The sequence below is a fragment of the Heterodontus francisci genome, chromosome 13 (genome assembly GCF_036365525.1).
Source record: "Heterodontus francisci isolate sHetFra1 chromosome 13, sHetFra1.hap1, whole genome shotgun sequence".
NCBI lineage: Eukaryota > Metazoa > Chordata > Chondrichthyes > Heterodontiformes > Heterodontidae > Heterodontus > Heterodontus francisci.
The window spans coordinates 75,832,765-75,904,853 of NC_090383.1; the positions used below are offsets into that span (position 1 = coordinate 75,832,765).

The 72,089-nt window shown below is 43.5% G+C and overlaps 1 protein-coding gene across 3 annotated transcripts; it reads right to left on the minus strand.

Moving 5' to 3' along the window:
• Nucleotides 1-10,745: 10,745 nt before the first annotated feature.
• On the minus strand, nt 10,746-39,260 carry batf3 (basic leucine zipper transcription factor, ATF-like 3). Of its 3 annotated transcripts, XM_068044990.1 has the most exons (4): nt 38,376-38,883; nt 38,168-38,272; nt 30,521-30,556; nt 10,746-16,322 (listed from the first exon to the last, which is right to left on the minus strand). In XM_068044990.1, exons 1-4 carry the CDS (start codon nt 38,448-38,450, stop codon nt 16,110-16,112), a joined length of 429 nt encoding a protein of 142 aa, XP_067901091.1. In that variant the 5' UTR covers nt 38,451-38,883; the 3' UTR covers nt 10,746-16,109. The 3 variants fall into 3 exon arrangements, with proteins under 3 accessions (XP_067901091.1, XP_067901094.1, XP_067901092.1); XM_068044993.1 differs by lacking the exons at nt 38,168-38,272; nt 38,376-38,883 and adding an exon at nt 39,141-39,260; XM_068044991.1 differs by lacking the exon at nt 30,521-30,556 and having other exon boundaries at nt 38,376-38,874.
• Nucleotides 39,261-72,089: the final 32,829 nt, after the last annotated feature.

Here is a 72,089-nt window from a genome sequence, read left to right on the forward strand (position 1 = left end):
TGCGATCTCCCGTGTGGCGGCTCATTTAAATAGCCGGTGTGGCCCGCGCCCCCCCCCCACCCCCCAATCATGTGGAGGAGGCAGGCTATCCAACACCAACAATGGCATCAGCTGCCTGTGCGCAGGCACTGCGCCATTTTTAAAGGGCAGCCAGCCCTGCTGGCATATTTAAATTTTTAAAGATACACCCCCCAAAATTAACCAAATAAATTTCTAATACCCCTTTCCCAGCCCCCCAATATCAATTACATTAACTATTTTCCCTTTCCCCCAAAACACTTTTTTTTTTATTTCCAAAATATACTTTATTCATAAAAATCTGTAAAAATTACATTGCCAAACAGTTTCCAAACAGCACCAAAAGATACAAACATTGCAAGGGAGATCAGTTTCCTTCAATACTGTCATGAGTTTCTTCCCAACCCTTCTGTTTCACAATTGTCATGTCAATTACAGTTTTACATTTACAGCAATTGAGAATATTAACGATACAGTTCGAGGGGTTTCCCATTGATCCAGCCCCTCAGTCCAGCTTGGCGGGGGAACCTTACACTGTGGTCTTTCCCCATTGAGCCTTTGCTGCGGCTGCCCCAAGCTTTAGTGCGACCCTCAGCACGTAGTCCTGGACCTTGGAATGTGCCAGTCTGCAACATTCGGCGGTGGACAACTCTTTGCGCTGGAAGACCAGCAAGTTTCGGGCAGACCAAAGGGCGTCTTTCACCGAATTGATAGTCCTCCAGCAGCAGTTGATGTTTGTCTCGGTGTGCGTCCCTGGGAACAGCCCGTAGAGCACAGACTCCTGTGTTACAGAGCTGCTTGGGATGAACCTTGACAAAAACCACTGCATCTCTTTCCACACCTGCTTTGCAAAGGCACATTCCAGGAGGAGGTGTGCGACCGTCTCTTCCCCACCACAGCCAACGCGGGGGCACTGTGCGGAGGGGGCGAGACTTCGGGTGTGCATGAAGGATCTGACGGGGAGGGCCCTTCTCACCACCAGCCAAGCTACGTCTTGGTGCTTGTTTGAAAGTTCTGGTGATGAGGCATTCCGCCAAATGACTTTGACGGTCTGCTCGGGGAACCATCCGACAGGATCCACCGTTTCCCACCAAAACACTTACCTTTAAAATCTGACCTTCCCCCCCACCCCCAGGCTGTACAAAGTTTAAAATTCACCCCTTCCCACCATCCTCTACACCCATTACGTTTATTTGACCCTGTCCCCCCACCCCACACTGAAAATCTTACCTCCTCCCCCCTCCCTACCAGTGTCACGCCGGTTTTCCCCGGATGGGGAATTGAAGGTGCAGGAGTGCTGGCCGCCGCACTGAGGATCGTGGCGGGCCCGGAAGATTAAAGGTAAGTTTATTTAAATTTATTCATCCCATTTATTTAAATATTTAGATTCGGTTGCCATCGCCCAGTAGCGGTGGAGCCGTCACAGAGCCTGGCTGCCACTGTGAGGATGGGGTTGGGCCCTCCCAGCGTTGGCCTCCGTGACGGGCCTCTGCCGGTACAATCTTCCTGCACCCCCCACCCCAGTCACAGAGCTCAACGTCATGGGCGTGGTAAAATCCAACCCACTATGTATTTTTGAAGATCTTTAAAAGTAACTACATATAGATGAGCAAGATAGACAATTTCTCTTTCAGTGACAGTTAAGCATCTGAAAAGATTCAGCACATGTGTCAGATGAATTTTTGAATTTGAATGTTGATACTTGAATGATACCAATATCAACCTTCTCAGCATTTTCAATAAGCTGCAAGTTTTTCTTCATTTGACATCAAATGTTATACACACAGATAAAAAAGTGCCAAACTAACTTTTTTCATTTGCTACCAATTCCTCACACAAAGGATAGTAGAAATCTGGAACCTGTCCTCCAAAGGCTAGATCAGTGGAAAATTTCAAAACTGAGATGATAGATTTTTGTTTTGCAAGGTTGTTAAGGGTTACGGGTCAAGGCGGAAAGATAGAATTAAGATAGAATTCAGCCATGATGTAATTGACTGGTGGAGCAGGTTGGAGGGGCTGAATGGTCTACTCCAAGCACTGTGGCTGGACTTTTATGCCCCCTGAAGGACCGGGCTGGAGGCAGGGCAAGGCATGGGGTGTAAAATTGAGTGGGAGGCAAGGGGTGCTGTTCCCATCGCCTTCCTGCCCCCACTGCAATTTTATTAGCGGCAGGGGAGATGACAAATGGCCCGCCCGCCCCAGGCCAATTAAGGCCCTAAAGTGGCCAATTAATTGCCAGTTAAGGGCCTCCTCCTGCCACTGCTGGTGGATTACCAGCAACAAGCACATGGTTCAGTAGCTCAGAAGGCCACCCAGTAAAACCTGGTGGCCTCCTTGCAGGCTGTGGGTGGGAGGAGGGGGGACCTCCTGATCGAGCACCCTGTGCCCCATGGAGGGTCCCCCCACCCCGCGGCAGAAGCCATCTCCACTGCAGCACCTACTCCACCCCCTCACGAGCACCACCCCCCAGCGCTTTGCCTGGGTCCAGCTGATTGTCCCCAGTGAGGCCCCACACACATACCTGTATTCTGAGGCCTCATCCATGTTGCTGGTCCTGGCTGGGTGCAGTCCCAGCAATGGCCATCAATCCCAGTGGCGCTAACGGGACTGAAGAGCTGCCAACTCGCTGATTGGTCGGCAGCTCTTGTAGGTGGGACTTCCTGTCTCAGAGGGGCGGAAGTCCCACCCGAGGCCAATTAGGGCCTGGGCCACTTAAAATTATGGTATGGCTTCCAGACCCGGCGGAGGCAGGCCCGCCACCAATATTTTCTGCTGGTGGGTGGAACCTCTGGCCCAATGTAAAATTCTGGCTGATGTTCCTACGTTTCATTCACCGAAAAAACAATTTGGGGTGGAATTTTACCGCCTTTGAAAATTTTATGAAGCCGTGACCAAAGGTGGGCCCCAACCCCGATGGTGTTGGCTGGCCACACAGCGTTGCGTTCTTACAGGAAGCAACCAATTAAGAAGTCACCCCACACGTTCACTGTCCAAATAAGAATGGCGGCTGAGTTCCCAGGGTGGGAGCCCCAGTCAGAGGGCCCGAAGTTCCGAATGGCCAGCAGCCCCACTAGGAGAGGTGGTTTCTGCTGAGGAAGACAGGAGACCATAAGGGCACCTCAAAATGGAGGTGCTCTCTACAGCAATTAAAAAATTTAAAATTCAATCAGAACCACAGCAGTCTGGCCATCGGTGTGGAGGGAATACTCCACAGGATGGCTTGCAGTCATGGCTTTAGCCTGCTCATCCCAGTGGCTCCATGCTGGGGTAATTTAGAGAAGGTGCTGATGGCCCCCCAGCCTGCCACCAGGGTGCCACCTCCCGGTGGACTGGGCTCCAGCCTCATCAGAGGCCCCATCTGCGTTTGGGAAGACCCCAGTAGCGCCATAACCATCTCCCAATTGATGCCTTAATGAGCCTAATTAGCTTCCTGAAACTGTCGGGGGTGTAACCACTGTCATGTTGACCCAGCCTCCAGCAAGATTGCTTGGAGACTGAATGTGTCAGATAGCTGATCTGATGTGCTAATTCCCAAGTTTCTTCCCAGTCCCCCCTCCTAACTTGCCTCTGCAGGGCCAAATTAAATATTCAGGCCGGAATTTTACACACCCCTGCAGGAGCGGGCTGGTGGCAGGGAGGTCATAAAATTGAGTGGGAGGCAGGGGTACTGTTCCCGACACCTTCCTGCCCAGGCCAATCAAGGCCCTTAAGTGGCCAGTTAGCTACCAGTTAAGGGCCTCCTCCCGCTGCTGCTGGTATTTTACCAGTGGCCGGCAAGTGGCTGAGGCTTCCCAGGAGGCCGCCAAGTAAAACCTGGCAGCCTGGCACCCTGTGCCCAATGGAGGGCCCCTCCCACGGCCCAACTGCCCCCAGTACACAACACTCCTTGGAAAATAGGTGTCTAATTGAAGTTGAGGAGCAGAGGAATTAGGGGTACAGATATGCAAATCACTAATAGTAGTGAAGCAGGTTAATAATTCCAAAGAAAAGCAAACAAAGCACTAGGATTCAATTCTAGAGGAACAAAATTAAAAAACAGTAAAGTTAAATTATAAACTTGTATAGAACCTTGGTTAAAGTACACTTGGAGTCCTATGAACTGTTATGGTCTGCACAGTATAAAAAGGATATAGGAGCACTGGAGAAGATGCAAAAAAGAGTTACTAGTTTGATATCAGTACTGAGAAGTTATGCCTATGACAAAATCTTCAAAAAGCTGCTGCTCTTTTCTCTAGAAAAGGGAAGACTGAAGGGTGACCCTGCTAGAGATCTTTAAAATTATGAAAGGGTTTGATAGGGTAGACATAGAGAAGGTGGTTGCAAAATGATATTGAGCCCATATTTTCAGTGCTATAGTTATTGTTTCAAGTCCAAAATAGTGTCCACGCCGCACACATGGTCACACTTCTGTGTAGGCCACACCAGACACTGTTCTGGTGAGGGTGTTAACACGGAAACAGGGAATGTATTTCAGAATTATGCAGAGTTGGCAGTTTGTGACATCAGTCAGCGTATAATGCTGCTTTATCTTTAGGAGAGCCAATTTCATCCTCAGTGCTGCAGCTAATGCCCTCTCCTATTGCCACACAGCAGAACAGCGTTCAGCAGCAGGAGGGACCAGCACTATTTAACGGGATCTTCAACTCTTTTCAGGTTAGTTGCTCATTGATTTCTACTGGCTGTTGCTGAGTTAGTAGAACTATTTGGTAGTTTGTACTGCTATTTAAAGTTAGTGAAGGGAGGGAGTGTTGTTGCACATGGTGAGCGCTTTGGTTTTCACTTCAAGGGTTGTACACTGACCACATGCTGGCAGTCATGGGTGCTGTAGTTACTATCCCGCTTCAGCTGCAGCAGGGAGAATGAGCTGAGGCAACACAGAGGAAAACAAACTGCTCGAAGAGGGAGGAGGAGGAGAAAGAGGAAGCCAAAGGGGAGGAGGAGGAAGAGACATAGGAGGAGGAAGGGTGGAACCAACACAGCTCCTTTCCAGTCAAGCTGTCCGTGATCAGCTGATCCGACTACAGTTCCAGTGAATATAACGCCAATTTCCCGTTCACCAACAATCCACTCCTTACTATCCCTCTGTTACTGATCATCACAGCATCCTTTTGGCCACAATGTTGAAATAAATGCCACCACAAAAAAAAATTCCAAACCTACTTTATCAATCAAACCATTCAATATTCCATATAAAAGTCAACTAATCACCCCTGTGCACAGGAACATAAGAACAGGAGTAGGCCTTTTAGCCTCTTGAGCCTTTTCCGCCATTCAATGAGGTCATTGAATCTGCAACCTAACTCCATATACCTGCCAAATCCCTTAATACCATTGGTTAACAAAACTCTATCAATCTCAGATTTAAAATTAACCACTCATCTAGCATCAATTACCATTTGCAGAAGAGAGTTCCAAACTTCTTTCACCCTTTGACTGGGATTTTATGCTGGTGACAGGGATCTCAACAACCAGAAAAAGCGACGCTGACAACGTTGCGTAATCACCTCTGTCCTCCTGTCCATGTCCTGCACCAAGGTCTCCAGTGCTGTGTTGGAGAATGTTGGAGCCCACCATCTGCCCTGTTGCAGCATAGTCACTCTTCTGGCAGGTCAGGCACTCTTCCCCAGCCATCCAGTGCCTTCTCCAGTCAAAATGCGCCATCCCATTAAAAGGCACATGCTAGCTTTAAGTAGTGGAGGTTAGCTTTTAACTCATGCGAGCCTCTCACTATTTTGCGCCCCATGTTCTGGCATGCAGCCACTCAACAGCATGCCTAGAGCTGACTGCATGCTGCAATCATGTAAATGAGCAGACAGCACAAAGTTTGTGTGCTGCCTGAATCAGAAGCAATAGGCATAGGTTAATCGCAGATCAAGATTCCCACATCTGTTTTTGAGCCTTCTCAAATTTCACGGCCGATATTTCCTCTTGCTGGGCAGATCAGAACTAGGATTATAAAAATAAGATCGTCACTAAGAGATCCAATAGGGAATTCAGGAGGAACCTTTTTTAAACGGACAGTGATGAGAATGTGGAATTTGCTACCACAAGGAGTAATTGAGGGAAATAATATTTCAGGGGAAGCTTGATAAGCACGAGGGAGAAAGGAATAGAAGGATATGTTGATGGGGTTTGTTAAAAAAGGGAGGGAGAAGGCTCATGTAGAACCACATGGACTTGTTTCGCTGTATGTACATTGTAATATTAAGTAAAACGGAAAATATCCCTGTGTTTCCCCTGCTGTAAAGCGTCCCTGTATTGATATCAGATGAGAACAAGATTGGATGCGGTTGTGATACCCTGCATGACTGAACTCACGAGTGAAGAATAGCTATTTGAGCGAGGTACCAGAATGTGACTGGTGCCCGTGGGACTGGACGCCAGAGCAGCCAACATCTTCAGGAGCAGATAAAGATAAAAAATGAGAGGAGAGCGTGTATATCACTGTCAATGAGATCAAACATAAGCAGAATCGCCAAAAGAACAGTAAGATTTGAGATATATTATTCTGAGCACAAGAAGTACCTTTCTATTCGAGTACTTATTTCAGACAAAAGACAGGACAGGAAAAATTAAGGCCTAAAATGCACCGGTCAATTTTTCAAATCTAAGATAAAATCCTCCATAATGATGTTGTAAAAGGGTCTTCTGAGTGTACAAAATATATATAACTTGTTGAATGTGATATACTATAAATGCCTTCAGTAAAATGTTGGTATAGTCATTAAACTGCTATAAATGAGGCATCAGGGGTTTCAGTTATCATTCTGGATTCTCAGGGTTTCTCAGAGAGGTGGAGAAAGGCTGAACTGGTGGCTTCTCTCTTAGCAGGCTGACTCCCAACTGACTCAAAACAATATCCAAAACGAAACCAACTCTTGACCACCATAAATCTTGACATGTCACTTCATTGTAAACAACTCCCCCTAGCTGCCAAGGATCTTGCTGTTTACTTAGCTGAAGACATGTGATATCCAGTAAGTGTGTTTCTAAACCAAGTCTCAAAGTCCTTCCAGTGACCCTTTTAAAAAAAGTCCCAACATCTATGGAATCTCTTCAGTCCTCCAAATGAATTCACTACCACAATTTTAAAACATGAGTCCTCAAAAAATATTTTAAAATGAAAACACTTCCATAATAATGTTAAATGCAATTATATCTGTATCTGCCACATACAGTTCTGAGTTCCTTGGCTGGTAAATTCCAGATTCATGTGCAAGTCCAAGGAAGAGTTCGGTGAAATTGTTCTGCTGTTGTTGACAGATATTTGAAGCTAACACAGCTGAAAATAATCATAACCCTGCAATTATTTTATATTTTTAATGAAATACATATAGATTACAATTTTACATTCAATTGAAAGGATAATGTGAACTGAAATATATGTTGCAATCATCCAAATGTCTTTGGTTTTATTTACATATGTTTCAACATCAACTTTCACTGGTGATAGCTGACAAATTATGCTTGAAAGCTGCAATGGACACTCAGTAGTCAATCAAAGAGCTCACTGTGATCTACCATTGATACCAAGTTAGTATTAGGAAGCTTTCTGCCAGAATTAAGGAAAATAGTCTCAAGTTGCTAGGAACACAATTATTACATTATTTTTAATTACCTGATCAATTTTGGGCCTAAAATAAATGAATATCCTGTATTGGCTCTGATAGAAAATATATCATCTTTGCTATAATAAAAGTGATGAGTAGATGCTGGAAACCTGAAATAAAAACAGAAAGTGCTAGAAATACTTGGCAGGTCAGGCAGCAACACTTCACTTGCTTAAAACCTTCACTTGCTTAAAACCTAATTCTTTTATAACCTTTGCCAGTCCTGATGGAAGGTCACAAACCTGAACAGTTAACCTGCTTCTCTCTCCACAGACGCTGCCTGACCTGCTGAGTATTTCCGGCACTTTCTGTTTTTATTATCTTTGCTAGGTTATTCAATGTCTAAGGGGTCTTTAGGAAAGTAATCAAAGTGTGTGTAAAAATACAACAGATTATTGAACAAAGCCATATAAACAAACTGATTTATTGTGAAGGACAAATCTAGGCCTATGGTATAATGCTGTGGGCACAAAAGATTATTATAAAAAGTCACAGAATTTATAACTTTCTGACAATTGTAGTTGCTGGTTGCGTGACTGAAATATGTATTACATAAAACAGCTTCAAATACTGAATAAAGCAAATTTTGTTAAAGACAGCAAAAGTAAATCTTCAGACTATTGTAGACAAATTGTTGCACCTACTTGGAAATACCTGTGCAAATTGTCTTCACAGGTTCTGGGCCAGCAGAGAGCCAGATACAGAGCTCTGCCATCAGCTGTAAGGACATCTGCTACTAACAAGCACCGTAGAGTTGATACAGCCAATGACAGTACTGTTCAGCTGCAGCCTTAAATTTGTACATGGGGATTATTTTCCCTTCATTATTGTTCCATTTCCTAATCTGCTACCTACATAAAATAGAAATTTACATTTCAGAATGAGGCCATTCAGCCCATTGTATCTGTGTTGGCTCTTCTCTAGAGACATCCAAACCTGATTTGGCCAACCACTCTCTCCTGATAGCCTTGTGTCTTTCACTTCTTTAAATATTTATCCAATATTCTCTTATAAGATGCAATGGCCTAGAAATTAGTTTAGTCCAGTTTTCAGGCACCAAGTGATCCCCACCCTCGAAGGTGGAAGACTGCAAGAAATTGATTCTCTGGCCTCAGTGCAGGCAGCTCATTTGACTGGAGAAACACATTTCAGGGCTATTTTAAGTCCCAGGCCTCTTCTAAATATTCCAGCACTATTCCATCCAAAACCAGCAGGAATAATGTCAGGGTCAGGAGGCAGAAGTGGGAAATTGACACAGGGGCTTTAGGACGCTAGGGACCCAAAGCAACGGACCTCAGCATAACCTCAGGCACAAGGGCTTTGGCAGCTGATGCCAGTGCACAGAGGGAGAGGCAAGACAACAACTGGGGAGGCCCAAGGACTCCTTGTGACATCTGGGGGGAGCTCTCCCTCTCTTCCTACACCAGAAGGAATTCTTAAAATCACATTCAAAAATTTACCTTGGCCCCTTATGGTCAATCCACTCCTGCCGCCAAGGTTTGCTGTCAGGTTCCATACCTGACTCGATGTTAAGATCGCGTTGTGGTCCCTACCTGCCTGAAGCAGGGGCCTCATCTGACTGGAAAGTTGGCGAAGGTTAGATGGTGCCAGGCAGGAATGGCATTCAGGCTGGTAAGACTACTTGGCCTAATCTTAACACCTCAAAAGCATCATACTATCTGGGTGAGAGGGCAAAAATCAAGGCCACAATTTTTCTCTCCCTCCACCGGTGTGTTCTTTACATAGAATTGTGTAGAATCTATAGCATTGGGACAGGAACAGGAACAGCCATTTAACCTAATGCTCATACTATTCCAGTTTTTATACTCAGCAGAATCTTCTCCCACTAAAATTACCTCTTTCCACTTTTCCCACATAACATCTATTCCTTTCTCCCTTAGGTGTGCATCAAGCTTCCCATTAAATGCATCAATGACATGTACTTCAAATATTCCATGTTCTCACTACCCTCTGTGTAAAGAAACACCTCCTAAATTATCTATTTGATCCAATAGTGACTATCTTAAATGTTGTCCCCTTGTTCTAGACTCAGTAACAAGTTAAAACAGTTTCTCCACAGCTACCCCATTGAACATCTTCATAATTTTAAAGACCTCAAACGGGTCTTCTCCTAAATCTCTTCTTTTCCAGCGAAAAGAGCTCCAGCTTTCTCAATTTTTCCTGTTAGTTGCATCCTCTCAATTCTGACAACATCCTTGTAACACTTTGCTGCACCTTCAATATCCTTTTTGTAATATGGATACCAAAACTGCACTCGTATTGTTCAATATAAACTTAACATTACCTTTCAGATTTTATATTCTATTCCTCTGGAAATGGACCCTAGAACTTTATTTTGCACTCTCATTGGCCTTACCAACTTCTGTTACCACTTTTAATGATGCATGATTCTCATTCCCAGAAGTCTTTGCTTCTTTACTCAATTTAGTTTCTTATTCTCCATGGAATAATTGACCTTTTTCTTTTGCCAAAATGAATCACCTCATATTTCATAACATTGAATTTCATGTGCCATTTATCCGTCCATTCTGCAAGTCTGTGTATGTCTTCCTGTAACTTGGTGAAATCCTTCGGCTTATTAGATATACCTACAATTTGCCTCTGTGGCTGTGCCGGTCTTTCAAGTGCCAAGTGGTGCTAAAGCTTCCAATATGGCAGGCAGGAGGCACACGTTCATTGTGAGTTGGAATTGTGACATCCACCATATTGGCATAGGCAAGAAAATAGGAGTCCGGGGCTTGCATCTGAACCAGGGGTTAGGCCCTTTGCCTATGCAAATAAGGGGCTTAACATCTGATTCAGGCCCCCTGTGCAAACAGGGTTTTCCTGAATGTAGTAAATGGCAGGCTGGTTGCGTTCAGGAAAGCCAGCTTTACATGCGGTATAATGAGCGGTCTTCAAAGGGACAATCAGGACTGTTCCGACCAGCTCCACATTAAAACCATAAATGCTGGCCTCTGCTTCTGCCAATCAACCGCCCCCGCCCCCCTTCCCATCCTGACCCTACTCCTAGTTGCCTTATTAACTTCTCCCGGGTCACCCACCCCACCTCCAGAGGACTTCCCACCCACCGCCTTAAGAAATAACTGTGGGCCGTTGCCATGTCCCAAAAGAACCTGAGATCTTCACTGATGAGTTGCCTGGGGGTAGCCAGCATTTGTCTGATGTTAATAAGGTCTGAGGCCAAATTTCGGGTGTACCTGGGGCCTACCTGTTCCAATGCAGGGATTGTTCCCTGCATTGATTTTGCATCTGCAGGCCAGTGTGAATGAATTTCTAGACACATAACTCCAATTTCTGAGTTCAAATCGTTTATAACAACAACTGCTTGCATTTCTGTAGAACCTTCAGCATACTAAAATGTCTCAAGGTGCTTCACAGGAGCATTATCAAACAAAATTTGACACCGAGTACGAGGAGATATTAGGACAGATGACCAAAAGGTTGGTCAAAGAGGTAAGTTTTAAGGAGTGTCTTAAAGGAGGGGTGGAGAGGTTTAGGAATTGAATTCCAAAGTTTAGGGCCTAGGCAACAAAAGGCATGGTTGTCAATGGTGGAATGATTAAAAACGGAGATGCAAAAGAGGCCAGAATTGGCAGAGCGTAGATATCTCAGAGGGTTGTGGGGCTGGAGGAGGTTAGCGATAGGGAGAGGTGAGGCCATGGAGGGATTTGAAAACAAGCGTGAGAATTTAAGAATCGAGGCTCTGTTGGACTGATGTAGATCTATGTGTACAGGGATGATGGGTGAACGGGACTTGGTTTGGGTTGGGATACAGGCAGCAGAGTTTTGGATGAGTTCAAGTTTACAGAAGGTGGAAAGTAGGAGTCCAACTAGAAGAGCATTGGAATACTTCCCACTTGCTGCCACTCCGAGAAACTTCCCTTAAGTTCTACCCTCTGTTTTATGATCATCTTTCAATCCATTCTGCTACTTGTCCCTTACTCAACATGTTCTGATCCTGTCATGAGTCTCTTAGGTGACTCTCTGAAAGTCCATATAAGCCACAACTTTATACCAGTCTGAGTCAGCAATTAACACTATGAATAATCATGGAAATGAGTTAACACAGCGATTTTGAGTGCTGTTAGCACATTACCATTCAGGCAAGATTAACAACAGTTCTTACCCTTTTGGACATGACTTATACTGGTCCCAAATTGTCTGGAATACTATAATTACAGAAAGTAGAGCAAACTGAAATGGACTGGGATTCTTAGGACTAAATGGCTGGCACTCCGGTAACCACTAATTTGTAGACAAATATGGTCAAGGTATTGCTCAAAGCCAAGGTATACTGATGAATGTGTTTTGTATAAAATAAACACATAATGACAAAAATAAGATTACCAATGAATTGGATCATATTTTATTGTGGGCATCATGACTAGTGTTTAATTTGAGAGTTTTATTTAGATGTGGAGATAAGAAAAATACTTATACTTGGTAGGATAACTTTTTGAAGTAAACTTAGTGTGTATGTATACACATACATGCACTATCAAAGGTGGGATAAATTGATTTCTTCCCTCAAATTTCCTGGTTATGGTACGAATTATATAGAAACAAAAATATCCTTTGCTACATTTGTCAGAGAAACTTCTTTTTCATAAGAATATAAGAAATAGTAGCAAGAGGAGACAATATGACCCCTTGAACTTGCTGTACCATTCAAATGATCAGGGCTGAACTTCTGCCTCAACTCCATTTTCCCACCTGCTACCCATATCCCTTGATTTGCTGAGACATCAAAAATCTATCTAACCAACCTTGCATATATGCAATGATGGTGCATCCACAAAACTCTGAATTCCAAAGATTCACAACCCTCTGAGTGAAGAAATGTCTCCTCATCTCAGTCCTAAATGATCTACATTTGTCCAGAGGCTGTGCCCCACATTCTAGATTCCCCAGCCAGGGGAAAGAACTTCTCAGTAACTATCCCATCAAGCCGCTTCAGAATCTTGGATGCTTCAATGAGATCACCTCCCATTTCTCCAAATTCTGGAGAGTAGAGGTCCAATTTTCTCAGCCTATCATCATAGGTCAATCCTCTCATCTAGTGAACCTTTGCTGTATATCCTTCCTTAGATATGGAGACTAAAATTGCACACAATACTCCAGGTGTGGTCTTACCAAAGCCCTGTACAATTGTAGCAAGACTTCCTTATTCTTATACTCCAATCCCCTTGCAATAATGGCCAAAATGTCATTTGCCTTCCTAATTGCTTGTTGTACCTGCATGCTAACTTTCTGTATCTCATACGAGCACACCCGTCTCTCTGAACATCAACATTTACAAGTTTCGCCCCTTTTAAAAAATATTCTGCTTTTCTATTCTTATGACCAAAGTGAATCATGTCACACTTCCGTACATTATACTCCATCTGCCACCTTGTTGCCCACTCACTTAACCTGTCTATATCACTTTGCAGCCTCTTTATGTCCTCTTCACAGCTTACATTCCCAACTACCTTTGTATCGTCAGCAAACTTGGATACATTACTCTTGGTCTCTTCATCTAAGTCATTAATATAGATTGTAAATAGTTGAGGCCTGAGCACTGATCCTTGCGGCATTCCACTAGTTATCAGCCTGCCAACTTGAAAATGTGCCTTTTATTCCTACTCTCTGCTTCCTGTTCATTAACTAATCCGCCATCCATGCTAATGTATTACCTCCAACTCCATGAGCCCTTAACTTACGTATTAATCTTTTGTGTGGCACCTTATCAAATGCCTTTTGGAAATCCAAATATATTGTATCTTTTGGCTCCCCTTTATCTACCCTTCTAGTTATATGCTCAAATAGCTCTAATAAATTTGTGGAACACTATATCCCTTTTGTAAAACCATGTTGACTCTGTCTGATCATACCATGATTTTCTAAGTGCATTGTTAAGACTTTCTTAATAGATTACACCATTTTCCTGATGACTGATGTCAAACTAATTGGCCTGTAGTTCTCTGTTTTCTATCTCCTTCATTTTTTGAACAGCAGTGTTAAATTTACTAACTTCCAATCAGCTGGGACCATTCTAGAATCTGAGGAATTTTGGAAAATTATAACCAGTGTATCCACTATCACTGTAGGTAGCTCTTTTAGAACCCTAGAATGCAGGCCATCAGGTCTTGGGAGTTTGTTGGCTTTCAGTGCCTTAAGTTTCTCTAACTTTTTTATGCTATTAATTATTTTAAGTTCCTCACTCTTATTACACCTTGATTATCCTCTATTTCAGGTATGTAATTTGAGTTTTCTACAGTGAAGACTGAAACAAAATATTTGTTCAACTTCTCTATCATTTCCATATTCCCCATGATATTTCCTCCTGGGCCTCTAAGGGACCGATGTTTACTTCAGCTACTCTTATCCTTTTTGTATACTTATAAAAGCTCTTACAATCCTTTTTTTAATATTCCTGGCAAATTTATTCATTCTATTTTTCCCATTTTATCAACTTTTTGGTTCCCCCTTGCTGATTTCTAAAACTCTCCCAATCCTCAGGCTTACTACTATTTTTTGCAATATTATAAGCCTCTTCTTTTAATCCAATACTATCCTTAACATTCCAAATGAGCCACCGATGGATCTTTCTTGTTGAGTTTTTGTTTTTTAATGGAATTGATTTCTGTAGAACATTTTAAATAATTTCTTTAAGTTTATTTACTGTTTATTTACTGCCATACCTTTTAGTTTATTTACCCAACAAATCTTAGCCAGCTCTCCCCTCATACCTATGTAATTGGCTTTAAGTTTAAGATTCTTGTTTTGGACTTTAGTATGTTGCTCTCAAACATTCAATAGTCATGTGTGACAAGTTTCAACATTGCTTAATTTGCAAGATCTCTGTGATTATCGGTGAGTGACTGGATGTCTTTTTTGAGTTGGGGGTAAAAGAAAAAGAGAAGGAAATTTGAGCTTGTCTGATTCTCTTTAACCAGCTGCATCACATATCAGTTAAGCACTCACTAACATTATCATTGGAAACCATTGAGCCATATATAATGATTTATCTGCCCTTTAACTAATAGGAAGTCATGTGGGGTTATTATGTGGAAAAAGGCACAAAAGAACAGCAGTAATTAAAGGAATCTTAAACAGGCATTGAAATTCAAGACTTGAGATACACAACAACAATGTTCAAAGATTGAACCATTAAGTGATATCAAGGAACATAACATAACAGGTTACATAATATGGCACTGCTAAACATTTAGGCCCTGAAATTCCAACGTATGAACACTTCATGCATTCAAATGTATTTCCACGCATTTCAATGTTAGTGGATGTCTTAACCCATTTTTATTAAATAGCAGAGAGAAATTTTAGATGAATATTAGGTCTTTGAACGGTAGTCCCCTATAAGTATTTACAGGATCCTGGTAATTTATTACATGAGGTCACAGTACAGAGCTGTGACATGACAGGACAGCCGTGACATCAGGGCCACATGCTTTCATTGATGATGGGTTTAAGCTGTAAACCAATGTGGCATTCAGATCATAAGGTAAGCCGCACTCAATCTGAAGGAACAATTTATTTCTCACAGATGTAGCTCCACTCAGAGGAGTTATCAAATGATTTTCCTTATTTACATTCCTGAAGGGATAAAAGTAGAATAATTCTTTTTTCTATGGAGACAGTTATGTGTCATTACTTCACTTCATTTAGTGTAAGACCTTAATGGCTTGTTTTCTTCATGTTTTAGAGGAAATGAAACTCCCTGAGAGTTTAGGACTCTAGTGCAAGTGGCCACAAAAATGTATCTGTTATTTGGTCAGTTTTGCTGTTTTCCATTGCAGAATGAACACTATAATGCAGCTTTACATGCTGGATTCAATAGTTATAACAGTGTCCATGTAGCTAATGAGGGGGGAAAATGCAAAGCTTTTGGTCTGATTACCAAATAAATACACACTTTCAGAATGATTTCTCTCAAAAAGCTGACTTTCTAATCTTTTCACTAAAAGGCTTATTTTACTGTGCAACTAATTATATCCTCTTGGTTTGCCTTTTCATATGTGTGTTTAAAATGAAGATCTGTGGCAGTCATTGTGTCACACTATAATGGGTTTCAGCTGTGTGACTGCTGGAATGCAAGAAACCTTATTGCATTTGATTTGAGAGGAATATAACACTCCCATTCCCTGAAAAATATCCAAAATAAAAATGTCTATGTGTCTTTAAAATACATTCATTCCTGTGCCATAGATAGAGTTTAAGCTAAGCAGAATTCACAGGCGGGACAATAAACTTGCAAAGTCTGTGTCCTTAGACATAGCCATATAGTGCATTGGGCCACAGCAGCATCATATAGGTCACAATATGGCCCAACCTCTCAAAAATAATGCCCTCAGGACTCTAGGTTGCAAAAGAGAATCAAACACATTTAAACATTTGACAGTGTACCCTAACCTTCCATAAAATAAAACATTTTTAAAATTTCAATTCTAAAGCCATCTATGAGACTTCACTTTGATCATCACGTGGTAAACAGCTGGCGAGTACATCAGGGTGAGGCCTAGGCGTTGTGACAAAGTTCATGGCACAGTGTATCAGTGGGCATATGCGTTCATGATCTTTTAAAGCTTCTGATAAATGTTTCACTTCTTCACTAAGTTTCCTGATTTCCCTTTTTAGCGCAGTGTTTTCCTGTTCCAGCCTTTCATATTCCTGTGGAAAAAAAAGTAAGTCTTAAATAAGGGGAACTCAAACTGTTAAAAAATAGGATAAGCTGAAAGAATATTTATCATTAAAATCAGCTCAACAAAGCTGCCCGAGAACTCTAACAATGCAGGAATCTCAAACAAGAGGACTTTGGGTTCAAAGTCCGTATTGGGCTGTGATTCAAACTCACTTGCCTTCAGTGCATGAGTTTTATAAGTGAACTGCTAAACATGTGCAATATTTGATGAAAATCAGGGAAGGAGACAGAAATTAGAAGAAGCATATTAAACTGCAGTTAATCAAAGTTTCACCTAGGCAGAAGAAAGAAGAAACATGGAGAAAGATAACAATAGGCAGCGGGGTGGGGGGCGGGGGGGGAGTGGACCGCATAGTTTAAAAGGGGAACAGATAAAAATAGTGGAATAAGCAGTTTCGCAGGACAGAAACTTTCTCCAATTTCTGAGTCAGACTTTTTGAATCCACATTTATAAACAGGCCAACTGGTTTGCTCAGAGTCAAATTTCCTCGGCATTTCTGACCCCCACTGTAACTCTGGTGGAAGTCCTTTTGGAATGGCTTAGAAAATGCCAGGACCTGGATATTGGAAGAAGCAGAGCCAGAATTACTAACGCTGAGGATTCCAGCTTCCCTAACCCATTAGAGACCTGGCATAAGATTAGAAGCCAGAATGTCAGGTCATATGATGCATATCTCCCTCCAGAAGGGCAGAAATGAACTGGGCAGGGAAACAACCTGGACTCCGGAAGATGGAGGTTTTTAAAAAAAACATAAGTTAGATTACTATTGGCCCCTTTAATGGGGGCTGCAAATGAGATTTCAGGATTGTGCCCTAGAGCCCCCACCCCAACTCCCACACCAACCCACCGCCCTCACCCCCAGATAACTGACAGACAGTTTCTAGCAACATAGAGCAGGCAGATATACACAGCATGATAGGTGCCCACAAGCACATGTTAATAATGTGCCCTTTCATGGACCCGCAAACTCCAGCAGGGTCAGCGCTGGAGAGATTCAGTGCACGCGATCCTGGCTTAACTGCCAGGATTGGGGTCCATGGATATTCAGCCACTTAGCCGAATGGCCTCCTTCTGTGCCATAAATGACTCCATTTAAATGACTCTAGCCCCTAAGTGTATCATTACTTTCTTGCAGATTAGGTAATAATGATACACAATTTTTGAAAATATGAACGTATCATATGATGACAGAATATTATGGATTTTCTCTCCTTACTAAGCTTCCCTGACCTATTCTCTGTCCACCGCCTACGTTCTGGCTAGCAGGAAAGAGGTGCAGAAGTGAAACCCTTAATAAGGTTACCCACCCCCACCAGCCCAATTTAACATGTTCTGTAGAAGTATAAGATGAGTATAACAGAAGCCTCTTAACTGCAACAATCTATACCAAGAAATGACATTATCGTTATTGAATCAAACCCAGTACAAAAAGAACTTACATTTATATAGCACCTTTCATGACCTTAGCAAGTCCCCAAATGCTTTACAGCCAATTAATTACTTTGTTAGTCACAGTTGTAATGTAGGAAACTCTAAACAATCTGTCTTTTACATGTTGGTTGAGGGATAAATAATGGCCAAGGCACCAGGAAAACTCCCCTGCTCTTCTTCAAATAATGCCATGGGTTCTTTTGCATCCACCTGAGAGGGCAGATGGGGCCTTGGTTGAGTATCTCTTCAAAAAGATGGCATCTCTGACAGTGCAGCACTCCCTCAATATTTCACTGGACCATCAGTCTGGAATATGTGCTCAAGTCTCTAGGTGAAGAAAAATCCCATGCAGATCAGTCTTGTCAACTTCTCTTTAGGAGACCATGGAGCCTTCAACAAGAACAGGCAAGAGCTTAATTTTAAAATAGAACCCTAATGTAATGCATGCATATTAGTATGTTTTTTAAAATTCATTCATGGGATGTGGGCATCGCTGGCTAGGCCTGCATTTATTGCCCTTAAGAAGATGGTGATGAGCTGCCTTCTTGAATCACTAAAGTGCTTGGGGTGTAGATACACCAACAGTGCTGTTAGGAAGGGAGTTCCAGGATTTTGGCTCAGCCGACAGTGAAGGAACAACGATATAGTTCCAGTTCAGATGGTGTGTGGCCTGGAGGGGAACTTGCTTGTGGTGGTGTTCCCATGCATCTGCTGCGCTTGTCCTTTTAGGTGGTAGAGGTCGCGGGTTTGGAAGGTGATGTTGAAGGAGCCTTGGTGAGTTGCTGCAGTGCATCTTGTATGTGGTACACACTGCTGCCACTGTGCATCAGTGGTGGAACAAGTGAATGTTGAAGGTGGTGGATGGGGTGCCAATCAAGCGGGCTGCTTTGTCCTGGATGATGCAGAGCTTCTAGAATATTGTTGGAGCTGCACCCATCCAGGTAAGTGGAGAGTTTTCCATCAGATGGAGGGAAGGTCACTGATGAAGTAGCTGAAGATGGTTGGGCCTAGGACACTACCATGAGGTACTCCTGCAGTGATGTTCTGGTGCTGATATGATTGACCTCCAACAGCCACAACCATCTTCCTTTGTGTTAGGTATGACTCTAACCAGCAGAGAGTTTTCCCCCAATTCCCATTGACTCAAGTTTTACTAGGGCTCCTTGATGCTATACTCAGTCAAATGCTGCCTTGATGTCAAGGGCAGTCACTCTCATCTCACCTCTTGAGTTCAGCTCTTTTGTCGATATTTGGACCATGACTATAATAAGGTCAGACGCTGAGTGGCCCTGGCGGAACCCAAATTGAGCGTCAGTGAGCAGGTTATTGTTGAGCAAGTGCCGCTTGATAGCACTGTCGATGACCCCTTCCATCACTTTGCTGATGATCGGTGATTTGGACAAGTTGAGTGAGTGGGCAAATGCATAGCAGATGCAGTATAATGTGGATAAATGTGAGGTTATCCATTTTGGTAGCAAAAACAGGAAGGCAGATTATTATCTGAATGGCTTTAAACTGAGAGAGGGGAATATGCAACGAGACCTGGGTATTCTCGTACACCAGTTGCTGAAAGTAAGCATGCAGGTCCAACAGACAGTAAAAAAGGCAAATGGTATGACGGCCTTCATAGCGAGAGGATTCGAATACAGGAGCAGAGATGTCTTGCTGAAATTATACAGGGCCTTGGTGAGGCCACACCTGGAATATTGTGTGCAGTTTTGGTCTCCTTATCTGAGGAAGGATGTTCTTGCTATAGAGGGAGTGCAGCGAAGGTTTACCAGACTGATTCCTGGGATGGCGGGACTAACGTATGAGGAGAGATTGAGTCGGTTAGGATTATATTCACTGGAGTTCAGAAGAGTGAGGGGAATCTCACAGAAACCTATAATATTCTAACAGGATTTGACAGGGTAGATGCAGGAAGGATGTTCCTGATGGTGGGGGTGTCCAGAACCAGGGGTCATAGTCTAAGGATACGGGGTATACCATTCAGGACTGAGATGAGGAGAAATTTCTTCACCCAGAGAGTGGTGAGCCTGTGGAATTCGCTACCACAGAAAACAATTGAGGCCAAAACATTATATGTTTTCAAAAGGAGTTAGATATAGCTCTTGGGTTTAAAGGGATCAAAGGATATGGGGTGAAAGCGGGAGCAAGGTTGGATGATCAGCCATGATCATAATGAATGGCAGAGCGGGCTCGAAGGGCCAAATGGCCTACCCCTGCTCCTATTTTCTATGTTTCTATCAGGAGTAGGCTAATATGGCCAGGTTGGATTTATCCTGCTTTTTGCGCACTGGACAGACCTGGGCAATTTTCCACATTGCCGGGTAAATGCCATTGTTGTAGCTGTACTGAAACAGCTTGGCTAGGGGTGCGGCTAGTTCTAGAGCACAGATCTTCAGTACAATTGCAAGAATGTTGTCAGGGCACATAGCCTTTGCAGTATCCAGTGCCTGCAGCCATTTCTTAATATCACGCGGAGTGAATCAGATTGGCACAATTCCTGATGATGTTCCCTGGGAACGTGCTGCATTCATCCGTATAAAACATGTACAAGGAGCCGGGCACATTCTGGACTGACAGGAAGGCAAGACTTAAAGGTGGATCATTCTGTGTTTTCAGAGGGATCCGAAACAAATAGCATCTTTGTAACTTTGTATTGGAAGTTATTTTCTGTGTTCACATTTATCTTTTTTTTAGGCTTTTGAGCAAGTGTTTGACTGGCAGAGTTTTAGGCCAGGATTTTACCTGCCCCCAAGAGGCAAGCTGGGATGCGGGGGCTGGAAAAATCACAGGGAGCCACCCTGATGAGGTCCTATCTTTGGGGCGTTTTACCAGTGGTGGGACTGGAAGTGGAGAGGCTGCCTGCTCCAAAGAGGCAGGCAACCAATTTCCATAATTAAAGGCACAATTAGAGACAATTACTGTGCCGTCAGCATTTTGGTGATGGTAGGCCAAACCCTCCAATCGCATGGGGAGGCTGCCAGTTAAATGGCGGCAGCCTCCCAGTGGCAGCCGGGGGGGTGGGGGGGAACGTTCTATGGATCAAAGAGGAGCTGCGGGCAGGGCAGGCAGCCCCCACAGCCTCAACGATTTCCCCAGAGGGGTTTCCCCTGCAACATTGGGCCCCATGATTTTCTTTTTAATTACCTGCTGTAGGCCCCAGGACTCCTGCATTCCTCAGCAGCATCCACTTCTCTGGGTGGCGCTGCTGAGGCTTCAGAGCTGCCAGCCCTTTGATTGGGCTGGCAGACTCAGGAGCCCATCCACCATCCTTAAATGGAAGGTGGGCCCACAAGCAGCCAATCAGGAGGCTGTCTGTGGTAAAATTGCCAAGCAGATTCCGCTGCCCGGCAAGTGCAGGTTTGGGAACTGCTTGTTACCCTGACATTGGGGTTCCATCACCCCTTGTAAAATTCAGCCTTAGTTGCTGCACTTTATTATGTGATTCCATTATTTTGTGAAATTTTTTTGAGGACTTGGGTTTTAAAACTGAAAACAATTCCATAGAATTGGCCAAAGTATTATTTTTGTCTTTTTTTTTTGTAATAGCTTTCTAAAGAGTAAATCTTTTTTTTGGTTAGTGTGTGTGTGTGTGTGTGTGTGTGTGTGTGTGTGTGTGTGTGTGTGTGTGTGTGTGTGTGTGTGTGTGTGTGTGTGGTGCTAAGGTAAAAAGGGAACTTTTATATTTCAATCTGTGTGTTAATGCTTTGCTTCATTACTGCTTATATCTTGTTTTATAATAAACTGATAATTTGATTGTTTATTAAAGAAACTTGATTGGTGTATTTTATTCTGGGATAAAAATAGAGTCTATGATTGACCGTATCGGTAAGTGGGAAAAAATTTAAATATATGTTGTGACCTGTGGAGAAGTGAACTAGAAAAACAGTGCAGTTCTCCCGTCTCAGTCGTTACAACTTTTTAAAATGGGAACTTCAGTGGGGATTCCTCTTTATTGTGTTATTTGGAAGTATATTTCTTCTATCAGCACCTCCCAAGCTCCACCAGAAATAAAAGTGCTCTCCTTCTACAGCCGTAATTCCTTCTCCATGTACCAACAACAAGTAGTTCCAAGGGCGGAGAATCTGTAGCTGGACATTATTGCTTGTCCCCCATTCTGTCCCCATTCCTCCCAATATGCTGATAGCTATCCCTATCTGGGCCTGTTCTCCACCAAAAAATGAATAAAGAGAAAAGAGAATATGAGAGCAAGAGACGTTCTATAGGTATGTAAAAATAGAGGATAGTGGAAGTTAACATGGGTCCCTCAGAAGCAGAGACAGGAGAAATTATAACGAAGAATAAAGAAATGGTAGATACATTAAATAAATACTTGGTATCTTTCGTCACAGAAGAAGGCACCAAAAACATTCTGGAAATAGTGGGGAACCAAAGGTCTGGTGTGAATTAGGCACTTAAAGAAATTAGTATTAGTAAAAAAAAAGTACTGGAGAAATTAATGGGATCAAAAGTTGACAAATCCCCTGGACCTGTTGGCCTGCATCCTTGGGTTTTAAAAGAGATTCCTGAAGAGATAGTGGATGCATTGATATTGATGTTCCAGAATTCCCTAGATTCTAGTACAGTCCCCATGGATTGGAAGATAGCAAATGTAACCCCACTATAAAAAGGGAGAGAGAAAACAACGAACTAAAGGCCAGTTAGCCTGACATCAGTAGTTGGGAAAATGCTAGAACTAATTATTAGGGAAGTGGTAACAGAGCACTTAGAAAATCATAATATGATTAGGCAGAATCAACACAGATTTATGAATGGGAAATTGTGTTTGAGAAAGCTGTTGGAGTTTTTTGAGGTTGGAATTAGATAAGGGGGAACCAGTGGAAGTAGTGTTCTTGGATTTTCAAAAAAGCATTTGATAAGCTGCCACACAAGAGGTTATTACACACAATTAGGGCTCATGGGATTGGGGGTAATATATTAGCATGGATTGAGGACTGGCTAACAGGCAGAAAACAGAGTAGAAATAAAAAGGCCATTTTTGGGTTGGCAGGCTGTAACTAGTGGGGTAGCGCAAGGATCAGTGCTTAGAACTCAGCTATTTACCATCTATTATCAATGACTTAGATGAGGGGACCAAGTGTAATGTATTCAAGTTTGCTGATGATACAGGTAGGTGGGAAAGTGAGGAGGCCACAAAGAGGCTGCAAAGGGATATAGACAGGTTAAGTGAGTGGGCAAGAACACGGCAGATGGAATATAATGTGGAAAAGTGTGAAGTTATCGACTTTGGAAGGAAAAATAGAAAAGCAGAATATTTTTAAATGGTGAGAGACTGAGAAATGTTGATATTCAGAGGGAACTGGGTGTCCTTGTACACGAATCACAGAAAGTTAACATACAACAATATGGAAAGCAAATGGTATGTTATCCTTTATTACAAAAGGATTGGAGTATAAGAGTAAAGATCTCATGCTACTATTATATAGAGACTCAGTGAGACCACACCACAGTTTTGGTCTCCTTACCTGAGAAATGATATACTTGCCTTAAAGGGAGTGCAACAAAGGTTCACTAGACTAATTTCCTGGATGAGGAGATTGTTCTATGAGGACAGATTGAGTATGCTAGGCCTGAGTTCCCTAGAGTTTAGAAGAATGAGAGGTGATCTCATTGAAATACATAAATTCTTCAGGGGCTTGACAGGGTAGATGCAGGATGTTACCCCTGGCTGGGAAATCTAGAACGAGGGATCAGAGACTCAGAATAAGGAGTTGGCCATTGAGGACTGAGATGAGGAGAAATTTCTTCATTCAAAGGGTTGTGAATCTTTGGAATTCACTACCCTCATAAGGCTGTTCATGCTCAGTCGTTGAGTATATACAAGTCAGAAATCAACATATTGTTGCATACTAAGGGAATCAAGGTTTATGGGGATAGTACAGGAAAGTATAGTTGAGTTAGGAGATCAGTCATGATATTATTGAATGGTGAAACAGGCTCAAAGGGCCAAATGGCCTACTCCACTCCCATTTCTTATGTTCTTATGTTTACTAGGAACAGTTAATGAGGTCAACTTCAGAAAATCCTATGAGATTGACCCAGTGCAAGTGCTAAACTCACTGTTCTGTAGTCTTGCCACTTTAGTGCTTCTGATATTTATTAAATTTCTTTTTAAACCAGAGCACAGAATAGACGCACTCTGTACAGCCTTTTATTACAGGCTACCGCGAGCTACCAGGGATTACTAGTTAAGAAATCATCATTGTCGAACAGTTGTTTTCCACAGCACAAACTAGAGAACTATAATTTGTTAATTTGTGTTTCTATTGGAAGGTTAACATTATTTCCCTGAAAAGCTTCACTTTCTAATTGAGGGATGCCAGTAATAATGAACATTCACAATTAGATTACATAGTCTCTGGTGGTGGGGAAAACCACAGGCAACACTGCAATGGGTGTGATTTCCTGCTGCAAGCATGCACTCAGAGAAAATTTTCCCCGCATGTCAAAGTCAATCACTAATATACCAACAGGGATCTCAAAACCAGAAGAGCACTTAGTACTAAACCAGTACTACTTCTATTATCTGCAGCATCTATGTTACAGTCTAAGTTTTCATAATTTATTCACAACAACAAAGTTTTGTGCTGCTGATTTGCCTTTGGTAAGGAGTTGAATCTGTCCACTCATTTCATTTAGCACCCATATTAATGTCAGAGAAATATTTTTGAACTGGATTTAAAACCAAATTTTACACCTAGATGCCCCTATTAATATACTAAAAATATATATTTTATGTGGCTTCCCAACTTCAAAGAAGAAAAATGTACAAGGAGCTGAAAACATGTGGACCAGTTAGTTACTCTGGGATCTTACCCATTGGTTATCTGCGTTAGAATATGTGGTGGGCAGCAGCGGCCCATGCCGCTAGGGGCACAACTTGGGAGCCTGCCTGCTTCAGCAGACCACAAAATGCAGCATTGGTGGACAGGGGGTGGGTGTCAGCCACAGCACCCACCCAACCGCCCTGAGAAACCTCAGCTGCCCCCTTGCCAGCAACTAGCTAACCTTGTGCAAAAACCAACACCCTGTAACCGCACTGTGCAACTGACCAAGAGCATACAGCAGTTTTCCACAGGTCCACATCCTTGCAGAGTAAACCAATTGTTATTAAAACTAATCTAAATAAAATAATAAAATTGTCTGCAATAAGGAAGATATGCAATGTGACTTAGTACTTTACTGAAAAATACCCACCAGTGAGTCAGTGAATTTTGTTCATTCATGTGTGATATGACCCATGTTACTTCATGGTATATCAAAAAATAACCCACAGAGGCCTATTAAGAGTCTTGAATTAATCAAATCAAGACAGGTAAAAAAAAATGTTGTACTCAAGAGAGAAAGAAAAGAACGTAGCTGCTGAGGCCAAATGTAGTGTCCATTCCGCCACCTCGACTCGATCATCTAAGTCAGTAGAAACCAAGGATTGAACAAGAAAACTTCTGGCTGTATGGATTAGTACTTGTCCACCATACTTCCCGAACAACTGAGAGGTGAATAGATATAACAGCAAGAAAGACAGGTCACGATGTTGGACAAGGCCTGAAAACCACTGCAGGTATCACAACGTGTAATTAACCTGATAATGCCATGCAGCCAGCACTAAATGTACTGCTGAGTGCCTGCATGCCTCAGCAGGGGGCTTACGTTTGTGTGATGCGAGCACCACATAAAGCTAGCCTGCACTATTTAAATCCAGCCCACAACTCTTAAAGGGGTGGTGCATGCTGGCTGGAGCAAGTCTTGACTTGATTGCAGAAGACAGTGTGAGCATGAAGAACTCTGAATTATGAGGCAACAGGGCAGAAAGCGTGTTCCAAGGTTTTCTGGTGCTTCACTGGATGCCTTGGTGAATGAGGTGGAGAGGAGGAGAGAAGTTTTCTGTCTGTAGGGGGCCAGGAGGCCATCCAGACAAACTCTGTGAAGGCAGTGGGAGCAGATCGCCGTAGTCGATGTCAGGAGTCTAGCCCCGAGGACATGGATGCAGTGCCACAAGAAGTTCAATCACCTCACAGGAATGGCCAAGGTCAGTGAATTCATCTTCAAATGTCAAATCGCACCAACTTCACCACCAGCCTCACACATAGCTCAATGCGCCATACTCCATCACTCGCCCGCCAATGATCGCTATCAACTACAACTCATACATAACTCATACCGTCACCCCACCCTTACACATTTAACACTGCTGCAAGCCTGAGACCCACATCTCACAGCTTGCAGACACTGCCAGCTATTCAACCATGACAGCCACATCACCCAACCACATTGCACCACACTTCCATCTCTCTTGCTGGACAAAGTGACGCATGCCCAGAGGCAGCAGCACCAACCTGGCAGAGGACAGGCATGGCTGCATGTCCTCAACCCGATGAAGGAGACGATGTTCGCCACCATTGCAGAGGCCATGAATAAGGCCGTGGCCAGCAGCAGGGCTAAAACCATTTTGAAAATAACTGTATGCTCAAGCATATTTTTCCTCCTGACATGCCACTTCCCCCTCATCTCACAGTCTCTTCTGATTTACAAGCTGCAGATGGTGTAAGCATGCACCTCTTCCTTTCCCCGCATCCCCTTACCATAACCCTACCTTTGTGCTTTTTTCCTTTCAGACACCCAAGAACTGCAACCTGGCCGGGCAGTGATGGAAGAGAAAGAGGTGGAGGAGCAGAAAGATAGTGATGAAGAAGAAGCACTGCCACTCACTCTCACACTTGCAGCCATCAGCTCAGATACTGACAATGCTTGCACTTTAGAGGATAGCTTAGAAGAGGGATCTGCACGTGGTGAGACACTGGGACAAGTGGGCTACAGCTAGGGCAGGGGACAAGGGTAACGCAGGTGCCGGCTTGCCAGAGGACGAGGTCGCACACGTGTTCTGCTGCAGAGGATTCAGATGAGAAGTTCGATGGGGCGGCCTACAGAAGGAGGCTGATTGGTATGCTAAAATGCTTGGTCCATGACCTTTGGATACAGTAGCATCGTAGTTATATTACTGAACTAGCAATCCAGAGGCCTGGACTAATATTCCAGAGATGTGAGATCAAATCCCACCATTGCAGTTAGAGAATTTAAATTCAATTAATTAAATAACCTTGAAATAAAAAAAATAGTATCGGTAATGGTGACTGCCAGATATCGTTTTAGAAACATAGGAACAGGAGCAGGCCATTTAGCCCTTCGAGAAATAGAATACATGGTGATCATGGCTGATCTATGACCTAACTCCACATCTCTTTGCCCATATCTCTGAATAACTTGGACTAACAAAAATCTATTCATCTCAGTTTTAAAATTAACAATTGATCCAGCATCAATTGCTGTTTGCAGAAGAGAGTTCCAAACTTCTACCATCCTTTGAGTGAAGAAGTGTTTCCGAATTTCACTCCTGAAAGATCCAGCTCTAATTCTTAGACTATGCCCCAGTCCTAGACTCCCCAACTAGCAGAAATAGTCACAGAATCACAGAATTGTTACAGCACAATTGGAGGCCATTCGGCCCATTGCATCTGTGCTGGCTCTCTGAAAGAGCAGTTTATCTAGCGCCACTCCCCCACCTTCTCCCCGTCGCCCTGCACATTCTTCCTTTTCAGATAACAATCCAATTCCCTCTTAAATGCCTCGATTGAACCTGCCTCCATCACATTCTCAGGCATTGCATTCCAGACCTTAACCACTCGCTACCTGAAAAAGATTTTCCTTATGTTGCCATTGCCTCTTTTGCTCTTGTTCTCGATCCCTCCACCAATGAGAACAGCTTTCCCTATCTACTTTGTTCAGACCCCTTGTGATTTTGAACACATCTTTCAAATTTCCTCTCAACCTTCTCTGCTCCAACAGTCCCAACTTCTCCAATCAATCCACATAACTGAAATTCCTCATCCCGGGAATCATTCTCGTGAACCTTTTCTGCACTCTCTCTAATGCCTTCACATCTTTCCTAAAGTGTGGTGCCCAGAACTGGACACAATACTCAAGTTGATGCCGAACTAGTGTTCTACGTAAGTTTAACATTACTTCCTCGTTTTTGCACGCTATATCCCTATTAATGACTAGTGCTGCAGAACTAGCCGCACCCCAGCCAAACTGTTCTAGTATAGTTACAACACTGGCATCTACCCTGCAATGTGGAAAATTGCCCAGGTATGTCTATCCACAAAAAAGCAGGACAAATCCAACCCGGCCAATTACTGCCCCATCAGTCTACTCTCGACTATCAGCAAAGTGATAGACAGTGCTATCAAGTGCCACTTAAACAGCAATTACTTGCTCACAGATGCTCAGTTTGGGTTCCGAAAGACCACTCAGCTCCTGAACTCAATACAGCCTTGGTTCAAACATGAGCAAAAGAACTGAACTCAAAAGGTGAGGTGAGAGTGATTGCCCTGGATATCAAGGCAGCACTTGACCGAGTATGACATCAAGGAGCCCTAGTTAAACTGAAGTCAATGGGAATCTAGGGGAAAACTCTCCGCTGGTTGGAGTCATACCTAGCACAAAGGAAGATGGTGTGGTTGTTGGAGCCCAATCACCTCAGCCCCAGGACATTGCTTCAGGATTTCCTCAGGGTAGTGTCCTAGGCCCAACCATCTTCAGCTGCTTCATCAATGACTTTCCCTCTATCATAAGGTCAGAAGTGGGGATGTTTGCTGATGATTGCACAATGTTCAGCACCATTCGTGACTCCTCAGATACTGAAGCAGTCTGTGTCCAGATGCAGCAAGACCTGGACAATATCCAGGCTTGGGCTGATATTTAGCAAGTAACATTCATGCCACACAAGTGCCAGGCAATGACCATCTCCAACAAGAGAGAATCTAACCATCTCCCCTTGACATTCAACGGCATTACCATCGCTGAATCCCCCACTATCAATATCCTGGGAGTTACCATTGACCAGAAACTGAACTGGAGCAGCCACATAAATGGTGGGGCTAAAAGAACAGGTCAGAGGCTGGGAATTCTGTGGCGAGTAACCCACCTCCTGACTCCCCAAAGCCTGTCCACCATCTACAAGGCACAAGTCAGGAGTGTGATGGAATACACTCCACTTGCCTGGATGAGTGTGGCGCAAACAACACTCAGGAAGCTCAACACCACCCAGGACAAAGCTGCCCACTTGATTGGCACCCTATCCACCACCTTAAATACTCACTCCCTCCACCGCCGATGCACAGTGGCAGCAATGTGTACCATCTACAGATGCACTGCAGCAACTCACTATGCCTCCTTCGAAAGCACCTTCCAAATCCTCTTCCAGCTAGAATGACAAGGGTAGCAGATGCATGGGAACACTACCACCTGCAAGTTTCCCTCCAAGTCACACACCATCCTGACTAGGAAATATATCGCCCTTCCTTCACTATCGCTCAATCAAAATCCTGGAACTCCCTCCACAACAGTACTGTGGCTGCACCTGCACCAGATGGATTGCAGCGGTTCAAGAAGGCAGCTCACCACCACCTTCTCAAGGGCAATCAGGGATGGGCAACGAATGCTGACCTTGCCAGCAACACCCACATCCCATGAAACAATAATAAAAAAACTTCTCTGCATTAAATTTCATCTGCCACTTTTCCACCCATTCCATCAACCTATGTCCTTTTGAAGTTCTACACTATTCTCCTCGCAGTTAACAATGTTTCCAAGTTTCATATCATCTGCAAATTTTGAAATTGTGCCCTGTGCACCAAGATCTAGGTCATTAATATATACCAGGGACAGCAAGGGTCCGAACACTAACCCTTGTGGAACTCCACTACAAACCTTCCTCCAGTCCGAAACACATCCATTAACCACTACTCTCTGCTTCCTATCACTCAGCCAATTTCATATCCATGTTACTACTATCCCTTTTATTCCATGAGCTATAATTTTGCTCACAGGTATGTTGTGCGGCACTTTATCAAATGCTTTTTGGAAATTCAAATAGACCACATCAACAGCATTACCCTCATCAACCTTCCTGTTACCTCATCAAAAAACTCCAGTAATTCAGTTAAACACGATTTTCCCTTCACAAATCTGTGCTGGCTTTTGCTAATTAACCCGCATTTGCTCAAATGACTATTAATTTTGTTCCGAATTATCATTTCTAGAAGTTTCCCCACCACCAAGGTTAAACTGACTGGCCTGGTAGTTGCTGGGCTTATCTTTACACCCTTTTTTGAACAAGGGTGTCACATTTGGGGCGGCACAGTGGCGCAGCCTCACAGCTCCAAGGACCCGGGTTCGATTCTGGGTACTGCCTGTGCGGAGTTTGGAAGTTCTCCCTGTGACGGTGTGGGTTTTCGTCGGGTGCTCTGGTTTCCTCCCACAGCCAAAGACTTGCAGGTGATAGGTAAATTGGCCGTTGTAAATTGCCCCTAGTGTAGGTAGGTGGTAGGGAATATGGGATTACTGAAGGGTTAGTATAAATGGGTGGCTGTTGGTCGGCACAGACTCGGTGGGCCGAAGGGCCTGTTACAGTGCTGTATCTCTAAATAAATAAATAAAATTTGCAATTCTCCAGTCCTCCAATACCACCCCTAAATCTAAGGAAGACTGGAAAATTATGGCCAGTGCTTCTGCAATTTCCACTCTCATTTCCATCAGTAAATTTGGATGCATCTCATCCAGTCCTAGTGTTTTATCAACTTTAAGTACAGAAAGCCTATCCAATACCTCATCCTTATCAATTTTAAATCCTTTAAGTGTTTGAATTACCTCCTCCTTCACCTTGACCTGTGCAGTATCTTCTTCCTTGGTAAAGACAGATGCAAAGTATTAATTTAATAGCTCAGCCATGCCCCCTGCCTCCATGCATAAATTCCCTTTTTGGTCCCTAATTGGCCTCAATCCTCCTTTTACCACCCTTTTACTATTAATATGCCCATAAAGGATTTTGGATTCCCTTTTATATTAGCTGCCAGTCTCTTTTCATACTCTCTCTTTCCTTCTTCTATTTGCTTTTACTCTTCCCCTCTGAACCTTCTATATTTAGCCTGGTTTTTGGTTGTATCATACCATAGGAGGTATGATCTGTAAGTTCGCAGATGACACGAAAATTCGTGTTGTCGTAAATAGTGAGGAGGAAAACCTTAGATTTATTTTCCCATTCACTTAATCTATCAATGTATCTTTATAATTTTAAGCTTCCATCTACACTGCTTACAAATACAAATGTGTCATCAGCAAATTTGGATATGTGGCTTTCTATCCCATTATTTGATAAGCAAGGGAATGAAAGGTTATCGGGGATAGGCGGGAATGTGGAGTTGAGGTTACAATCAGATCAGCCATGATCATGTTGAATGGTGGAGCAGGCTCAATGGGCCAAGTGGCCAACTCCTGCTCCTAATTCGTATGTTCGCATGTATGTTCGTATCATCTAAGTCATTAATGAATACAGTGAATCGTTGAAACCCAATACAGATGCTTGTGGGACACCACTAGTCACAACCTGCCATCCATTAAAACACAACTGGCTCATAATGTCCTTTAGGGAAGGATACCTGTCATCCTTACTGAGTCTATATTCGACTTCAGACCAACAGGAATGTGGTTGACTCGTAACTGTCCTCAGTTGCCATCATTATCTTCTCAACAGCAATTAGGGATGGGCAATAAATGTTTGCCTTAGTAGCAATGCACACATCTAGTGAATGAATACATTTAATTTAAATAAAATTGCTGGAAAGCCTAGGGCAAACGTCAAGGAGCATGGAGGAGTCCAGCACCAACTTGGCACAAGAGCTCGGAGCCCTGACTCTCCAGCATGGAAGAGGTGGCCAGCTCCATGAGAACACTTGCAGCCCCATCCATGATGCAGCATCTGATGGCTGATATCTCAGCTTCCATTGCAGCAAAAGCAGAAGCCATCCAACGTCTGTGTGCTGCAGTGAGCTTGTTGACACGCAAGCTCAGACTGTTTTCATGCAAGCTCAGCTTGCTGCCATGCTGCCATCACAACTGCAGATACCAGCATTCAGAGGAGCTTGAAGGGTGTCACAGCAGTCCAGTATTGTGCCCTCCAACACAATTGCTAGGATTGCTGAGGCACCCCAGTGTCTCCGCCCATTCCCACCCTCCTGCCACCACTGGGGGAGTGGCAGTGGCTCCATGGAGTACAAACCTACACTGGATGGTACCTTGATCTTTCAAGATCTTGCTGAAAATAAAGACAAAAAACAAATATCAGCAAAATAGCTGGTTCAACTACAGGAGCTAATGCGTGGAATATTGTTCCCTGGTGTCAATCAGTTCTTCTCAGCTGAATAGACCATGCATATAATGAGTATTATAAGGCCAACCAACCAACCTAGCTGGTGCTGTCCAACATTATTCCTTTTGTCATTAGGTAGCAGGTTGTCTTGCAGAATCGGTTCCTCAAGGTGCAGGACATGCCACATCTCCCATTGCTTAAAGATGTGTTTAACTCACAGAGCCACTGCCTTAGCTCATGGCATCCCTTTGAACAATTCCTCTAAGGAACCTAGAGGTCATCTCTAGGTGGTGTACTAGATGGTAAGTACAAGCTTCAAACATAGCTAATGCGGAATATTATTTAAATAGAGAGACACTGCAGAATGCTGCGGTACCTGGGTGTCCTTATACATGAATTGCAAAAAGTCAGCATGCAAGTACACAAGTAATTAGGAAGGCAAATGGAATGTAGGCCTTTATTGCAAAGCAGATGAAGTATAAAACTAGGGAAGTCTTGCTACAACTGTACAGGGGATTAGTGCAACCGCACCTAGAGTACTGTGTACAGTTTTGGGCTCCTTATTAAAGGAGGGACATACTTGCGTTGGAATCAGTTCAGAGAAGGTTCACTAGGCTGATTCTTGGAATGAGGGGTTTGTCTTATGAGGAAAGGTTGAGCAGGTTGGAGCTATACTCATTGGAGTTTAGAAGATTGAGAGGTGATCTTATTGAAACATACAGGATTCTGAGGGGGCTTAACAGAGTAGATGCTGAGAGGATGTTTTCCCTCGTGGGGGAATCTAGAACTAGGAGGCACAGTTTCAAATTAAGCAGTCTCCCATTTAAGACAGAGATGAAGAGGAATTTCTTCTCTCAGAGGGTCGTTAGTGTTTGGAAATCTCTTCCCCAGCGAGCAGTGGAAGTTGGGTCACTGAATATATTCAAGGCTGAGTTACAGATTTTTGATTCACAAGGGAGTCAAGGGTTATGGGAGGCAGGCAGGAAAATGGAGTTCAGGCCACAATCAGATCAGTCATGATCTTATTGAATGGCAGAGCAGGCTCGAGGGGCCAAATGGCCTACTCCTGCTCCTATTTCTTATGTTCTTATTCAGTAACAAATCCAATAGTTCAGATGCCTTCAATGCATTCTGTGGGTAAAGCTTAACTACTTCAGATAGATATGGAATGATCAGGGATGCTGCAGGTGGCTGTAAGTGGGGCTTTTGTGACTCCCCCTTTATTGCTGTGGCCAGTTAGAAGATGTAGGCCACAGATGCAGGAGTTGCCCAGTTCCCTAATGGACTTGCTCAATGTTCTTCACTCATCTATTGTATGGTTAGCACACCGAGACTAACATGGACTAATCCAGTCTGATGAATGGTCACAGACCTGAAACGTTAACTCGGTTTCTCTCTACAAAGATGTTGCCAGACCCCTGCTGAGTATTTCTGGCACTTTCTGTTCTCATTTATGACAGTCTATGTAAATGCAATTGCAATAAATAAATAAATCCTATATACGTCATAAAGAAGGAGACAACATTATGTTCACCTAGTTCATTCTTTTAAAATCCAGACCAATGAAGTTATCATAATTTTTGATTTGTATCATCTTATCCTCTAATTCTACATTACTGTTCCACGCCTGGACTTCAATCAGTGCGATAACAATTAAGTCATATTGTGAAGTTAGCCAATCATGAACTGCATTAATTGTTATGGATAACAGTTTATTTCTTTGCTCTTTAACGCTTTTCATGAATCTATCCATGATGTGTTCGACTTGCTACATATGCTACACATTCATTATTTGGGCACCATAATTCTGTGGCACAGTCACACCTACAGTTATACAATTCATGCCACACAAGTGCCAGACAATGACAATCTCCAACAAAAGAGAATCTAACTACCTCCCCTTGACATTCCATGGTATTACCATCTCTGAATCCCCCACCATCAACATACTTGGTGTTACCACCAACCAGAAACTTTACTGGGCCAGCCACAAAAATACTGTGGCTACATGAGCAGGTCAGAGCCTGGAATTCTGTGGCAAATAACCCACCTCCTGACTCCCCAAAGCCTGTCCATCATCTACAAGGCACAAGTCAGGATTGTGATGGAATACTCCCTAGTTGCCTGGATCCGTGCAATTTCAAAAACACCCAAGAAACTCGACACCATCCAGAACAAAGCGCCCGCTTGATCGGCACCCCATCCACCACCTTGAACATTCACTCCCTGTACACAGTGGCAGCAGTGTGTACCATCCACAAAATGCACTGCAGCAACTTGCCAAGGCTCCTTTGACAGCATCTTCCAAATCCGTGATCTCTACACCTAGAAGGACAAGGGCAGCAGATGAATGGGAACATCACCACCAGTAAGTTACCCCCAAGCCACACATCATCCTGAGTTAGAAATATATCACCATTTCTTCACTGTTGCTGGGTCAAAATCCTGGAACTCCCTCTCTAACAACATGGTGGTACCTACACCACATGGGCTGCAGCAGTTCAAGAAGGCAGCTCACCACCACCACCTCAAGGGCAATTAAGGATGGACAATAAATGCTGGTCTTGCCAGTGATGCCCACATTCTATGAACGAATAAAAAAAAATTACTACATGGAGTTTCCGAAGCTGGAGATTCCCATGCCTGTACCCACTCTGAGGGAAATGTATTTTTTCCTGACTTTCCATAGGTAAAGTAACAGGAGATCCTTGAGCATAATTAGAAGTTTTAGACCTGTCATGTCACACCTTTTTAGGTGTCAATATTCAAAACATCACTAGTCCAGAAGGAAAAATTAATTAGCTGAAATGAGGCCTTATTTGTTGAATAATCAAACATTTAATTAAGTAAACATTAAAAGCAGTTTCATTCAGCTGGTATGTAATAGCGAGGAACGAATAAGTAGCAGAAAACTAAGTAAGCAGATTGTTGCTGACGGATGAGAATTTAGTAGTAGTAGTAAGCGTTAAGACCAGAACTGCCTCATAAGTGTGATCTAACTAGTGAATCCATCCTGCACTGAATTACAGTCTACTCTTCCTTAGATTGACAAGGACTGAGTGTTCATAACATCAGGGAAGACTGAAAAAGGTGAGGCTCTTTTCTGCAGAAAAGAGAAGGCTGAAGGGTGATCTGATAGAAGTTTTTTAAATTATGAAAGGGTTTGATAGTGCAGACATAGAGATGTTTCCAATTGTGGGTGAGGCTAAACTAGGGGCTATGTCAGCTTCACAGTCGCCATCAACACAATAGGTTTTGAGGATAAGAACATAAGAAAATAAGAAATAGGAGCAGAAGTTGACCATTCTGCCCCTCGAGCAACTTCCGCCAATCAATAAAATCATGGCTGTTCTTCTACCTCAGCTAAATCTTCCCACATAATCTCCATATCCCTTGATTCCCTTCGTATCCAAAAATCTGTTGATCTCTGACTTGAATATTCTCAACTACTGAGCATCAACAGATCTCTGTGGTAAAGAATTCCAAAGGTTAGCAACCCTTTGAAGGAAATAATTTCTCCTCATCTCAGTCCTAAATGGTCGACGCCTTATTCTGAAACTGGAACCCCTAGTTCTAGACTCCCCAGCTAGGGAAAACATCCTCCCGACATCTACCCTTAAGAATTTTATATGTTTCAATGAGATGACCTCTCATTCTTCTAAACTCCAGAGAATATAAACCTAATCTACACAATCTTGCCTCATAGGACAATCCCCTCATCCCAGTAATCAAGTCTAGTGAACCTTCATTGCACTCCCTCTAAGGCAAGTATAGCCATCCTTGGGTACGGAGACCAAAACTGTACACTGTACCTCAGGTGTGGTCTCATAAAGGCCCTATACAATTGCAGTAAGACTTTTTTTAGATTAGAGATACAGCACTGAAACAGGCCCTTCGGCCCACCGAGTCTGTGCCGAACATCAACCACCCATTTATACTAATCCTACACTAATCCCATATTCCTACCAAACATCCTCACCTGTCCCTATATTTCCCTACCACCTACCCTATACTAGTGACAATTTATAGTGGCCAATTTACCTATCAACCTGCAAGTCTTTTTGGCTTGTGGGAGGAAACCGGAGCACCCGGAGAAAACCCACGCAGACACAGGGAGAACTTGCAAACTCCACACAGGCAGTACCCGGAATCGAACCCGGGTCCCTGGAGCTGTGAGGCTGCGGTGCTAACCACTGCGCCACTGTGCTCTTATACTGCAACTCCTTTGTAATAAAGATTAACATACAATTTGCTTTCCTAATTGCTTGCTGTACCTGCATGTTAACTTTCTGCGATTCATGTACAAGGATGGCTGGCATGAGAAATAAAGGAGCCACTATGTTAGGGCAGATTACGTAAAGCTATACATTGCATCTAACCTATGCTTTGCCTTATCTGGAAGTGATTGATAAAGACATAAGCTGCAAAAAAACAGAGAGTGAAGGCATCACTCTGATGAGCACACAATTCTCAGAAGTTGTACATTTTTTAAAAATCCAAATAGTAGTCATAAGGAGAAAGGCCACCTATTTAGAAATGATTGTACACCACATGTCACCACAACTCCAATTAACTAGCTAATGTTTTATTGCCAGGCAGAGTACTTAACTCCAGAAGAGTTTTTAATTTTAAATAAAAAGTTGTCCATTGTATCATTTGTTGCTATGAGGATAATTAAGTTTGCAAAGTTAAAAATAATTCAGGGAAGTTGGTGCACCCCAGGTTGCTGAACACTCTTCTTTGCTCATAGTTTCCTGCCAATCACAAACACAGAATTCAGTGATGTAAAACAATGATTAACTGTGTGAACGCACGAACCAGAAACTCTTGGAATGCACTTTTCTAGTGAAAATCTGGGTCCCTTCTAATAGCTGCAGCTAGAAACAACATTTCATTATATTATTTAAATTTTTGGATTGTTTTGTGATCAAGGTCATGGAACATTTTGCTTTTTATTGAGAGCATCAGCAATAAACACACCCAGGTCTGGTACAGTATCGTTAGATGTAGTGTAAAGCTTTCTGTACTCGAAAGGGCAAAAGTACCACACCAGTGTAATATTTTTCATTCCTCACACCTGCCATTCATGTAGCATTTTTGACTGATTGTCTGGTTAATGTCAAATTGGGGCCTGTTTACCATTGTGGATCCACATATACCACTCAGAACTGGGTTTGGACTGATCAAACTCATTTCATTTAGAACACTTATAGTCAACAAAAAGCAACTTTCATTTCAGTAATCAATGCTGGATTCAAACTCCGAGCCTAGAATGAAAGGACAATTTGGTAACTATCAACTGGTCCCATAAATAACTTTCTATTCAACAGATAGTTTAACTTGTTTCTCTATATGCTTAAAAGCTATTTAAAACAAAATCAAACTTTAAATTTGAAACACATGGCGATTTTTTTTAAAGGCTTTTTCAAATTGTTCTGGTCAGCGCGGCAAAAAAAAACTATGACCTTAGGACTAATAGTTTGTAACATATTTTAGGCATTTTAACTGACTTACTCCTAGTAACTAGGAGTACTATGCTGTGCAGGAATGCAAGAGCTTTGAAAATTTACTTAAAACGGCCAACCTGTAGTTGGGACAGGTCAAGTTCAACTAAACTACATAGACATGCCAACCTCGAGCTTTGTTACTCAGCATGATGTTTCAACTGCACATGATTTGCATTTAATTCTCCCCTACAGACCTTTACATGATCTGAAATCTGCAGTAAAAGCCCATATAAATCAGATGCAAGAAAACTCCCCACGTGGTGGAAGGAAATTTTCAAACAAGACCCAGTTTTGTCACTGTAGTCAGTAGTAATGAGCGCACTGGATTGATATACACACTTAATTTGGAGCAGCATTTCAGCTTCAGGCTTTCAATTTCGATGGGACTGACTTGAATAATTACCGAACGATCAGAAATCTCAAAGAATAAGATTTTTTTTATTAAAGGTTACTTATAGGATCTAAAAATGCAAGAAACACAAATTAATTCCTTGGTAGCAGAATATGTTTCGTTCTAACTGTACCGTATTCGGTGCTACATTTTACTTTCATTGCATATCATTATTCGCATTAATACTCTGCCACGAAGGAGTTAGAATTCAATGATCCGGCCACTGGCAGATCCCTTTCTCGCCGTTTTACCTCGTGTAGTTTATCTGCCTTCTGTGTCTGTTTCTTCCGACTTCTTTGCGCAGCAATTCTGTTCTTTTCTCTTCTTCGAAGTTTCTTGTTATCGCCTCCAAAGTCCTAAAGTTCAAGCACGAGATTTGATTTGAAAACTTGCTTTACAACACGCAGGCGGAGTGCAGAATAAGCATTACATACAGATTGAATTAGATTTTCTACTGACCTGCGATTCTCGGTCTGTACAGCTGTCGTCTGTTGGACTATATACGTATAACTCTGCAGAATTTAACTCAGACATGACATACAAATAATCACATATATGCTTAAAACACACAGACACACACACAACAGTAACCGACTGCAAAGGAAAACTCGAGAGTTCAGAGTAGCTTGCTGTCAAAAGCCCGGATTTCCCATTGAACTGGTGTTTAGGTCTGGATGCAAGTATTGAGGCAGAAGTTTAGCATGCTGATCGCTGTCGATCATTGATCTCGGGAAATCTTTTTGTTGTGATGCAACTGTAAAACTAAAAGCAGTTTTGAGAGTTTCACTTTGTCAAAAAGTATTTTCTTCTTGGAATGCGCTTGCCAAATTTCAGTAAGTCACGTGTCGTGGCTTATAACTTCGGTAAGAAGTATTCTCAAAAATTCTATTCTGCCACATAGAATCTCCACTGGGTAGCCTGTCACCAATTAAAGGACCCATGGCCAGGCCCGGTCTTGACCATTTTAAACTTACTGTCCTTAAAATTAACAAGAGACAGCTACTCGAGTTATTGCTCTGACTCGCGACCCTCCCAAATATTCAGTCTGGCTAACTAGAAACTGATTTTTGATCAAAAATATTATTGCTCTATTTCCGATTAAAATTCCAACTAACCACGGCGCCTGGGTCAATTGCAAACAATTGACAGTGACCGGCTATTGTTTCAGACTCTCAAAGAAAAAAAACTACTCCCTCGGAAACAGTAAAAGGTCAACATGCTTACAACATATACTGCCAGTAATGTGGAGTAAACTCGGGCATAACAGCTTCTGTAGGAGTATATAACCTGTGCCCCATTCAACATGACATTCGTCACTTTCATGGTAGCTAACTCCAACTCAAACAAGTCAGAAACGCCACTGGTAGGTTCATTTACATTGTGTGAATCGCCCTTGCACGATTTTTAAATTTTTCAATTTTTTCTGCACATATGAAAATACAGTCTAACTGTATTCAAATAATGCCATTTATATTAAAAAAAGTCAACTTAACATATATATTCTCATTCACTTTCTGACATATCGCACACAATGCTATACAACTTTACTGTATAACTGTAAATTATTTATCAAGTCATGGGCGTGTCCAGAGCTACAAGCCTATCCGACTGAACTGGCAGGAAATCCTGAAATGAGGCAAGTCATTTGGAACTTCATTTGAAAAATGACACAGCATTAACGGTAATCTTAATGTTTAACAGTAGAGACCTTACTGGACCAATTGTGAACTTGAGCAGACCAATAAGTTCTTGCACCTATCCTAATTGTATAGAATTAATTAGAATATACAGTATATAAACAGGCCATTTGCTCCAACTAGGCTGTGTTGGTGTTTATTCTCCACACAAGTCTCCTCCTGTTCCATCTACCTCATCACAGCCATACAGCATATCTTTCTATCCCCTTTTCTCTCATGTACTCATCTAGTTTACTTTGGATAACATCTTAAGTTATTTGCCTGAACCACTTCCTGTGGTAGCAAGTTCCACATTCTAACCAGACTCCAAGTAGAAGAATTTCCTCTTATTTCACTACAGAATTTATTCGTAACTATCTTGCACATATGGCACCTAGTTTTCGATTCTCCCACATGTGTAAACATTCTCTCCATATCTACCCTGTCCAACCTATTCATAATTTTAGATACCTCTATCAAGTTATCTCTATGTCTTCTCTTTTCTAAAAAAAACCTGTTCAAACTTTCCATATCGGTGTAATCTCTCAGTTCTGGTGCCCTCCTTTGTACATAATTTTTTTGCACTTTTTCCAGTGTGTTTATGTCCTTTGTACAGCATGGAGAGCAGAACTGTGCACAATACTCTAACTGCAGCCTGACTAGGGTCTTGTACAAGTTTAACAAAACTCTTTGTATATAGAAACATTAGTTGCCTGCCAGTTCTCTGGCACTTTCTCCTCTTCTATGAATTGATATATGCATTATATATATATATATGTATACACGCATATATCTCCTCCTTCACCCTTAGAGTGTCTAGCTCAGACTGCAGCTCAATGTCTCTGAGCTAGAGTGCCTCAAGGCAGAAACATTTCTTGTACACGTGGCAGTCTGACAGTCTCATTGTCTGCAAATTCCCAAATGCTACAATCCTGCATGAACTGCCGTGTCCTTATTAATCAATTAATGCTTTTATTTATTTATTAGTTATCTGTAGTTTATTTCTTGAACTAACTGGTCATTTGAGGTCCAGATTTATTAAATAGGTAGATTTAGCTTAATTACTTACTTATTTATCAGTTATTAGCATCTTTTTATGCAGTTAGAATTTAATCACTTCCACAAGGGCCACTCAACTCCAGACCTCATTACAGCCTTGATACAAACAGATAAAAGAACTGAATTCCAGAGGTGAGAGTGACTGCCCTCGACATCAAGGCAACATTTGACCGAGTGTGACATCAAGGAGCAAAATTGAAGTCAATGCGAATCAGAGGGGAAAACTTTCCACTGGTTGGAGTCATACCTAGTGCAAAGGAAGATGGTGTGGTTGTTGGAGGTCGACCATCTCAAGCCCAGGACATCACTGCAGGAGTTCCTCAGGGTAGCGTCCTAGGCACAACCATCTTCAGCTGCTTCATCAATGACCTTCTCTCCATCCTAAGGTCAGAGTGGGGATGCTCACTGCTGATTGTACAGTGTTCAGTACCATTCACTAGTCCTCAGATACTGAAGCCGTCCGATCCCACAGGCAGCAAACCAGGACAACATATAGGCTTGGGCCGACAAGTGGCAGGTAACATTTGTACCACACAAGTGCCAGGCAATGATCATCTCCAACAAGACAGAATCTAACTACCTTCCATTGGCATTCCCCATTACCCTTACAATTCCAGCATTACCATTCCTGAATCTCCCACTATCAACATCTTGGAGGTTACCATTGACCAGAAACTTAACTGGATCGGCCAATAAAATACTGTGGCTAAAAGAGCTGGTCAGAGGCTGGGAATTCTGCAGTGAGTAACTCATCTCCTGACTCCAGAAAGCCTGTCCGCCATCTACAAGGCACAAGTCAGGAGTATGATGGAATACTCTCCACTTGCCTGGATAGGTGCAGTTCCAAGAACACTCAAGAAGCTCGAAACCATCTAGGACAAAGCAACCGCTTGATTGGCATCTCAGCCACCACCTTCAACATTTACTCCCCTCACCAACAAGGCAAAGTAGTAGCTGTGTGTATCATATACAAGAAGCACTGCAGCAACTCATCAAGCCTCATTTGACAGCACCTTCCAAACCCACGACCTCTACCACCTAGAAGAACAAGGGCAGCAGACACCTGTGAGCACCACCACCTGCAAGTTCCCCTCCAAGTCACATACCATCCTGACTTGGAACTATATTGCCGTTCCTTCACTTTCATAGGGTCAAAAACCTGGAACTCCCTTCCTAACAGCATTGTGGGTGTACTTACCCAACATGGGCTGTAGTGGTTCAAGAAGGCAGCTCACCACCACCTTCTCAAGGGCAATTAGGGATGGGAAACAAATGTTGGCTTTGCCAGCGATGTTCACATCCCATGAAGGAATAAAAAAAACTTTGCTCTTTTTCCTTTGACTTACATTTACCTGCACTAATAAACTCTGTCTTGGGTTCTGCTGCTCCTCTGTGTTATGATGACTTTTTCTAATTCCTCATGTGTGGCTGTTCACTTATTAAATGTTATGCCTTGGTTTAAATTACTTGGTACCTGTTTCTCTCTCTGCAACTCCTGCTGTCATCCAATTCCCATTGTCACTCTGTTCAGTAAGTCACTTCCTTTATCAGATTCTCCCAAATCTGTACACAGCTCACTCCTTACAGCTGATTTACTGTTAATTGTTAACTGCCACTGACCTGCAGTTTAAAAGTAAGAAAATTATGTTAAATTTCAGGTTAATACTAACACCTCATCTGTACTATTTACCCATTACTCCACCAGTAAATTGGTACTCTCACCAAATTCCTTTTGCCACTCTGTTTTGGAAACCAATCTGTTTAGTGTTTTCTCTCAGCTTGGTGCACACAGCTTTCTGAATTTAACTGTGTTGAATATGATACTAGTGGGTTCAACTATATGGCTGTTTACAAAGTCTGTATTGGCATCAATATTGACATCAATATTGGCGACCACGCTCTGAAAGTGGTTCAAGAGTTCACCTACCTAGCCTCAACTATCACCAGTAACCTGTCTCTAGATGCAGAAATCAACAAGCGCATGGGAAAGGCTTCCACTGCTATGTCCAGACTGGCCAAGAGAGTGTGGGAAAATGGTGCACTGACACGGAACACAAAAGTCCGAGTGTATCAAGCCTGTGTCCTCAGTACCTTGCTCTATGGCAGCGAGGCCTGGACAACGTATGTCAGCCAAGAGCGATGTCTCAATTCATTCCATCTTCGCTGCCTCTGGAGAATACTTGGCATCAGGTGGCAGGACCGTATCTCCAACACAGAAGTCCTCGAGGCGGCCAACATCCTCAGCTTATACACACTACTGAGTCAGCGGCGCTTGAGATGGCTTGGCCATGTGAGCTGCATGGAAGATGGCAGGATCCCCAAAGACACATTGTACAGCGAGCTTGCCACTGGTATCAGACCCACCGGCCGTCCATGTCTCCGCTTTAAAGACGTCTGCAAACGCGACATGAAATCCTGTGACATTGATCACAAGTCGTGGGAGTCAGTTGCCAGCGTTCGCCAGAGCTGGCGGGCAGCCATAAAGGCGGGGCTAAAGTGTGGCGAGTCGAAGAGACTTAGCAGTTGGCAGGAAAAAAGACAGAGGCGCAAGGGGAGAGCCAACTGTGTAACAGCCCCGAAAAACAAATTTTTCTGCAGCACCTGTGGAAGAGCCTGTCACTCTAGAATTGGCCTTTATAGCCACTCCAGGCGCTGCTCCACACACCACTGACCACCTCCAGGTGCTTACCCATTGTCTCTCGAGATAAGGAGGCCAAAGATTAGTTGGGAATGGTTATCTGACAGTAAACATTCTTATAGGATTATTATCTTACTGGCTTCAGCAGGTTCAAACTGGTTCTGTCTTGGCAATGACAGAAAATGTGTAGTCAAACTAAAGCAAAACCCAGATGGCAATTTTACAGTGCTTAGCCCTCATGTTTGCTGCAGTGAAGGATATACCCCAAAACTTTTGCTTGCCTTTTCACTTTCAGGCACTGTGCTTTCCTGCATTTTCTGGTTTTATTGCAGTACAATTGGTACAAAGCAAGATTTTATTTTAAAAAAACGTTTTGACAACCTGTCTTTATCTTTCTAATGTTAAAGAAGTCATGTTGGCTCTTCATCCATGTTTTGTTAACATTTGAATATCAAATGTGGGTATTCCATATTTCTGTAAGCAGAATAATCGTGTGCAGCTTGTGTACACAACTCTAAAGCAGGTACTGCTGCTAAAGGAGTTTGTCTAATAAAATGATGACACTAAAGGCATACCATGAAATGGTTGTGAGAAAGGTCCCAGTGCCTTCCTATTTTCTGTTATGTTTGGCATAAAATATGGATCAAGAAAACATTAAAGTAATAAAATAAAAAAGGGATTTTTTTCCAAACAAAAAAACTACAAATGTTGGAAATCTGTAACAAAAACAGAATCTGCTGGAAACATACAGGAAAAAGCAGATGTTGATATTTAGGGTTTAGTTTCATCAGAACTTAAATATAGAAATTAACAAGCATTTAAACAGAAACAGAACAAGGCGGGAGGTGGGGGGTGGGGGGGGGGGATGGTGGGGAGAGAGGGTGGTAAGGGGGTAAGGGGACAGGAAAAATAAAAACACAAGAGGAATTATTGATGGAATGGCCTGTAGTCTGCTTTAACATTAGCTTGATGTCACTAATAAGGATGCTTGGAGGAACCATTAGAGATACACAATGTTACAACTTTGGAGAGAGAAGGGCATAGCAGGGAAACACAACATGGCTTCCAAAATAGGAGGTCTGTCTTACTAATTTAATTGTATTTTTTGAGTTCTATTGACATACTTCATTTACTATGAGGATAAAGGAAACCTGGTAGATATTGTCTACCCAGACTTTCAAAAAGCTTTGGAGAAGCTTTGCGGCGGCACAGTGGCGCAGTGGTTAGCACCGCAGCCTCACAGCTCCAGGGACCCGGGTTCGATTCTGGGTACTGCCTGTGCGGAGTTTGCAAGTTCTCCCTGTGACCGCGTGGGTTTCCGCCGGGTGCTCCGGTTTCCTGCCAAAGACTTGCAGGTGATAGGTAAATTGGCCATTGTAAATTGCCCCCTAGTGTAGGTAGGTGGTAGGGAATATGGGATTATTGTAGGGTTAGTATAAATGGGTGGTTGTTGGTCGGCACAGACTCGGTGGGCCGAAGGATCTGTTTCAGTGCTGTATCTCTAAATAAATAAAAAATAAATAAGCCTCACAAGAGACTTCTTTACAAGATTGAAACCTCAGGTCTTAGAAGCAAACTCCTGTGAAGGATTGAGAACTGACTGATAGCCCGTAGGCAGAAAGTGATTGTGAATGGATTTGGATCTGGTTGGAGACTGGTTACCAGTGGTGTCCTGCAGGGATCCATATTAGAACCATTGCTATTTACCATTTTCATTCGTGATCTAGATTTATGCGTTGGGGAATGATCTGGAAGTTTGCTAATTATACTAAGATATTTGTAAGAGGCACAAATGGAGATGAAGCTCACTACTACAAATGAATCGAGATGTACTGAGGGTTTGGGACCATACTTGCCAAATGGTGCTTAACTTAGAAAAACACAGTGTTGTGCATGTTGGCAGGGAAAATGCTGAACTTCTGGGAAAAGAACTAAAGCTGATGGTGAAGTAAGGTTCACGATCAACACCGTGAAGCAGCAGCTAGTGCAAATAGGGTGCATTTACAGGCAAGTCACGATAATACAAAGCATACTATTTCGTCCTTCTACAAGACCTTGCTTAGGCCTCAGTTAGACTACTGTGTCCAGTTTTGGTCACCTCACATGGTGGGTGATATTGAGACTTGGAATAGGGTGCAGAGGATGGTCACAAGATTTAGTTTAAAGCATTTTAGTTACCAAGATAGACTCAAACACACTGTTTCTGCACTTTAGAGAAGTGTAGCCTTAAGGGGTGTTTTGACTGAGGTTTATAAGATGATGAGTTAGCGAGGACCAGGGATCACAATTTAAAATTTTGTAAAGAGAGAACAAGGTTAAGTGGCAGGGGATTTCTTGTTTCCTCCAGAGAATAGTGGACCTATGGAGCTGGTTGGCTTGTAGTGTTGTAGTGAACAATGAATCCCTGCAAGCAAGAGCTGGACCTATTTCTGGCTGAGAAAGAGATCACTTTGTACAAGAGGTAGTACTGTATAACATTAATCAGGGCCAAAGTAGTCTCCAAGACTACTTTTGATTGCCCAAGGATGTTGGGGAGGAATTTTCCAGAATAATTTTCCTCTAATTAGCTGTTTTTAAAAAAAGGAATCTGCTTTTCACCTCTTCCAGGAGTATACGTGGCTTTTGGGTGGGATATGTATGTAGTGTATGTATTGTGATTCATAAGACATGTCAGGCAAGCCCCTCATGTGCCAAGACTGAGGCACACATTATTTTGCCACATGAACATTAAAACTTAAAATTGCAAGCCCCCGACTGGAAAGACATTTGCATAGTAACAGACAGTGTTGGAACAAGGGGACCCAGTCGTTGCTTCCCCAATACACAGAAGAAGTGGTCAGACCAGTTTTAGTCACATGACTGACTGACTGTTGGAGTTTTTTTGAATTTGAACTTGAACAGGGAAAGAAATCAGAAAGCACTTTTCTCCTGGATTGAGAACACCTCTCTCCTGTCTGCTGTCATCTCACTCTCACCAGCTTTGGAAACTATTGAAGACATATGAACTCCAAGAGAGAAAAGTCTCCTACAGTAAACAAGGTTTAAGAAGAATACTGGGCCCCAATGAAAAGTAGGAGCTGTCTACAATCAAGGACTCTACGGTGAGCTGGAAACACAGAAACAGTAACAAGAAATCCCCTTTAGAGACTGCCTCAAACCTCTCCATTTTCTGTCCCTATTCGCATGTGTGTATCACATGTGTATGCTAGCGTGGGCGTGTTGTATATCCATAGGCGTTAAACGTATTAGAGTTTAAGTTTAAGGTTTAATAAATTTCACTCTTTCTTCTTTAAACTTAAGAAAACCTGGTGTGCTCATTTCTTTGCCTTAAAATTGGAAAGCTGTGAACAAGGTTTCACAAAGGAGGGGGCTCAAAACACAGTGTGTTTTAAAATTAAAGCCTGTTGCAATAAGACCAGGTGAAGATAGCAAGAGACCCCTGGATACCTTTCTCACCTAGTCGTAACAGAAATTTGGGTGCTAGCATCCGGAATTTTACCCACAGAAAAACGAGAGAAATTGGAAGTGGGATGCCAAATTGTTCCCAATCAAAAAAAGAGCAAGTTTTCAATACAGGTTTTCTTGTGGTTGTGTGTGCTTGAATAATAACATATCTGCAACTGAAACTAGCAGCTCTCCAAAGCAGGGTGAAGTAACTTGGGATAAGTTAAAAGCTCTTGTCTGTGGAGGGAAGGAGAAAAATGGCTGAGCAGTGTGGGATCACTGTACATGGCAAGGCTAGGAAGTCTGAACTCCTAAGGCTAGTGGCCAACCATTTTTCTCTTGAATCTGAAGCTGCAGAAGCAGTGTTAGAAGCAGACCCAGAGAGGGTACTGCGAGCAAAGATACAATTGGAAAAAAGGAAGCTTGAATTAGAAGACAGGGAAAGAGAAACAGAAAGGGAGAGACAGGAAAAAGAGAGAGAGAGGCAGGAGCGGGAGAAAGAGAGAGCCTTCCAAAAGAAAGATGAAGAAAATGAAAGACAGGAGAAGGAACGAGAGAGAGAGGAGACAGAGAGAAAGAATATTCTGGAAAGAATGCGAAGAAAGAGAGTTGAAGTGGCTTGAGTTAACTGGGTGGGGGGGCGGTGGGGTAGGTGGTGGAGGTGCGACAAAGTAACCCCAGTGAAAGCATGGCCAATATGGAGGAGCAGAATTCAGGGCTGGGTACAAAATTGCTAAAACTCGCTCAATTAATTCCAAAATTCAATGAGGAAGATGTGGAAGCGTTCTTTGTGTCATTTGAGAAACTGGCAAGGCAGCTAAAATGGCCAGCTGAGACCTGGTCTCTCTTATTGCATAGCAAACTAACCGGAAAAGCCCATGAGGTTCATTCCTTGTTACCCAATGAGAGTTCATCAAATCACGAACCGACCAAAATTGCTATCCTCAGGGCATATGAATTAGTAACCGAAGCCTATCGCTAAAAGTTTAGAACCCTCAAAAAGCAAGCGAATCAAACTTATCAGGAGTTTGAAAGAAGCAAGCAGCTGGCTTTTGACCAGTGGCTGAGGGTTTTAAAAATACAGCTCAGCTATGAGACTCTCAGAGAAGTAATCCTGTTAGAGGAATTTGAAAACTCTCTCCTATTCTCAATAAAGATTCCTGTAGAGGAGCAGTGGGTTCAGGGAGCCCGGCAAGTGGAACTTCTCTCCGATGAGTTTGCTTTAATTTATAAGTTGGTTTCCCAGGGGAGAACCTTTCCTAATCACCCCCATAAATCCGAAAAGGAAGGTGATTTCTGCCCAGACAGTCCTGGAAGAGAAAGGAAAGCAGCAGATGCAGGGGGCCCTCCTCCAGCCAAAAAGGAAGGTGCTGTGAATGAGAGTGAGATCCAGAACCCTGTGTGCTTCCATTGTAATAAAGCGGGGCATTTAAAAGCTGATTGCTGGAAACTAAAGGGGAAACCAGTAGGGTTAATCAGGGCACACCCGCTCAGTGAAGACTGATGCAAAGCACAGCAGAACATGCTGTGGCTTTAACTGCAGTAAGACTGCAATGCAGGAAGATTGCTACAGCCAGTGCAGGAAAAGTTAATAGGATTCCTGAAGGTTATCAGGGTTTTGTGTCCGAAGGGAAAGTAACCCCATATCCCTCGAGTGGGGCAAGCAAGCCCATAGTAATTCTCAGGGACACAGGGGCCACTAGATCCCTTTTACTGGGAAAAGGCCCGACCTTTCTCCCAGAGAGTGCAGTGAACACCAGAATGGTGGTGAATGGTATTGGAGGTCTGTACCTGTACACCGGGTGCACTGGAGTGTGACCTTGTTTCAGGACCAGTGACTGTAGGGATTGTCCCTAGTTATGGACGGGGTTGTCCTGTTCCTAGGTAATGATCTGGCAGGGGTGAAGGTTGTAACCCCCCCCACCCCCCCAGTAGTGAAAGAAAGACCACAGGAGGTCAGAGAGACAGGGTAGTGGCAGGAGATGGTCCCCTGCAGAGTTCCTGAATGTTTAGTGATCAGGCCATGATCAAACCAGCTCCCCCAGAGGAGACTGCATTGGCACTGCAGGCTGTTGACCATGAGGTCTGCCTGTCCGAGACTTTCTTTGGAAAGTTAGGAGACCCAGGGAATGAATTAAATAATTTTTCCCTAATTGAGGCTCAGCAAGCTGACCCAGTATTGCAAGAGTTAGCACAGGCTGCCCAGTCTGACAGTGAAGCAGAGGGAGTCCCTGACTGCTAGTATTTAAAGAATGAGGTACTGATGAGGAAATGGAGTTCTCCTCACAGACCTGAGGGCAAAGAGTAGACAATAGTTCACCAATTAGTGGTGTCACAGAGGTACTGGAGAGAAATATTAAGAAGGGCCCATGAGACTACAGTGGCTGTATATGCTGGTATATGATAGACCAAAGCCCGCATAAGACAGCAGTTTGACTGGCCAAAACTCCACAAAGATGTGATGGAGTACTGCAGGAGTTGCCACATGTGCCAGGTTGAGGGGAAACCCCAACCTACAGTGAAACCTGCGCCCCTGTACTGGTGTTAGGAGGATCCTCCAGTGGAGGACTGGTGAACTGTAAGGGGCCCCTGCCAAGAACAAAAGGGGACAGGCAAGCACACGGCTGGCAAAAGTTTAGAAAGAGAAAGAGAAAAAGTGACTAAGAGGGCAGATTAAAGGAAGTCCGGGAAGAATCCCAGATGAAAACCTCTACTGTCCGGTCAACCAACCCCAAAAAATGTGAAACGTTAGACCCCACATACGCCTATGTAAATTCAGACTCTAGAAACACCCCACCAGAGTTGCTAACAGCATTTACAGGAACCTGCAGAGACAAAGAGAGACCTCTAGAGGGTACAGAAACCATGAGGGTGATGCCTCACCTAGTCGAAGTGCCACAGGAGAGTGCAGTCAAGTCTGCACAAATAGCTGCAGGTAGGAGTGTCCCAGAGAACAAAGGGGAGGGGGGGGGGGGAGTAACAAAGAATCCTCCCCCACAGTCAGAGGAAAGGGGAACCACCCATCCCCTGAAGGTTAAGGTTTAATAAATTTCACTCTTTCTTCTTTAAACTTAAGAAAACCTTGTGTGCTTATTTCTTTGCCTTATAATTGGAAAGCTATGAACAAGGTTTCACAAAGGGGGAGCTCAAAACGCAGTGTGTTTGAAAATTAAACCCTGTTACGATAAGACCAGGTGAAGGTCGTAAGAGACCCCTAGATAACTTTCTCACCTGGTCGTACTAGACAGCATAATTATATGGTACAGTCTGGATGGACCAGTAGATTGCCAATACCAAGATTTTGATTTTCTCCTGCCCCGCCACCCGATCTCCAATTGAGGAAAGGAGTATGGCTACAACATAACCAGGTAAAACTGTATAATCTACAGCATACTGGTAAACTGCCTGTTGCTTATCCATGTAGGACCATATCCAGTTGCGCACTGGCTTGCAAAGTTATTTGGAGCCAACTGGGAAAGATGCAAACCCTATGTCAGGCTTACCCTTCAAAGTTCCATGACAAAGCCACCTAAATCCTGGAGGGAAGTCTCTGTCTACTAGAAAAAACACTCAACTTCCTCTTCAAGAAGGCATGGAGCAGGACAAAATGGAGTGGTAGAAGGAGCAAAAAAAGGTTCAATTTAAAAAAAAAGTTTTTTTTGATGAAACTCTTTAGAAATTGTGCTTGGAGGTAACTGGAGAAACCAGAAGTTCTTAGCTAAGCTAGCCTGCTTCTATCACCTATTTAGCTATTATCTATCTGTCAACAGTTGGTAAAGGTCAACATTATAATTGCTGACACCTATGAGACACATAGGCTTGGCCATGTGAGCCGCATGGAAGATGGCAGGATCCCCAAAGACACATTGTACAGCGAGCTCTCCACTGGTATCAGACCCACCGGCCGTCCATGTCTCTGCTTTAAAGACGTCTGCAAACGCGACATGAAGTCCTGTGACATTGATCACAAGTCGTGGGAGTCAGTTGCCAGCGTTTGCCAGAGCTGGCGGGCAGCCATAAAGGCGGGGCTAAAGTGTGGCGAGTCGAAGAGACTTAGCAGTTGGCAGGAAAAAAGACAGAGGCGCAAGGGGAGAGCCAACTGTGTAACAGCCCCGACAAACAAATTTTTCTGCAGCATCTGTGGAAGAGCCTGTCACTCTAGAATTGGCCTTTATAGCCACTCCAGGCGCTGCTCCACACATCACTGACCACCTCCAGGCGCTTACCCATTGTCTCTCGAGATAAGGAGGCCAAAGAAAAAAAAATGAGACACAGTGGGTGAACTGGAGAGATAGTGAATGCCTTTCTTCATTTCAAATTGAGTTCTTTTTTCAAACTAAAGCACAAAGGAACTGAATTTTGAAAGCAGACAGAAAGCATCTAGTTATCACTTGTGTTTTTTTGGTAGTCAGAAAATGTAAACAATCTAATTTAGACAAACATGGCTTGGGAGAGACAGAGAAAGAAAAATAAGGGGGGAGGTGATAGGGAAATAAGAATGAAGTAGCCAGAGGAGTTAAGAGGAGATGGGCTGGAGTAAGAGATGGGTGTGGGGTGGGGGACAGAGATGAGAGAAGAGAGACAAAGACAGGGACAGTAACTCTTTTCACAGCTTAATTTGAGTGTTTCTTCCCGAATAAAAGTGAGTTTAAAAAAAATTCATTCATGGGATTTGGCGTCGCTGGTCAGGCCAGCATTTATTGCCCATCCCTAACTGCCCTTGAGAAAGTGGTGGTGAGCTGCCTTCTTGAACTGCTGCAGTACATGTGGGATAGGTGCATCCACAGTGCTGTTAGGAAGGGAGTTCCAGGATTTTGACTCAGTGACAGTGAAGGAACGGCGATATAGTTCCAAGTCAGGATGGTGTGTGACTTGGAGGGGAACTTGCAGATGGTGGTGTTCCCACGCATCTGTTGCACTTGTCCTTCTAGGCGGTAGAGGTCGTGGGTATGGAAGGCGCTGTCTAAGGAGCATTGAAGCATTGCTGCAGTGCATCTTGTAGATGGTACACATTGCTACCACTGTGCACCGGTGATGGGGGAAGTGAATGTTTGTAGAAGGGGTGCCAATCAAATGGGCACCTTTGTCCTGGATGGTGTCAAGCTTCTTGAGTGTTGTTGGAGCTGCACCCATCCAGGCAAGTGGAGAATATTCCATCACACTCCTGACTTGTGCCTTATAGATGGTGGACAGGCTTTGGGGAGTCAGGAGGTGAGTTACTCGCTGCAGGATTCCCAGCCTCTGACCAGCTGTTATAGCCATGGTATTTATTTGGCTACTCCAGTTCAGTTTCTGGTCAATGGTAACCCCCAGGATGTTGATAGTGGGGGATTCGGCGATCGTAATGCCATTGAATGTCATGGGGAGATGGTTACATTCTCTCTTGTTTGAGATAGTCATTGCCTAGTACTTGTCTGGCGCAAAAGTTACTTGCCACTTATCAGCCCAAGCCTGGATATTGTCCAGGTCTTGTTGCATATAGACATGGGCTGTTTCAGTATCTGAGGTGCTGAATATTGTGCAATCATCAGCGAACATCTCCACTTCTGACCTTATGATGGCGGGAAGGTCATTGATGAAGCAGCTGAAGATGGTTGGGCGTGGACATTACCCTGAGGAACTCCTGAAGTGATGTCCTGGAGCTGAGTTGATTGACCACCAACAACCACAACCATCTTCCTTTGCACTAGGTATGACTCCAACCGGCGGAGAGTTTTCCCCCGATTCCCATTGACTCAAGTTTTGCTAGGAATCCTTGATGCCATACTTGGTCAAATGCTGCCTTGATGTCAAGGGCAGTCACTTTCACCTCACCTCTGGAGTTCAGCTCTTTTGTCCATGGTTGAACCAAGGCTGTAATGAGGTTAGGAGCTGAGTGGCCCAGGCGGGACCCAAACTGAGCATCAATGAGCAGGTTATTGCTGAGCAATTGCTGTTTGATAGCACTGTCGATGACACCTTCCATCACTTTACCAATGATCGAGAGTATACTGATGGGGCGGTAACTGGACGAGTTGGAGTTGTCCTGCTTTTTGTGGACAGGACGTATCTGGGCAATTTTCCACATTGTAGATGCCAGTGTTGTAGCTGTATTGGAACAACTTGGCTAGGGGCTGGCAAGTTCTGGAGCACAAGTCTTCAGTATTGCCTGAATGTTGTCAGGGCCCATAGCCTTTGCAGTATCCAGTACCTTCAGTTGTTTCCTGATATCACGTGGAGTGAATCGACTTGGCTGAAGAGTGGCATCTGTGATGCTGGGGACTTCAGGAGGAGGCTGAGATGGATCATCCATTCAGCACTATTGGCTGAGGTTGTTGCAATTGCTTCAGTCTGATCTTTTGCTCTGATGTGCTGGGCTCCCCCATCATTGAGGATGCAGATATTTGTGGAGCTACCTCCTCCAGTTAGTTGTTTAATTGTCCACCACCATTCACGACCAGGTGTGGCAGGACTGCAAAGCTCAGATCTGATCCGTTGGTTGTGGGATCGCTTAGCTCTATCCATCACATGCTGATTACACTGTTTGTCACGCAAGTAGTCCTGGGTTGTAGCTTCACCAGGTTGACACCTCATTTTGAGGTATGCCTGGTTCTGCTCCTGGCATGCCCTCCTACACTCTTCATTGAACCAGGGTTGATTCCCCCAGCTTGATGGTAATTGTAGAGTGGGAGATATGCCGGGCCATGAGGTTACAGATTGTGGTTGAGTACAATTCTGCTGCTGCAGATGGCCCACAGCACCTCATGGATGCCCAGTTTTGCGTTGCTATATCTGTTCGAAATCTATCCCATTTAGCACGGTGGTAGTGCCACACAACACAATGGAGGGTATCTTCAATGTGAAGACAGGACTTCATCTCCACAGGGACTGTGTGGTGGTCACTCCTACCAATACTGTCATGGGCAGATGCATCTGCGACAGGCAGATTGGTGAGGATGAGTTTAATATTTCAAGCAAGCAAAGCGCTAATTATTGTCTGTGTCATTGATATTAATTAGAAAGTTTACTTTTGTTATAGTTGCGCAACAAAGAGAGAGAGATGTATATCTAGGAATCAAACACAGAATACCAAATTTTGTATTGATAAAGATCTCTTAGAAAGGCACAATCCACTACTGTTTTGCATGTCAGATCCATGTCTTCCCTCTTCCTGCTGACATTAGGTATCGTCGAGTGAGCCAGACTTAACATTTCATCCCCAGCTTTGCCAACCTCAGGTTCACCTTCCTCCATTCTGAAAAACCCTGAATTCCTCCTCCATAGTGATGTCAGATCAAAGGACCTCTCCTAAGTTTCCAGACCTCAGAAGATCCCACTCCAAGACCTCCATCGAATTCTGCCAATTATCGGACCATTCTTCAATGCTATTAAAGCCCAGAACAACCAACCAAGTGCTCCCAAAGTATAGTACTGCCACTAAGTGCAGAGAAACTTCACTGCATCTCCCCAATGCTGCTAAACAATAGGATTGCGAAATTCTGTTGTGTAGCGCCACCTCCAGTGGTGCTATGGAGGCCTAGCACCACTTTTGTGGGGTGCCCTGTATCACCAGCTGTTTTCTGCATGGCCCGCACAATGTCCTGTGAGGAGAAGCCGTACTTTTTTATTATTCATTCATGGGTTATGAGGGTCATTGGTATGGCCAAAATGTATTGCCCACCCCTAATTGCCCTTGAGAAGGTGGTGGGGAGCTGTCTCTTGAACTGCTGCAGTTCATGAGGTGTAGGTACACCCACAGTGCTGTTAGGGAGGGAGTTCCAGGTTTTTGTCCCAGCGACATTGCAGGAATGACGATATAATTTCAAGTCAGGATGGTGTGTGACTTGGAGGTGTATTAAACACTTAACCCTACTAAAAAGACTTTTTATAGTATAGTATAAGTAGGAATAGGGCATAATATAAAATGAGAGATTGTGGGAAATCGTGTCAAGCTGTAACAAACTTACTGCAGCTGGAAGCTGGACCCCTTGAAGTCTGCTTGTGTATGCTGAAAAGCAGGAATGCTGGGGCCTCTCAATGAGATAAGAGACCAAGGGATGTAGAACCTTGAGGTAAAAGGAAATAGGACAATGGTGAACACAAGGGGCATCATGCAATTGTATAAGGGTAGCATCGGCACATGAACAGTACTTGATTGGCCAAGAAAAGCATGTTCAGGGCATGATCACCACAAGAATGAACATGATTGGGGACTGGAAGGAATTAATTGGATAAGAACCAGGATAAAAGAGGCCCTCCAGATCAGGTCTGGTATGGCAGATAAGAACCAGAAGTCAGAAGACAAAAGAAAAGAGAGTGAGAGAGAGAGAAACTCAAAAACCGAAGACCAAAGCTGCAAGAGAAGACATGTGCTCTTCCGTGCAGTCTTGATATGGGTAGTATAACTAGTGTTAAACTGTAAATTGCTGCCTGGGTTTATTGCTTTAACTTGTGTAAAACTAAATAAACTTGTTCCGACTTTGTCTTAATAGAGACACAACTGAACTTTTGTCACCTCCTGTTGTGAGAAAGGGGTTAAATCCTGACAGAGGGGAAGTTGCAGGTGGTGGTGTTCCCATGTGACTACTGCCCTTGTTCTTCTAGGTGATAGAGGTCGCAGGTTTGGAAGGTGTTGTCAGACACTCAAGAACTGCTATAAAAGCAAAATACTGTGAATGCTGGAAATCTGAAATAAAAACAGAAAGTGCTGGAAATACACAGCAGGTCTGGCACCATCTTTGGAGAGAGAAACAGAGTTAATGTTTCAGGTCTGTAACCTTGCCTCAGGTCCAGGCAGTGCCTTTGTAAATCACTCTGCAAACAAGTGTTCTGCTGCAAGATAGGCACTTTTTTAGTATTATTTAAAGTCCAGGCACTCAAACTGCATATTAAATAACGTTTAAGTCGTTTTTCTATTGCAAAGTGGCTGGAAGTACATTAGAGTGTTTTTAGAGGTGTTGTGGTGAGTTCCTGAATTTGCCAAAGAGTGTTGCTGCATCCTCACAAGGAGGGCAGAGAGTAGGTGACCTGTCCACACAAAGGCTGCAGCAGGTATTGGGGTGGCAGTGGCAGTGCCTCTGGGTCTGCAGGACAGCAGGGAGATGGAGCACTGGCTGTGAAGAGGGCAAGATCTGTGCGATGACCTCTGCTTACTTGGAGCCAGATTCCTCTATGCTCCTTGACAGTGACAGGAGGCTGCATGGCAGGGCAGCCAATGCTCCCTGCATCTAGTTGTGCATGTCTACCAGCACTCACCTGTATGCTACCCAATTGAGGTCCTCATCTGAGTTCTCTGCAGCAGAACTTGTCTGCAACCTTACCCTCTGGTCCGCTGGCAAATAAACCATCCTTTCCCCCAGCCTGGCTGCAGAGCACCCATGCCCAGTGACTCACCATGTGCTGATCCCAAATCTATACTTGCCTCCAAGGTATATGCAGTGCCAGTATCTGAGCTGGTGGTTGCAAGTGTCAGATCAAGTGACGGGGCCTCTTCATCAGTGCTGTGTTGTTGCTCTCTCTCTTCCTTCTCAGGCTGCTGTGGCTGGACAAGTGGCAGTTCTGAAAGCAGAAACCCGGAAGGTGAAGGTTGTTGTAAGGGAAAGAGGTTGGGGTGGGAAGCAAGAGGTCCATGGTCATACCATCAGCTGCTTGCTCATCATGCCAGATACCAGGATGGGGGTGAGTTGGGTGCTGAGAAGGGGCATCAGGCAGGAACATACTGTCATCCTCAAAATTCTCAACTGACGTCAAATGTCACGGGCCCTATCACAGCTGGCCCATGATGTGGAGAACCATCTCCTCTGCGGGGTTTAGAAAATACAAACATCCTTGTCCCCTGCCGGTGCTGCTGTGGTCCCTTTTATTGTGTGCCACCCTGTTCTGCAAGGGAGTGGGCAGTGGGAGTGCCTGCCACAGCTGAATAGCTGTGGTTATGAGGTTGGCATCATTAAAAGTCTTGTAATGGTGAGGTGGAGTATCTGGATATTAGGCCTGAGTCCTGAGTACCAGTAAGTGCTGATGGGTGAATGATGGAGGTGTAGTGCATTGACCAGCATGAGAGGCTGGTGTTCTGGTGAGTAGGAGATGTCATGTGACGATGCGTTCACTGACCGTGACCACCCACAAGGTCATTAAATTTCTTGTGGCACTGCTGCCAGGTCCTCAGGTTCAGACTTCAGGAGTTGACCTCCCTGGCCACCTGCTCCAACTCCCTTCTGAGGGTAGTCCTTGACGGCCTTCTGACTCCTCATGAAACCATGGTGTCTCTCTTCCTGCCATCTCCACCATTAATGCCTCCAACCCTACATATGTCACCTTGCAACCTTCTCTGTGCCCTAGTGTTCACTTTGACATCATTTAAATTGCAGGAATATTCTTCAGTGCAGCTGCTCTTTAAGAGTGACAGCTTGCCTTTAAAGAGAGTAGGCTGGCTGCACCACATGGTTTCTGAACCATGCTACTGGGCACCTCTGCTAAGTGCAGAGGCTGCAGGCAGTGTTCAGAAGCAGAGAGCAGCGCAGGATCCACTTGGCTAGGCACAATAATCATTTAGATAAGGTGGCGGCACCAAATTTGCATGCTGCTAACCTTGAACTGAATGGGCGTGGGCAGGTCACGAATCGTGACCTCCCCCCCCGTGCCCAAAAAGTAGGGCAACCAATTTTCTAACCCTAGATATCCTATTATAGCTAAGAATATAAAGCAAACTGTCTATTCCTAGCTATAAAAGTGCTAAGGCATAAAAACTAAATACATTGATTTTCCATGGCATTGCAGATGAAAAGACATCGGATTGGAGTAGGCCATTCAGCTCCTCAAGCCTGTTCCGGCATTCAGTTAAATCAAGGCTAATCTTTACCTTAACTCTCTCTACTTACCTTGGCTCTGTAACCTTTAATAACTTGCTTCCTCCCTTTCCTTATAAAAATCTTCAATCTTAGTTTTGAAATTTTCAATTGACCTAGCCTTAACAACTTTTTGGGGAAAAAAGTTCCCAATTTCCACCACCCTTTGTATGAAGAAATTGTTCTTGACATCATTATGAATACCCTAGCTCTAATTTTAATGTTATGCACCCTTGGTTTGGACTCCCTAACCAGAGGAAATAGATGTTCTCTATTTACCTTATCAACTCCTTTAATCATCTTAAACACCTCAATTAGATCACCTTTAATCTTCAGTAAGTAGTCAAGGGATTACAAGTTTTGTCAATGCAATTTATCCTGATAATGTAACCCTTTAGTCCTGGTATCATTCTGGTGAATCTATGCTGCACTCCCTCCTTGGCCAATATATCCTTCCTGAGATGTGGTGCCCAGAACTGAATGTAGAACTCTAAATTGTGTCTCACCAGAGCTTTGTATGACTGTAACACATCTTCCACCCCTTTGTATTCCAGCCATCGTGAGATAAAAGTCATTAGACTTTTAAATTGATTTTCATATCTGTCCATTAGCTTTTAGTGATTTCTGTACTTGGACCCCTAAATCTCTCTGCTCCTCTACAGTTCCTAGCTTCTTGCCATTTAGAAAATACTTCGATCTATCATTCTTGGGTCCAAAGTGGATGACCTCACAGCTCCCCACATTGAACTTCAACTGCTACAGTTTGTAATATTACTTTCCCTTTGGTCTGTGATCTGTTCTTAAGAGTCACAGGAATACAAGTAATATTCAAAATAAATGTGGGATTTTATTATAACAGAACTGGAACATATATATATATAATAACTGTATTAACTGCAGGAGCACATCTGAACACATCTCACTAAGTTGGGCTCCACCCACAACTAACTGGTCATGTGTGATTCGACATCACTTTCTCTGATGTAGTCCCTAAGGTGGTCCACCCTTAAGGTCATCCCACAACAGAGTTTTGCCTGCTCACTTAATATCAGAATGTCCCTGTTATGTCTTCTGGTTCCAGTAAGTTAGAAATAATCACACTTTAGACTTAGAAATGCTGGAGCTCTTTGTATATTTCATACAACCTTCCAAGCATTTGGTAAAACTCTTTTAGACCAGAGCAGAGTTTGGTAAAACTCTTTTAGACCGGAGCAGTGTTATGCATCACATGACTCTAGTGCAGCAGTGAATGGAGCACCATGGAAAACACTTATACAATAAGTTCCTAGTTAATAGTTCCTACCTCTATATGAATAATATAACAATATATAACATCCCTCTTTCTTTAAAACATAATGTCTCGAAATCAATATATCTGGTCTAATCATTAACTGTTTTTCTAAAGTAACCAAGATTAACAATCAACTTTTAGAAATAAATTGAACCCCTTTTAGAGTCTTTTATAGCTTATTTTCTTTTCTAAAATTATTATTCAAGGTCAAGCTTAGGTGGAGAGATGTTGTCCCTCCATCTTGTAGACTTGGTATTCGTTGCTCTCAGTGGTGAGTTGGCATGCTGCACAGGCGATGCGGTGTGTGTTGCTCCTGGTTTTGTAGGAGTTGTGCCTACTGTTGCTAATGTTGTGTCACTTGCTAGTGAACTTGTTGATGTTGTCTCGCTGGATAGTGATGTTTCCAGTGTTGTTGATGGTCTTTTCTGTTTTTCCAGATCCGGTATAGGTCGAGTATGGACTCTGTTCCTTTTCATTTGCTTATTGGTTTTGGTCTCAATGATGTACGACCTTAGAGTCTCAGCTTCACCAACAACTTTGCTGGGCTCTAGGTTTTCACGACTGGATCCTGTACACGTACAGTTTATCCCTTCAACAGCTCATGTAGGGCTTTAGCTGCTTGTAGAAGTGTTGCTCTCCTCTTACCTGTGCTTCAGTGAATTGTTGTCTCACTTCCTCCTGGTCACTTGGAGGATGTATTTTGCTTGGCACAGTTGTCTTATACTTTCTTCCATTCACCAGCTCTTCAGGTGATTTCATGTCAGCCTTGAGAGGAGTAGATCGGAGTGACAATAGGACAAGGTTTGGGTCTTCCTTCATCTCTTGGCATTTCACAAGTGTTCATTTGATTATGGCTTTGAGATACCAGTCTAGACTGTGTGTGAATAAATCCGCTGCTACAGTATGCAGTAGTCTGGGTGGCATTTCAGTAGCTATCATCTCCTCCTTCTGCTGTGTGGGCTTCTGGCATACAGTGCATGTAGACACCATATTCTCGATGTATTTGTTTTTGCCTATCCAGTACACAGCTGATCTGGCTCTGAGCTTACACTTCTCCATTCCTATGTGGCTTTCATGTATCTTCTGTATAGGTTCTTCCTGTATTGTTTTGGGTATGATTATTCTGGATCCGACTAGCAGAACACCGTCTTCCAGTGAAATGTCATCTCTAATAAACCAATACTGCCGTATTGTTGGCTGTGTTTGTTGTATCTTAACAGGCCATCCCTGGATCACTTGCTGAGAGAGCATCTGTAACTCCTCATCTTTGCTGATCTCATCTCTAATTTGACTCAGTTTCGGTGGTGTTACATTCATTAGGTGATGAATCTTTATACCTAGATCTTTTACTACATGTTTCTCCTGTGGCAACAACTGAGATAGGGTTTCTGCCAGCACCATTTCTCTTCCTGGCTTGTATTTTAGAGTGAAATCGTAACATTGAAGCCTCAAAAGTAACCTCTGCATAGATTTTTCTTGTAGATCTGCTCCAGTGGGCGATGATCACTCTCCACTATGAACTTTCTCCCATAGAGATATGTGTGGAACTTCTCACATCCATACACGACTGCCAAAAGCTCTCTTTCTGTGTGCAAGTATCTGATCTCAGCGGAGGTTAGAGTTGTGGATGCAAATGCTAATGGCTTTCCCTTTTTTACCAGGGTTGCTCCCAGTCCTTTTGTAGAAGCATCTAATTTTTTTAAAAATTATTCATCCCTGGGATGTGGGCACTGCTGGCTAGGCCAGCATTTATTGCCCATCCCTAATTGCCCTTGAGAAGGTGGTGGTGAGCTGCCTTCTTGAACCGCTATAGTCCATGTGGGTAGGCACACCTAGAGTGCTGTTAGGAAGGCAGTTCCAGGATTTTGACCCAGCGACAGTGAAGAAACGGCAATATAGTTCCAAGTCAGGATGGTGTGTGGCTTGGAGGGGAACTAGCAGTGGTGATGTTCCCATGCATCTGCTGCCCTTGCCCTTCTAAGTGGTAGAGGTCGTGGGTTTGGAAGGTGCTGTCTAAGAAGCCTTGGTGCGTTGCTGCAGTGCATCTTGCAGATGGTACACGCTGCTGCCACTGTGCATCTGTGGTGGAAGGCGTGAATGTTTGTGGATGGGGTGCCAATCAAAGTACTTGCAGAGTGGCAGGTTTCTTTCTGTCATAGTATGACAGACTTGTCTTCTTGCATACTACATTTTTGAATTTGTTGAAACTCCTGTTGTGTGACTCTGACCACTGGCACTCTACATCTTCTTTCATCAGCTCCTGCAGGTTTGCTGTGTTCGACATATGCGGTATAAAGGAGCTCATTTATTGGATCAAGCCAAGGAAACTTCTCAACTTTGTCTTATCTCTTGGGGCTTCCATCCCAGAGATGGCTGAGGTTCTTTCAGGACTCGGTTTAAATCTGTCAGGTGTGTACACCATTCCGAAGAACTGGCATTCTGTACTTTTACAATGCATTTGTCTACATTTAGCTTGATCCCAGCTTTCCTGGTTCTTTCCATGGCTTCATGTAGATGGTTGACATGATTTTTTCCAGCTATACTATATATTGGGATATCATCAACTCTGCCGAATGCTCCTTTATATCCTCGTATGTCTCATCTACTTTCTGCTGGAACACATCCTGGCTCACTTTAAGGCCAAAAGGTAGACAGGAATTTGTACTACCCAAAGGGTGTGTTGAATTTTGTCAACAGCGAAGATTCCTCGTCAAGCTTCACATTTCAGCAGCCATTCCTGGCATCAAGCTTGCTGAAAACTTTTATTCCTGTCAATGCTGCTTTGATATCTCTTCCAGTGTTAGAATAGGGTAGTGATTCTTCTTTATTGCTTGATTAAGATCTTTGCATCCAGGCAAATTCCTAGCCGTCCATTTGGCTTCTTTCTCACCACGATGGAATTTACCCAATCTGGGTAGGCCCTGTGACTCTGGCGATCATCTTCTCTTGGAGCTCTCTTTCAAGCTTTCCTTTTAGTTCTATTGGTACTTTACGTGAGGGAGGAATCACTGGGTCAATAGTGATGTGATACTCAAAATCTTCAACCGTCTCATCAAAACACTCTGGGTTCATTTGTACCAGATCTTCTTTGCTTCTGATCGGAAGGTGCTTTTCAATGGGTGTTGCTATCTTCAATCCTCAGTGTTGTCTCCTTCATCTCATGGTTTACTGAGATAATCTGCATCTCTTCACAACTGCTCAATCCCAGGATAGCAGGACCATCCATTTCAGTGACATAGAATGTACAGTTAACAACTTTTCTTTGTGTGTCCCTCTGATTTGGGTTGTTCCGAGCTGTCAGTTCCCCCACATGCCATTAGCATGACGTTCAGTTTCAGAACACCATTCCTTGGATAACTATTTTCTTCCAAATTTTCAGGAAAGATCTTCTGGTATAGTCTGAGCGGGATGATGTTACTGTGTGCTCCAGTATCAATCTTCACCTTTAGATTTATCGTTTTGTCTTATTTTTCACCCTCTTCCTGATCTGAATGGTTGTGTGAATTTCTTTTCTGTGGGAACAGTCGCATCCAGACATTTCATGACGTTGTATGGTTCCTATATCTCTCATGTTCTCAAACTCATTGTCATCTTCCAGGGTATGGATATTTTGGTTTCTTTTCCTACTCATTCACCTTGTTGCTCTGTCTCTGGTGACTCATCTACCACCTTCTTCCTTTGTTCTGCACATCTTTTCCCAGTGGTTGGCCTTTCCGCAAGCTCTCAGATTGATCCATGTGTGGGACATTTCCTTCAAGTTCTGAATTCATGTGGTCATCCATAGCTCCTGCATGTCTTTCTCTCTGGTGGGCATTCTTTTGTTGCTGTTTGATTGCATCACCTTGCTGCCTTTCACTTGGTTGGTAGGTAAATTGGCCAATATAAATTGCTCCTAGTATAGGTAGGTGGTAGGGAAATATAGGGACAGGTGGGGATGTGGAAAGAATATGGGGATTAGTGTAGGATTAGTATAAATGGGTGGTTAATGGTCGGCACAGACTCGGTGGGCCGAAGGGCCTGTTTCAGTGCTGTATCTCTAAACTAAACTAAAAAAAAACTAAACTTAACTGAAAGCTAGCCGTTTGGGTAATCAGTGCCTTCATCTGTCTACTCATGGCTTCATGTGTTCTGGCAGTGTCTACTTCCTGCGATATTTTGAGCTGTCCTTTCCAATTAGAGCTTTTTGTACGTCAGGGTGTGCAGAACCCCAAATTAGCTGATCCGACGATTTGATTTTGGCTGGAGGTGGGTGCTGAATTTTTCAAAGATTTTGTCTGATTTTCTGCTGTCCAGCTATTAAACAAATTTAATGCTTTATCCCCTGCCCACAGGAAGATATAGCTGACCCTCTCTTCTTCACTTGTGCCTTTTTAAAAACCACTGAATGTCAATCTGCACTTTTGCTTAAACTTCTCAAATGCCTCTATGACATCATCAGTTTCCCAAATCATTATGGGCTGTAGCTGTGCATTCACTGCTGTGGTGGCAGCCATTTCGTTTTTACATGATTCACTCAGTTTTTTCTCTCTCTGGCACTAATTTGGGTTGATTTTTTTCAATCTATTTCAGCATTACATTTGTTTAAAATGTTTTAGAATTACTCAAAGACACCTACAGCCACCATATTATGTCTTCTGATTCCCATAGGTTAGAAATAATCACACTTTATACTTAGAAATGCTGGAGCTTCTTTGTATATTTCTTACAACTTTCCATGCTGCTTGGTAAAACTCTTTTAGACCAGTGCAGTGTTATGCATCACGTGACTCCAGTACAGAGGTGAATTTGGCACCATGGAACACACTTACACATCACATTAGAACCTAGCTAATTAGTTCCTACCTCTTTACAACTAACAATATATAACAGTCCCTTTGCAACTTTCTGCTCCCATCTACACTATTTACTATGCCACCTAACTTGGTGTCATCAGAAAACTTGGATACATGGTTCTCAATTCCTTCATCTGTTATTTATAAATACTAAATAATGAAAAGCTGAGCCCCAAATACAGATCTCTAGAGGACACCACTAGTCACATCCTGCCAAGGATCCCTACTTGGGGAAGTAGAAGATTCTACTTCTTAACCAATTCCTTACCCATGTCAATAGGTTGGCTCCAATTCCATGTGATCTCATTTTGTTAACAATCTCTTATGTTAAGACCTAGTTTAGTCTTTATGTAAAATGAGGTTACAGGCCTGATGATTGGATCAAGGTATACAGACATAACTCAGTTCCCATTTTAAAGTCAAAAGAAAAATACTGGTGAAGCTGGAAATCTGAAATAAAAACAGAAAAAGATGGAAATACTCAGCACGTTTGGCAGAATCTGTGAAGAGAGCAACAGAGTTAATGTTTCAGATCGATGATTTTTTTTGTCAGAACAGAAAGGTAAAATCATAGTAAGTTTACGGCCACATGGCCCATTGTGTCTGCACGGCTGGGAAAAAAACCCCCCCAGCCTAATCCCACTTCCCAGCATTTGGTCCATAGCCCTGCAGGTTACAGCAATTCAGGTGCACATCCAGGCCCCTTCTAAATACTCTCCAAGACTCAGCCAGCTAGGATAGTAGTCATCAACTTTTGTTAACTTTTGTTTCTATTTCCACAGATGCTGCCAGACCTGATGAGTATTTCCAGCATTCCCATTTTAAAGTCATAGATTTTGTTTTTATTTTTATATTTCCATTATAAATTCTTACAGCTAAATTTATCAGGGAAACTGTCTATGGAAATGTGGCATGCTGTAACTTGATGCTCTGCCATTGGTGGCACCATAAATCAGTAACTGTCCCGCTACGCTGTACATGGAATCAGCAATATTTTAAAATAACTACATTGGGGAGACCAAATGCAGACTGGGTGACCGCTTTGCGGAACACCTCCGCTCAGTCCGCAAGCAGGACCCCCGAGCTTCCGGTTGCTTGCCATTTCAACACACCTCCCGCTCTCATGCTCACATCTCTGTCCTGGGATTGCTGCAGTGTTCCAGTGAACATCAACGCAAGCTCGAGGAACAGCATCTCATTTACCGATTAGGCACACTACAGCCTGCCGGACTGAACATTGAGTTCAATAATTTCAGAGCATGACAGGCACCCCCCCACCACCCCCCCCCCCCCCCCCCCCCCCACCCTCATTTTACTTTTATTTTTGCTATTTTTTTTCTTTTTCCTTTTTTATATATATATATTTTTTGTGTTTATTTTATTTTATTTCATCTTAGCTTGTTCAGTTTGCTTACCCACTGTTTTTTTTTCATGTTTGTACTTGCGGCTGTTCAATCTCAGTCCGTTAACACCTTATCTGTACTAATGCTTTGTCTTTCAACACACCATTAACATATTATTTGCCTTTGTTCCACGTCCTTCTGGTCAGCTACTCTGTGACCTTGTCCTATCTACACCTTCTCCTTTGTTATCTCTTGCCCCACCCCCGCTTTACTTGCTTATAACCTTTTACATTTCTAATATTTGCCAGTTCTGAAGAAGGGTCACTGACCTGCAACGTTAACTCTGCTTCTCTCTCCACAGATGCTGCCAGACCTGCTGAGTATTTCCAGCATTTCTTGTTTTTATTTCAGATTTCCAGCATCCGCAGTATTTTGCTTTTATTTTGTTTTAAAATAACTAATTCTCTAGTGTTCAGCCACATCTATCAAAATTCATGCAACACCTGCAAAGTATGCATATACTTACATATGACTGGCTCAAAAAACTACTATGTTATGTTACTATGCTAATTCATTCAAATATAGACAATTAGGAAAAACCACAAATCACAAACCACTAACATTCACAAAACTGAGTATCTTATTCTCCCCAAAGCTACCAGTCAGGAACTAGGAACTATAGCAAAAGAAAACAAATTCTCATTTATTTTCCAGTTTCTTTCAGCCACCATATTGTCTTTTCAGCCAGCCGATGATGAACTGGTTAAAATATATAATTTATAGCACACAAATACACATCTGGCTTTAAGTATTACAGGCCAACCTGTTCTCTGGGTCTTGGGACTCGAGTTTCCTGGAGCTTGCATCTTTCAACTGGATACCTCCTCCCATTATTTTTGAGGCTTCTGTGTACACATGGCTTCAGTGTTATTCCTTCCCTCCCTGCCCAGATTCCCTGTAGTCCCCTGTGGAGGCCAGCATGGCCCACTTTCTTCTACTGGCATGTCCAACTTTCTTTCCTGGAGGGAAGAACAGAGCTGGCATGCCCATCTGAGATTCAGAAAAGTTAACATACTGTGAACTTCATTAACCAAGAAAATCCAGCAGCTTGACTTGGGGATTGACCTCTCTGCACATGGTAGAAAAAAAAGCTTGACAGGAGCAGCTCAGAATGAGTTACCCCTAAGCATATTAACCTCAGTGCCTGTATCTACCAGTGAACTCAGCTCTTCACAATGTTACAATCACCTGGTTCATGGCTTGTATTAATATTTTAGTGGTCACTTTTAGTTTTGGGGAATTAAATGTGTAGCTGTAAGAATTTCAAAAGGTTTAAAACCACCCAAGATTTAAGTGAGTGCTTATAGAGACAGAGTTAGAGAAGTGACAGCCATAAAACAGCAGGTATGCTTGTTTAGTTGGAGGTTGGAAACAGAAAGTCTAGAAGAGAATGCTGTGTCATTATTAGCAATATTAATTATTCATGTGGGTATCAGAAATCAAAGAGATGTTTTGGGAGATGGAAGTAATTAGCTTAAATTGCCATCTGGGGCACATCCCCCATGTACACATAGCTATTGAGATAGATGATGCAGGGGGTGCCTGTTGGTGTTTTGGAAAGCTGTTGGCCTCAGGCAGGCAGTTGGTCACAGAGAAAGCTGTTGGCTTTGAAAGCAACTGGGCTCAGGAGCAAAGAGGCTATCAGGAACCAGGGATGTTTCTGTTTGAGGCAGGCCTGTGCTCAAGCCGGGAAGTCCAAATTCTTGAGGTGTTGGAAAAGAACTGGAGGATTTTCCTAGCCAGATGCTAGAGGGAGAATCCCCAGGAGATCTGATACCTCAGAAGATAGCTGAAGAATTAAGGAAATTGAAGTGAATTCCAGTGGTACACTTTGGATTGGTCCCAGGAGAAGTCATAGAGTCATAGAGTCGTACAGCCTAGAAACAGGCCCTTCGGCCCACCGCGTCCATGCCGACCATAATGCCTATCTATACTAATCCCACCTGCCTGCATTAATTCAATATCCCTCTATGCCTTGCTCATTCAAGTACCTGTCCAGATGCCTCTTAAATGTTGCTACTGTTCCTGCCTCCACCACCTCCTCTGGCAGCTCATTCCAGATACCCACTATTCTTTGTGTGAAAAATTTACCCCTTTGATCCCCTTTGAACCTCCTCCCTCTCACCTTAAATCTATACCCTCTAGTTTTAGTCACCCCTACCATGGGAAATAGACTCTGGCTATCTACCCTATCTATGCCTCTCATAATTTTATATACCTCTATCATGTCCCCTCTCAGCCTCCTTCACTCCAGGGAAAACAGACCCAGCCTATCCAATCTCTCTTTATAACTCAAGCCCTCCAAACCAGGCAACATCCTTGTGAATCTTTTCTGCACCCTCTCTAGCTCAATCACATCTTTCCTGTAGTGCGGCGACCAGAACTGCACACAGTACTCCAAATCCGACCTAACTATCGTTATGTACAACTGTAACATGGCGTCCCAACTCTTGTACTCAATGCCTTGGCCAATGAAGGCAAGCATGCCGTACGCCTTCTTCACGACCCTGTCTACCTGTTTTGCCACTTTCAAGGAACTATGTACTTGCACCCCAAGGTCTCTCTGCTCAACAACACTCCCCAGGGCCCTGCCATTCACTGTATATGTCCTGCCCTAGTTTAACTTCCCAAAGTGCATCACTTCGCATTTGTCTGCGTTAAATTCCATTTGCTGCTCCCTTGCCCACTTTCCCAGTTGATCTATATCCTGTTGTAACCTTAGACAACCTTCTTCACTGTCCACTATACCACTAATTTTGGTGTCATCTGCAAACTTACTAATCATGCCCCCTACATTCACATCCAAGTCATTAATATATATGACAAACAACAGAGGGCCCAGCACCGATCCCTGCGGCACACCACTGGTCACCGGCCTCCAATCTGAAAAACAACCCTCCACTACCACGCTCTGCCTCCTATCACCAAGCCAATTTTGTATCCAATCGGCTAGCTCACCCTGGACCCCATGTGTTCGAACCTTCTGGACCAGCCTACCATGCGGGACCTTGTCAAAGGCCTTGCTAAAGTCCATGTAGACCACATCCATTGCCCTGCCCTCGTCAACCTTCTTGGTCACCTCCTCAAAAAACTCAACCAAATTCATGAGACATGATTTCCCACACACAAAGCCATGCTGACTATCCCTAATCAGACCTTGCCTTTCCAAATGCATATAAACCCTGTATCTCAGAATCAATCCCTTCCAATAACATTCCCAGCACTTATGTAAGGCTCACCAGCCTGTAGTACCCTGGCTTATCCTTGCTGCCCTTCTTAAATAAAGGCACAACATTAGCTATCCTCCAGTCTTCTGGTACCTTACCCATGGCTAACGATGATACAAAAATTTCTGCCAGGGCTCCAGCAATCTCCTCCCTTGCTTTTCCCATAGCATCCTCAGATACACCTGATCAGGCCCTGGGGATTTATCCACCTTAATGGGCTTCAAAACCTCCAACACCTCCTCCTTTGTAAGGTTGATATGCTCCAGGATATCGCTGTTCCCTCCCTTGAACTCATTAGCTTCCATGACCTTCTCCATGGTAAATACAAACGAGAGGTATTCATTTAAGACCTTGCCCATTTCCCGTGGCTCCACACATAGATTACCACACTGATCCTTAAGGGGACCTACTCTCTCCCTAGCTACCCTTTTACTCTTAATATACTTATCGAATCTTTTAGGATTCTCCTTTATCTTATCTGCCAGGGAAATCTCATGGCCCCTTTTCGCCCTCCTAATTTCCTTCTTAAGTGTACTCCTACATCCCCTATACTCCTCGAGGGGTTCGCTTGATCCCAGCTCCCTACACCTGACATGCCTCCTTCTTTGTCCTGACCAGACCCTCAATATCCATCGTCAACCAAGGTTCCCTAAACTTGCCAGCCTTGCCCTTCCATCTAACAGGAACATGCCGGCCTTTAACTCTTCCTATCTCACTTTTAAAAGTCTTCCACTTGCCAGATGTCCCTTTACCTGTAAACAGCCTCTCCCATTCAACTTTTGAGAGTTCCTGTCTGATGCCATTGAAATTAGCCTTCCCCCAATTTAGGACTTCAACCTGAGGACCAGTCCTATCCTTTTCCATAACTATCTTGAAGCTAATAGAGATATGGTCCCTGGTCCCCCACTGACACAAAGTGCTCCCCCACTGACACATCAACCACCTGCCCAGCCTAATTTCCTAAGAGGAGGTCGAGTGTAGCCCCTTCTCTAGTAGTGCCATCCACATACTGCTTCAGAAAACTATCCTGGACACACTTAACACATTCTTCCCCATCTGATCCCTTAGCACTAAGGCAGTCCCAGTCAATTTTAGGGAAGTTAAAATCACCTACTATTACAACCCTATAATTTCTACACCTATCTGTGATTTCCCTACATATATGCTCCTCCAATTCCCTCTGACTATTGGGGGGCCTATAGTATAATCCCATCAAAGTGATCACCCCTTTCTTATTTCTAAGTTCTACCCATATGGCCTTGCTGGACATTCCCCCCAGGATATCCTCTCTAAGTACTGCCGTGATGTCCTCCCTAATCAATAGTGCAACTCCCCCTCCTCTCTTACCTCCACCTCTGTCATGCCGGAAGCATCGGTACCCCAGAACATTGAGCTGCCAGACCTGCCCATCCCTCAACCAGGTTTCCATAATAGCTAAAATATCACAATCCCATGTTCTGATCCATGCTCTGAGTTGTAAGGCTTACTTGTAAGGCTTCTTGCATTAGAGTAAATGCAGTTTAGCCTACCAGACCTTCCACGCTCCCTGTCCTGCCCCTGCCCAGCCTGTCTACTGGTCTTGCTTGCTTTAACCTCTACATTTGCCTCAACTATCTCATCGGAGAGACTACTACTTTGGGTCCCACCCCCCTGCCAGATTAGCTTAAACCCTCCCGAGTAGTACTAGCAAACCTCCCCACAAGGATATTGGTCTCCTTCCAGTTCAGATGCAACCCGTCCCTCTTGTACAGGTCACCTCTGCACCAGAAGAGATCCCAATGATCCAAGTAGCTGAAGCCCTCCTGCCTACACCAGCTCTTCAGCCACGCATTCATTTGCCTTATCCTCCTATTCCTACCCTCACTAGCACATGGCACAGGGAGTAATCATGAGATTACAACCCTAGAGGTCCTGCTTTTTAACCTTCTGCCTAACTCCTTATATTCACTTTGCAGGACCTCAGCTCTCTTCCTGCCTATGTCGTTAGTACCAATATGGACCACGACCTCTGGCTGCTCACCCTCCCCTTTCAGAATGTCTTGCAGCCGCTCCGAGACATCCTTGACCCTAGCACCAGGGAGGCAACATACCATCCTGGAGTCTCGTTTGCAGCGACAGAAACGCCGATCTGCACCCCTTACGATAGAATCCCCTATCACTATAGCGCTTCCACCCCTTTTCCTACCCTGTTGTGCAGCAGAGCCCTCCGTGGTGCCACGAACTTGGCTGTTGCTGCTTTCCCTTGGGAGGTCATCCCCCCACAACAGTATCCAACGCAGTATATCTGTTTGAGAGGGGGATGGCCACAGGGGACTCCTGCATTACCTGCCTGCGCCTACTATTCCGTCTGGTGGTCACCCAACCCTTTTCTGCCTGTGCAGCCATTACCTGCGGTGTGACCACCTCACTAAACTTGATATCCACAATGTCCTCGGCATCGCGGATGCGCCACAGTGAATCCACCCGCAGCTCCAGCTTCGTAATGCGGGTAGCCAGTAGCTGCAGATGGATACACTTCCTGCACACATGGTCATCAGGGACACTGGAAGCATCCCTGATTTCCCACGTAGCGCAGGAGGAGCATATCACAGGGCTGAGCTCTCCTGCCATGACTTACCCTTAGATTAGTTAGTTACTCCCTTAATTAAAAAATACTAACTACACTAGGGCCTTGTTCTACCCACTCCAATATAAAGTCTTTAATAAGCTACACTAAATTAAAAAAAAACACTTTTAGTAATACTCACCTTATCACCAGGGTTTTTTTTCAACAAAAAAAACTTTCCCCTTATTTTTTTTAAGATATTAAATGCACAAACAGCTGCTACTCACCAACCAATCACCTTGCAGCTCTCCTCTGATGTCACTGTTGGCTTTTTGTTTCAAAACTCCGGCAGGCTGGAAAAGCTCCGCTCCGCTCCCGGAAGGTAAGAGACTGGCCCTCGATCCTCGGGCTTGATTTATAGGCTCCGCTCTCGGCGTTCTCCCCACAGGTCCGCTCCGCACCCGGAAGGTAAGAGACTGGGCCGCGATCCTCGGATTTGATTTATAGGCTCCGCTCTCTGCGTTCTCCCCACAGGTCCGCTCCGCTCCCAGAAGGTATGTGAACAAACCGCCAAGGTCTATAACGTATAGGGGAACTCTTAGGATGGAAGTAACAGTCAAACAGAGAGTTCTGTTGAGATTTAAAGTTTAAAGTCTACATCTTCATGCTCTGTTAAGATTTTAAGTTGGAAGTATAAGTGTTTCCAAATTGTACTGTTAAGTTAGTAGTGTTTTGTTTAACCCTTGTTAAGTTTTTTTCGTTTAAAACGTGAAACCTTGTGGCATAATTCTTTAAGTAATAATTAAGAATTCGACTTTCTCTACTTAGCCGGGGGCTCCGGTTTCCTCCCACAGCCAAAGACGCAGGTTGATAGGTAAATTGGCCATTGTAAATTGCCCCTAGTGTAGGTAGGTGGTCGGAGAATTGAGGAAAGGTGGGGATGTGGTAGGGAATATGGGATTAATGTAGGATTAGTATACATGGGTGGTTGATGGTCAGCACAGACTCGGTGGGCCGAAGGGCCTGTTTCAGTGCTGTATCTCTATACAATATACAAAAGTTTATGGTCCCTAACGAGATCATAACAACATAACGACCACATTAGCAAGAAATCACTCAGTATTTTAAAAAGCATATATTTATTGTTTTGCAAGTATTCTCAGTCCCTTGAACCTTCTTCAATGCTCTCACCATAACCCCCAAGTACCTCCATGCCCTAGACTTCTTTTTCTACC

Excerpts from the sequence above, each read along its gene's own strand:
- batf3 (XM_068044990.1), bottom strand. The coding sequence starts at position 38,450 with ATGTCTGAGTTAAATTCTGCAGAGTTATACGTATATAGTCCAACAGAC. Across the intron at positions 38,273-38,375 it reads GTACAGACCGAGAATCGCAG|GACTTTGGAGGCGATAACAA; the intron begins GTCAGTAGAAAA and ends CTTGAACTTTAG. Across the intron at positions 16,323-30,520 it reads AGGTCAAGGTGAAGGAGGAG|GAATATGAAAGGCTGGAACA; the intron begins GTAATTCAAACA and ends TTTTTTCCACAG.